Source organism: Ovis canadensis, chromosome 9, assembly GCF_042477335.2.
Source record: "Ovis canadensis isolate MfBH-ARS-UI-01 breed Bighorn chromosome 9, ARS-UI_OviCan_v2, whole genome shotgun sequence".
Classification (NCBI taxonomy): Eukaryota; Metazoa; Chordata; class Mammalia; order Artiodactyla; family Bovidae; genus Ovis; species Ovis canadensis.
Window position 1 is genome coordinate 36,216,427 of NC_091253.1, and position 60,948 is coordinate 36,277,374.

General features: G+C 42.5%; 1 non-coding gene across 1 annotated transcript; it reads left to right on the forward strand.

Moving 5' to 3' along the window:
- The first annotated feature begins 47,344 nt into the window (after positions 1–47,344).
- LOC138446347 (U6 spliceosomal RNA) lies at positions 47,345–47,451 on the forward strand. Its single transcript, XR_011259285.1, has one exon. It is a non-coding gene; the product is annotated as a U6 spliceosomal RNA (small nuclear RNA).
- Positions 47,452–60,948: the final 13,497 nt, after the last annotated feature.

Consider the following 60,948-nt stretch of genomic DNA (forward strand, 5'->3'; position numbering starts at 1 on the left):
AAATGGGTGTTCAGTTCACATGCTCCAGAGCAAGTGGAAAAGTGGAAAATCTATAATCAAAACCCTGCCTGTATCCTGGGCTTCCCTGGTGGCTCAGTGATAAAGAATCTGCCTGCAATGCAGGAGATGCAGGTTTGATCCCTGGGTGAGGAAGATCCCCTGGAGAAGGAAATGGCAACCCACTCTAGTATTCTTGCCTGGGAAATCCCTTAGACAGAGGAGCCTGGTGGGCTACTGTCCATGGGGTCACAAAAGAGTAGGGCACAACTCAGTGACTAAACAGCAGCAACAACTGCTTGCGTCCAGAGCCCCGTCTAATGCATCATCCACTATGAAAAAGATCAAAAGAAAAGAACATTATAAACTGACACAAAGATGGTAAAGAAAGGTTTTTCAATGTTTGCGGGATATACGGGCTATAAGAAGTTGAGATAACCTACATACTTATTTCTTTCCCTTACATGGTCACAGGGCAAATCATGTTTGGTGAGCACCACGCTGTGGCTGGTGTCCAGTGGTTTTTCCCATTTTTGGAACACTTGTGCAATTTTTCCATCAATGTGGAATTTATGAGATCCAGGGAAAGGTGAGGAAACTGACACTAAGAGGAATAAAATGACCAGGCCAAGAGGAGAAGCCAGAATCGGACCTCAGGGCCTTTATGGAATCTGGCTTATGTATCAGACACAGTTTTACATATGTTATATAGGAGTAGACTTTATGATCTCTGTTTTGCCAATACTAATACCAGTGCCTGGAGAGGTTCAACAACATGCCCAAGGCCACACAGCCAGTAAGGAGCAGGATCTGAACCCAGGCTGCCTGACTCTGGAGGCCACGCTTGCAAGCATTTCACTGAACCACTTCCTAATCCCTGCTGAATGACCTGGGCTCTCTTGCCGTCTTTCCCCCATCTTATTGACTCCTTTTACATCTCCTTCACATCTCCTGGCTAGCCCAGGATCTGTAATGGGATGTTAGGAACTGATTAGGCCAGGAGGGGTGCAGCCACGTGAAAAGAAAAACACACGCTCCCCTTCCCCAGCTGAACCGTTCTTTCCTTCAGCTGATCCTTCCCCTGTTATATAAATGGAATGTTATACAAATGTTTCCGCCATGAGTTTCCTTTCAAAGGATGAATAAAAGAATGAGGCGTTTTGTTTTCCTTTGTTCCCTGGTAGCACCTATGTTAAGAATTTGTGCTTAAAACATGACTCACTAATTCTTGGAGCAAAGCATAAGGAAGTGAACAGACCTAATGCTTCTGTGAGATGTGGGCTCAAGCTTGTGTGGGAAAGAATCAACTGGAACCACTTAGGCAAAGTTTCATTCAAAAAACAATTCCTGCCTCCTCCCCAACAGCTCCCAACATGATTGTTGCGTTCAAGGAGCCCCATTTGCTTTCTTGTATCCTTGTCAAATATTTCAGGCAAGTGATATCTAGTTCCTTTGCATGTGGGTGTGTGCCGAATTGTTTGAGTTTATAATTATTAACTGAATCATCAGTTTGCCGTTCGATAGGCAGTTTGGATTTGGGAATAGTTATTTACAGAACAAAAGTGGGAGGCAGGTGGTTTAAATACAGCGCAGGGTAAATAAGTTTGAAAAGTACTGAATTTCTGTGGACTTAAGTACAATAAGCTTTCAACTAAGCCTGATGCATTTTAATTCGCTGAGCCTGGGTATGCTCTGGGCAGAACAGACCGTGTTCGAGGAGTGAGACCTGAATCTTAGCACACAGAGAGACATTTTCAGAACCCGCTTTCTAGAAAGTGACCTATGTGGGCCACCTGCACTTCCCCACCCTCTCCTGCCCCAGTAATTCTATGGCCTGGAATGTTCTCATTATAATTTGTTGGCTCCAGGGAGCTGTATGAATGTTGGTGAGTCAGCATGCTGGCTACTGTGGATCTAAAGCAGGCTGCCTGGGTGTGCAGGATGTTTGGTTTGGAAGGAACCCTCTTCCTTGAATTTCTTTTCTTCGCAGGAGACAGTGAGGAGTGGGAAGTCTCTTTGGGTGTGACTGTTGATCTCTTCCCTATTCATTGCTCAGTACCTTCAAAAACATAAGTCCCGGGGCAAGAGGCATTTGGAGAATCAGCTAGAAGAACACTCAAGGGGCCATCTTTTCTGGTGGCTGACAAAATTCCACCCTCCCCCCCAAATATCCTTGGCTTGTATATCCATCTGATCTCACAGTGTATCAGAGAACGTACTGGTTCCTCCCCAAACCTGTGGCATAGCCTGAAAATCAGGCTTGTCACCAAGTTTTCACTCCTTATCAAAATGATAGAATTCAGTACCCCTCCCTCTGATCCAGGCTCAGAAGTATTAATATTATCAGCTGTATTCCCATGATTGCTGGTATTGCTACAACCATCATTATTACTGCACCCTGACGCTCGCCTCCACATTACTGCCCCATCTGCACCACCAGCACCACCACTATCAGTAACTCAGCCACCAAGAGCTGGCATCTTAGCTGCTCCACAGTCTGCATGGCCACTAATAATGATGTCTTCATCACTGGGAAGTCCAGTGGCTGGTGGCTCAGTGGTAAGGCAATCAGCCTGCAATTCAGAGACACAAGAGACCCAGGTTCCATCTCTGGGTCAGGAAGATTCCCTGGAGGAGGAAATGGCAACACACTCCAGTATTCTTGCCAGGAAAATCCCATGGACAGAGGAGCCTGGCAGGCTACAGTCCATGGACTTACAAAGAGTTGATTGCTACTGAACATGCACACCTTCATTTAATTCAGCATTTATTTATTGAGCAGTTACTGAAATAGTTATGAACTGAATACAGCATGGCATTCTACCAGGCTCTAGAGATATCAAGAATAATATTCCATGATTTCTGCCTGGGAGGACAAAAGTCTGTAGAGGAACCTAAAAAATTGTATAGATGGCAATTATGCAAGACATAAGGAAACACGTGTTGTTGGAGAGGTATAAACAAGATGCTGGATTTACTGAAGAGTATAGTAGAAGTGAAGTGACGTCGTTCAGTCGTGTCTGACTCTTTGTGACCCCACGGACTGTAGCCTACCACGCTCCTCCGTCCACGGGATCTTCCAGGCAAGAGTACTGGAGTGGGGTGCCATTTCCTTCTCCAGGGGATCTTCCTGACCCAGGGATCGAACCCAGGTCTCCACATTGTAGGCAGACGCTTTACCATCCGAGCCACCAGGGAAGTCAGGAGGATCAGCTTCAATGTCAATTTTGCTGGGAAACTGGAAGCTGGAAATCATTTCAGCTCCAAGTTAACATAATAGCCAACCTAGAATAATTAAGACATAATTAATGTGCGTGACAATATGTCTAGTGCTGGTCGCTGGCTCAAGAATATCAGGGCTCTAGGCCACCACTAATGTAATCCCCCTTCCTTTGCATTCATGGATACAAAATGGTGATCTCCTGTGACCAACTGAATTCAAATTCAGGGAAGGCAGAGTGGAGGGAGACCTCCTCACTTAAACCTTTCTACTTTGACAAGGTAGAGAAAACATCTCCCTTAAGACTAGCAAAGGCCCTTCAATGTGTCTTTGGCTAGAACTGAGTCTTATGGCTACCCCCTGCTGCATAGGAAGCCTGGGCTGATCACCTAGCTTGTGTAGTCTGTCTAGCTAAGGCAGAAAGAGAAAAGGAAAAAAAATTGACTGAAATCACTAGCTGTTATGAAGCCAAATGACTACAAAAGAAAAAAACTACAATTCTACCCAAAGAAGCCTTCTGTGATTCTCTAGAAGTTTCTGGTGTTCTTCTTATAACACCTTGCACCATTGGTTGGCAATTTCTTTGATAAATCACACCCAAATGATGACAAAAATGATAATAAACAGAAAGCTGCTTAAATATTTGTTTAACTTTTGTCTACTCATTAGCTTTTAAGATCTAGGAGAATAGGGTCAATGTCTGTCTTGTTCATTGGGATTTCTGTAGCATCTAGCACGGGGCTTGACATGTAGTAAACAATTAACACTATTTAAATGAATACACATAAGAATGAATAAATGAATAAACAAGATCCTTGAGATCTGTTGAGACTGATGAAGAGGATTTCAACAACAGTAACTATTGAGATAGATGTATATATTTCTATGTATATTAGATTCTGATATCTTATTTCTGCAATAGTATTCCAAGAATGTTTGGAGTTTTCTGTTTTATACTTAGGCTTCTTGCTAAAAATTACCTTTGTACTTTCTGTATTTTATTTCTGTAGTTACCATGATAGTGAGTGAAAAAGCTAAAGTGATTCAAGGTTATTTTTCTGCATGAGGGTTTGAAAAATAGCAAAGAATTACACAATGATATTTATAAACAAGCATTTCCACTTTGAGTGACCCTCCTCTTTTTCTCCTTCCTCCTTCTTTTTATTCTTTGGGTTGACTATTGATAATGTAAGGGAAATAGATAATGTAGCCTTGGGCCTCTTTCATTATGATGAAATTAAGCTTCATTTTAATGTGTAAAGTTCCATAATCAATTGCAAATTATAAGCAGCAGTCGGAGTCTGGTTAAAGAGAAAAGCTTAGAATAACAGCTAGCAATCTTCTCTTGTGTTTTAAGGAGCATATGAGAGGGAGAAATCATCTTTATTATAAAAATTAATTAAAATTTTTATTATGAGAAACAAATAATAATGATTTTCTTTTATACTTTGTGAAGCAAGCTGTTAGATGTGGGGTCATTTGAAGGCTTCTCTGTTCAGGGTGTGATTATGTACACTCATTCCTGGACTTCTAACACAATGACACTGCTTCCTCCATTATTCCAAGGATAATCTACTGCCCAAGCCTTGCCAGCTCTACAACATTCATTTATCACAAGATACATAAAGGTATCACATGCTTGAAATATTCCTTAAACCTGTCTTGCACCATTTAGTTTCAATGAAAACTTCTTGTCCACAAACTTTCAAAACTCTGATTGAGGAGGAACGAGGAATTTTGTCATGGGATTTCTCTGGGGAAATTGGCCCTACTTTGGACATATAGTTATGTCCAAATTACCTCCAAAACTTGTTAGCTTTAAAGGTAGTCCTTTTGTGATGTCTATTTTGTGCATCTGGGCTGGAGGAGAGCTTGTCTGCTCACTTCTGTTCTGAGCAGCTCTGACTGAGATTAAGGTCACTTGGTGGTGTTCAGATTGCAGATGCGTCTGGTGTCTTGGAAGGATGATTGAAATTGCTGGGGTCTGGCTGGGCATTATTTCCACTTGCATCTACTCCATAAGGCTGGCTTGGGCTTCCTGACAGCATGGCGGCTGGGATTTGAGAGAGCAAGTCCTAAGAAAAAGCATCCTCACAGTATGCATTCTAAGAAGCCCAGACAGAAGCGTCAAGTTCCTTATCTCTGCCTTAGAAAGCCCAGAAATTTCTTTCCCAGAAATGTACTTCTGTGGCATTCTATTGGTCAATCAAGTCATGAAGGCAGATTTGATGCTTAAGGCAGACTTACCCTCTTAATAGAAGTAGCAATGAGTTTGTAGCTATCATTAATCTATTTTAGATGGAATATCAAGAGCAAAATCAGGAAATGAGAAAAAAGTGGGGCTTTTTTTTTTCCAGATAATTGAGTCATATAGTTTGGATAGATTATTAGGTACATGGGAGTTAAAAATGGAAAGGTAGGATGGAAGACCTTGAAGGCAAGACTGAGAACTTTGATCTTAACAGACTGAGAGATGGGGAATTGATGAAACAATGTAAGAAAAAGAGTGTCCAGGTCAAAAAAGATGTGGGTATTGGTGAAGGGAGGTGCTGAGTGGAGGGATGAGGAATGAATTTGAGGTTGGAGATACTGAGATTTGCTCACCCAAGGGGAGGCAACTGGAGAAGTCTGGGGGACATGTAGCCCAGGTCTGAACCAGGTATTCCTAGAGTATGTGGGAAGGAGGGGATCGAGGGCTCCCAGATGATACCTCAGCTGAGCTTAGTCCTTACTCAGGACCAAACTGTCAGTCATGTGAAAGAGCCATCTGTAAAGCTGATCCTCCAGCCCTGGTCAGCCACCCCAGCTGATGCCACGTGGAGCACAGGCAAGTTGTCCACACTAAGCCCTGCCCAAGTTGGAGACTCATGAGTAAAATAAATGATTGTTGTTGTTTTAAGTCACCAAGTTTGAAGTGGTTGTTATACAGCAGTAGGTAATTGGAATAAAACCTACTGCCATGATATACCCATATCACATTCTCCAATTCAGCTTTTCTCATAATAACATTGATGTCTTGACTTTCAGATGCAGTTTGAATCTTTTATTTTGATCAGTCAATTGTTTCCAAATTCAGATTGGGAAATTTAGCCTGTACATGTACCACAAACTATCAGAACAGTGGTTGAAAACACAGCTGAGAACAGTTTTTGAAAAAAACAGGGTAGTGTTGGAGTCCTTAGACAATGGTAATTCTCTTTTCATAGGAGGAGCCTTCACAGAGAAAACAACGGAATTTTAACAAATCCTTAACTAGTGAAAATGGCCATAAAACCTTGAAAGCATTTTCAAAGTCATCATTCGTTTATCTGCCCCATCTATCCATCCATCTACATATCCATCCATCTACATATCTATCCATTACTAGCTGCTCTCTTAATATAAAATTTAGGAATAAGCCTGATCAGTAAGGGTTCATGGGATATGAGAAGAAGAAAAAAGTTATTTTATTTGTAGAGTCTTGGAAATTAGTAAATGATGGACTATGAATCACAATGATAAGAAAGGCCAAAGGCTTTTCTCAAATGCGGAGGCAGACCTAGAAAAAGTCTGCCTCTAAGTTGGGACCAACTAAGACAATGAGGAATGGATTGGAGGTGGGAGATACTGGGATTAGCTCAGTGTAAAGTCAAATGAGCCAGAAAATTTTTTTAAAAAAGGATGGTTAGGTCTTCGAAGGGTGGTATAGGCTAATGCATTCATTCATCCAATAATCATTCATTACTAAGTACCAGCAGATTATTATGGATGGCCCTAGAGTTCAGTAGTGAATAAGAGACACTGTTATTACACTGAATTAATGGAGCTGATATTCAAGGGGGAGAACAGATAACGTATATGTAAATTAAGAAAATTAATATGATCATTTAAGTGCTGAGACTTGCAGATAATAAAGTAAGGTGACTGATAAAACAGGACTGAGCAGGTGATACTGAAGAGTAATCAGGGAAGACCCCTCTGAGGAAAATACATTTCAGCTGGGATTCAAATGACAAGTTGAAACAAGGAAGGTAAAGAATTGGTAGATGAGTATACCAGGCAGCAGCTACAGCAAATGCAAATGCCCTGGGCAAATACCTTACACAGGCTAGTGCCCACAAGTAGTTTCATGGGATGGAGGGTCATGCAAATTCACTTAAAGGGCCAGAGTAGAGGGAGCCAGGCCAGTCATTTCTTTGTCCATCTGTCATAGACGTTGGGTACCCTCCATATATCAGGAACTGTGAGAGGCATGGGGGCTGCAGAAATGACAACCATCAAGTTTCTGTCAAGGCCATCATCACTGATTCCCACAGTCACTCTCTGAGATGAACTGGCACATGATCGAACACTCGCTTTACTGATAGGGAAACCGAAACAGACTTTAATGACTTAATCTGATATCACCCAAGGGGTTAGTGGCAGGGCTTAAGCGTTTTTCTTCCTTCTTTAATCAGGGAAATCATGATGTATGACTTAGCTTTTTTCAAATTCTCCTCCTCAGTGGGGTAACAGAGTTTCTCTATTTGCTAAATGCTTGCAGTTTTAGGCTTCTTTAAGTAGAGTATTTTAAGTAAGTATTGTCTTTATTTTACTTATCTCTTGAGACAATCTAAAAGATGAATAGCAAGTGAAATAATGCATATGAAAGCACTTTGTAACCTGTAAGCCATGATACAGATGTGAGTTATATATATATCTTTTTTTTTCTTTTAATTTGAGCATATGGCTTCATGTGTTAGCACTGCTTCCTCCTCAGAGATCTCTTGAGGGAAATTAAGAGTAAAACAGATCTTTGGTTGAATGCTTTATAGACATTGTATATTTTCTTTAAAAAGGAGACCATGAGCTCTGAAACTGCCCCATAGTGGATGCTTGATAAACATTTGTTGCATGAATAGAGGTGATGGAACATGCAAGAGACATGGGTGCCCTGTGGTGGGATTCATTCGGTGTGGCCACTTACTGTGGAAGAGTAAGCCACTTACTGTGGCTGATTGGGGGCTCACTGTCACCCTAAGGAAACCCTGAGATTACTTTACATGTATGTAGAGAGAGTCCTATTAGCCACCTAAGGAATGGCAGGCATATGTCTCATGGAAGGTAGATAATCCTTTTAAAAGATGGAAGTAAAATTATCTGGGGATAGATTACACACTGCCTTCAAAGCATTATTAATCTTTTTTTTTTTTTAACAGTTAGGTTTAAAGCTCCATATTGACATAATATAATGTGTGCTTTCGTTCCTCCAGCTGAACGCATGATCCTTTAGATCAAAAACCAGTCTCCTGTCTTAGCCTAGAAACTGCTCCATGTTGATGGCTTAGGTTTTGGAGACAGGCTGACTGTGTTCAAATCCACGTTCTGTCTCTTAAATCAGGGTGGTCTTCGGCTAGTGTCCTAAGTGCTCTTTGCCTAAAATCTTTTTCTTCCTTTCTTTTTTTTTGATGAGGATAATAATTAGTATCTGCATCACAGAATTGCTGGAAGGATTAAGTATTATAGTTAGAGCAACACAATAAATGCTCAAGAATGCTAACTGTATGTGTTTACCTTGAGTCTCCTGTTGGATTATAACAGCTGAAGGTCTGCGTCCTAACTCATTTATGGGTCCCTTAGTGCTAAGACTAGGGCAGACTCAGCAAGGTGCTTGTTAGTGCTAGTGCCAAGTCGCTTCAGTTGTGTCCGACTCTGCAATCCTATGAACTGCAGCCTATTCAGGTTCCTCTGTCCATGGGATTTTCCAGGCAACAATACTGGAGTGGGTTGCCATGCCCTCCTCCAGGGATTGACAAAATGTCTCTTATGTCTCCTTCTTTGGCAACTGGGTTCTTTACCAGTAGTGCCACCTGGGAAGCCCAGCAAGGTGCTTGCCTGGGCATAATATTTGGTGGGAAGCCAGTGGGCAATATAAACAGTCAAGATGATTTAATATTTTAATGAATGGCTTTAAAAATCAAAATGAGTGCAAACATTCCAAGGTGAACATAATATCAACATTTAAAATTAAGACAGGATCAGTAAACTGAACTTAATTAAAATTTATTTAAGATCATCACTTGGCCAAGGGTAATCATCAGACATGGAATTTCTCCCAGCTGAAAATGAGATAAGCTAGGAATTGATTCTGAAATGTTATTGATGAATTTGCTTCCAATAAAACTAGGAAAGTAAAATTATAATAAATTCAGTTTGGGGTATAAATAAAGCCTTTAAATTTAATGTGAATTTTAATGCTTCTATGTTTTGATTTTTCAGCCATTCTAATGTTCTGGAAAAAATTAGCAATTAAAAACTCATACAAAAACTCCTTTGGCCACAAACTCCAACATAGCTTGGCTTAGCTTTGATCTCCCTAGCTTTTGGCTTAGGTTCTAGTATGTAAAAGGGGTTCAGTTCATGTTTGTGGAAGGAACTGGGAGCAGTACCAGGGCAAGGTAAGAGTGTATCTGTATTTTGAACTTCTTTGCAGTGCTTAATACACTGGCTCATACCCAGAGGGGCTAAAAAATGTTAGTTGAATGTTAAATAAAAATAATTGGATTGAAGATTCATGGACATAGAGAACAAAATATGGTTACTAAAGGGGAGAGGGGAGAGGAGGGATAAACTAGGAGTTTGGGATTAACGTATATACACTACCATATATAAAATAGATAAACACCAAGGACCTACTGCACAGCACAGGGAACTATACTCAATATCGTATAATAACCTATAATGGAAAAGAATCTGAAAAGAATATATTCATATATATGTATGTACATAAGTATATGTGTATGTGCATCTGTGTGTGTGTTTGTATGTCTGAATCACTCTTCTGTGTACCTAAAACTCACACAACATTGTAAATCAACTATACTTCAATTAAAAAAAATTAAATTTGGAAACAAGTATTCATATAGGAATCAAAAAAATGATTTTACTCGAACTTGATTCAAAACTCAATTCATATTATGTTAATGGATTCAGTGTACTGTGATGTTCAACATGGATTTCAGAAGTCTCATGTATGACATCTTGTCCCATGATCCCCTTACCTGTGTGTGGGCCATGCTGTACCCTTCCCTCCACTACAGGTACCACTAAGGCCACTGATTCAGTTCAGTTCAGTCGCTCAGTCGTGTCTGGCTCTTTGTGACCCCATGGACTGCAGCATGCCAGGCTTCCCTGTCCATCACCGACTCCTGGAGCTTGCTTGAACTCATGTCCAACGAGTTGGTGATCAATTCAACCATCTCATCCTCTGTCATCCCCTTCTCCACATTCAATCTTTCCCAGCATCAAGGTCTTTTCCAATGAGTCAGTTATTCGCATCAGATGGCCAAAGTATTGGAGTTTCAGCTTCAGCATCAATCCTTCCAATGAATATTCAGGACTGATTTCCTTTAGGGTTGACTGGTTTGATATCCTTGCTGTCTAAGGGACTCTCAAGAGTGTTCTCCAACACCACAGTTCAAAAACATTAATTCTTTGGCACTCAGCTTTCTTTATAGTCAAACTCTCACATCCATACATGACTATTGGAAAAATCATAGCTTTGACTAGACAGACCTTTGTTGGCAAAGTAATGTCTCTGCTTTTTAATATGCTGTTGAAGTTGGTCATAGCTTTTCTTCCAAGAAGCTAGTGTCTTTTAATTCTATGGCTGTAGTCACCATCTGCAGTGATTTGGGAGCCCCCCAAAATAAAGTCAGCCACTGTTTCCACTGTTTCCTCATCTATTTGCCATGAAGTGATGGGATCAGATGCCATGATTTTAGTTTTTTTAATGTTGACTTTGAAGCCAGCTTTTTCACTCTCCTCTTTCACTTTCTTTCATCGAGAGGCTCTTTAGTTCTTCCCTTTCTGCCATATGGGTGGCATCATTTGTATATCTGTGGTTATTGATATTTCTCCTGGCAATCTTGATTCCTGCTTGTGCTTCATCCAGCCCGGCAATTCTCATGATGTACTCTGCATATAAGTTAAATGAAGTAGGGTGACAATATACAGCCTTGAAGTACTCCTTTCCCAGTTTAGAACCAGTCTGTTGTTCCTTGTAGAGTTCTAACTGTTGCGTCTTGACCTGCATACTGATTTCTCAGGAGGCAGGTCAAGTGGTCTGGTAGTCCTATCTCTTCAAGAATTTTCCACAGTTTGTTGTGATCTACACAATCAAGGCTTTGGTGTAATCAATAACCTGAAGTTGATGTTTTTCTGGAACTCTCTTGCTTTTTTGATGAGCTAACTGATGTTGGCAATTTGATCTCTGGTTCTTCTGTCTTTTCTAAATTCACCTTGAACATCTGGAAGTTCACAGTTTCACATACTGTTGAAGCCTGGCTTGGAGAATTTTGAGCATTACTTTGTTAGCATGTGAGATGAGTGCAATTGTGCAGTAGTTTGAACATTCTTTGGCATTGCCTTTCTTTGAGATTGGAATGAAAACTGACCTTTTCCAGTCCTATGGCCACTGCTGAGTTTTCCAAATTTGCTGGCATATTGAGTGCAGCGCTTTCACAGCATCATCTTTCAGGACTTGAAATAGCTCAACTCGAATTCTATCACCTCCACTAGCTTTGTTCATAGTGATGCTTCCTAAGGCCCACTTGACCTTGAACTCCAGGATGTCTGGCTCTAGGTGAGTGATCACACCATTATGGTTATCTGGGTCATGAAGATCTTTTTTGTATAGTTCTTCTGTGTATTCTTGCCACCTCGTCTTAATATCTTCTGCTTCTGTTAGGTCCATACCATTCCTGTCTTTTATTGTGCCCATCTTTGCATGATATGTTCCCTCAGTATCTCTAAATTTCATGAAGAGATCATTAGTCTTTCCCATTCTATTGTTTTCCTCTATTTCTTTGCATTGATCATTGAGGAAGGTTTTATTTCTCCTTGATATTTTTTGGAACTCTGCATTCAAAACTGTATATCTTTCCTTTTCTCCTTTGCCTTTAGCTTCTCTTCTCAGCTATTTATAAGGCCTCCTCAGACAAGCATTTTGCCCTTTTGCATTTCTTTTTCTTGGGGATGGTCTTGATCACTGCCTCCTATACAATGTCATGAACCTCCATCCATAGTTCTTTAGGCACTCCGTCTATCAGATCTAATCCCTTGAACCTATTTGTCATTTCCACTGCATAATCGTTAAGGGATTTGGTTTAGGTCATACCTGAATAGTCTAGTGGTTTTCCCTACATTCTTCAATTTAAGTCTGAATTTGGCAATAAGGAGTTCTAAGGGCACCAAGCATTCCCAAAGAGACCAATGAGAAGAGTTTGCAATCAAGTAACTGAACCACTTAAATCTCTGTCACTTGCTTGCGTATCTTCTAGATTAACAGCTTTGAAAGTTATTGCTGTTGTTTAGGTGCTCAGTCATGTCCAACTCTTTGCGACCCCATGAGCTGCAATACACCAGGCTTCCCTGTCCTTCACCACCTCCCAGAGTTTGCTCAAACTCATGTTCATTGAGTCAGTGATTCCATCCAACCATCTCATCCTCTGTCTTCCCCTTTTCTTCCTGCCTTCAGTCTTTCCCAGCATCAGGGTCTTTTCCAATGAGTTGGCTCTTTGCGTCAGGTGGCCAAAGTATCGGCGCTTCAGCTTCAGCATCATTCCTTCCAATGAATATTTAGGGTTGATTGCCTTTGGTATAGACTGGTTTGATCTTGCTGTCCAAGGAACTCTCAAGAGTTCTTCTCAAAAGCTTCTACCATGGTTCAAAAGCATCAATTGTCTGGTGTGCAGCCTTATTTATTGTCCAGCTCTCACATCATGAGAGACGCCAGCTTTGGAATACTTCTGACCCTTATCTTTAGATCTACATTTTGTATTATCATGATCCCGTATAAACATATTCATGTTAATATACATGATTATAATGAAAGTGTCATTACTTCATTGAATTATGTAAGAGGTATTTTTTGTTTAAATTTGATTCACTATCATTAAAAAGGCATTTGTGCTGACCTCCAAGTGGTTTCATGAACTACTGAAGGCCAGGACTCATAGTTTGAAAATTACTATGCATGCATGCTCAGTCGTGTCTGACTCTTTGCAACTGCATGAACCCTAGTCTGCCAGGATCCTCTGTCCATGGAATTTTCCAGGCAAGAATACTGGAGTGGATTGCCATTTCCTCCTCCAGGGGATCTTCCCAACCGAGGGATTGAACCTGTGTCTCCTAGGTTTCTTGCATTGGTAGGTAGATGCTTTACCACTGAGCCACCTGAGAAGCCCACTGTATTAGACTCTATAAAGTTTTTAGGAGGTGGGAATTACCTGCCTTGGCCAGTGCACCTGGTTGGCCCCCAGTGCAGGGAAGGTATGTAATAAGCTATATGGCTGTAATCTTTGATGCTAGCATTTTTTTGGTATGTTTTGGAGGTAGATATGTTGGTTTGAGACCCAGCTTTGTTACTAACAACTGTATGACCGTGGGCAAGTGATTTCTCAGTCATGAGGCTCATTCTCTTCATTTGCAATGGGAAGGATGACAGCAAAAATAATAACAGCTAGCATTTGTTGAAGGCTCACAACATACCAGGCTGTGTATAATGGGATAATGATTGGAATTTGACACTGATGTTGTGGGGATCAAATGGGGTACAGGTACTTGTACTTGCCACACCCGAGAAACTTAATCACTGCCGGGCTCTTTCTCTTTGTGGCTCCTCTGAGCCAGGACTCCCTACAAGGAGTTAGAAGTGTGCTGCTCACTCCGCTGGGTGTTTGGCACTTAGAGCTGGGATGAAGCCAGTGCTTTGAAGAGCACGGTGAGAATGCACCACCAGCCGCATTCTCAGAGATACATCTTCTAAGCTTCCTCCTGGCCCATTTGCAGCCCTTTGGTCTGTTCCGTGGCAGTTGGGTCCAGCTGGCCCTCATCCACATTCCAGCATTTCTGGGAAGGACAGTGGCAGTGTTGTCGAGGTCCAGGCCCACAGGACACAGGGCTCATGTCCTCAGGCTACCTGTGGCATTTCCCTCCCGGGACATTTTGATGTTCTCCTCCTCAGTTTCACCAATACATTCCACCAGAGAGGAGAGAGGGCTGGGCAAAGTGCCACCATAAATGCAAACCACCGGGGATGGATGAACTGTGTGAATAAAGTCTGTTCTGATCAAGTTTTCTGTGAAGGAAGATGCGTTTATGCTTGCTTGAAATGAGGTTCTCAAATTTCCCAGTTGCATGGTTCACCTCACTCATATTGACTCAGGAGAGTCTCAGTTTTAGCATCTGAGAAGTCATATCTGTCTTAGGAAATACCTTGACAATAATATCAATTCTAATAGCAATACTTTCTAGATGTGTCTCTTACCTTATCGTTACACGTAATAACTCCCACTCATTAAAATATAACATGTGCCATTTGCTGGATATAGGCTATTTCAAATCTTCCTAAGAACACCTGGAACAGTGAATTATCCTGACCACTATGCAAATTAAAAACTTGATATTGAGGCGTTAAGTAATTTCCTTCAAATCATTCAGCTCATAATGGTGTGACTTGAATCAGCACCTAAGCCTGTCTGAACCCGAAGCCAGGTTCCCTGTGGTCCCACATCGCCTGTTCACAGACGTGTGCTCATTAATGATCATGGTGCACATTACATTTATTGACTGTTTCTGTGGGTGTGGCTCTGTTGTAACACCTTCACATGGTTTGCCGGTTACTCTTCACAACAACTCCATGAAAAAGGTATCTTATTAATCCATTTTCCAGATGAGGACCCTGAAGAATAGCTACATTTACTGAAATCAGGTACTGCTGAAGTGGGGGATCTGGGATTTGAATCCAGGCACTCTGTGCCCCTCACCACTAACTTATGAGGCTTCATATTTATTTCTTCTGGATCTCACACAATATGTGAAAGAGAGTGGACATCATCACTTTGCGAGTAAGGACACGAAGGGAAGGTATTTGCCCAATATTATGGAGCAGTTGGGCTTCCCAGGTGGCACTGGTAGTAAAGAACCTGCCTGCCGATGAAGGAGACGTGAGAGATGCAGGTTCCATCCCTGGTCCGGGAGGATCCCCTGGAGGAGGGCATGGCAACCCACTGCAGTATTCTTGCCTGGAGAATCCCATGGACAGAGGGACCTGGTGGGCTACAGTCCATAGGGTCGCACTGAATCGGACGCTACTGAAGTGACTTAGCACACACACACGGCATTGTTAATTCGAAGGGAGATCTGATTCTGGGTCTTCTAGTTGCTGGTTCAGTGTTCACTATACTAGGTGAGGGCATTGCTATCCATGTCACTGAGGTGAGCAAATGTTCCTTACTCAGCCTGTGCTGTACACCTGGGTGTGCTGCACAGGCGTACATTGGTAAGCATCAGGACTTGAGTGGGTGATGGAGCTTGGGCCCAGATGGAAGACTCCTTTCCTTCTGGTACACTTCCCCAGTTCCTGGCATCTGACTGTTACAGCCTGGCTTCAGCACATCCCCTGTCTTTCCTCTTGCCTCTGTTCTGTCCATCATTGTTCCTCCAGGGCTTCCTGCATTCAGGGCATCTTTGCAGTGTGACAATGACCTGATTCTGACTTTTCTGGCTCATTGGGGATCTTATCTTGAATTCTTGCTGGCCATAATCTAAGAGGATTAACTTTGAAGAAATCTTAACCAGCACTTTTCAAAATTCCCACCTTCTACTTTATACACATAAAAGCATGAAGCACATGAGTGAATGCTTGGTTATAGCCTCTTCCCTGAAGTTCTCTAATCTGTTTATGAACAATTTTGGTTTCCCAACAAAACTGTCCTTGGCAGCAGGCAGGATTTTATCTACTACTATGGCTCCTGCAAAAAGAATAGTGCAAGGCGAGATTCACGATAAGTAGGAACAGAGACGAAAAGAGAAGTAAGAGGCGAAAATTCTCTATCACACGTCCCACATGAGCTACGTATTTTCATATATATCATCTCGTTTAATTCTGACATCTCCACGAAATAGAAACAGTCATAATTATGCTTACGTTTAGAATGGAGAAAACTAAAAGTTCAGAGGGATAAACAAATTTAGCTCAAAGTGCTTTCATCATGAAATCCCTGTTTCTAAAAGTGCACACGCACATATGTATGTGTGTATACATACAGGGGTGTGTGTCACACAAATATTTTCTCCTTGAGCTTTTACTGGAATAATTTTTTTGATCTCATGAGTCTGCATAAAGCTTAGACAGTGGCTTTTTGTAATTATGTTGTACATACTTGTTCGCAGAGTGAATGTATTTCCTATGTTGATAACAGTCCAATTTCAGATAATTTTATTCATTTCAGATACATACACCTGAATGTGATAAATCTGAATTGACTGTAAGACATTAATTTAAGGAAATTCATAAATTAATAAAATTCCCTGTTGAACTGTTTATCTTAGTATTGGACTCAGAAAACAAGGCCCATGTATCTATGTACACACACATAAATATATTAAATGTTATGAGTCTGTCACTTGTTTACATGTAGCTAATCAGTATTTCTGCTTTATTGACTATGCCAAAGTCTTTGACTGTGTGGATCACAATAAACTGTGGAAAATTCTGAAAGAGATGGGAATACCAGACCACCTGACCTGCTTCTTGAGAAACCTGTATGCAGGTCAGGAAGCAACAGTTAGAACTGGACATGAAACAACAGACTGGTTCCAAGTAGGAAAAGGAGTACCTCGGGGCTGTATATTTAACTTATATGCAGAGTACATCATGAGAAATGCTGGGCTGGAAGAAGCACAAGCTAGAATCAAGATTGCCGGAAGAAATATCAAGAACCTCAGATATGCAGATGACACCATCCTTATGGCAGAAAGTGAAGAAGAACTAAAGAGCCTCTTGATGAAAGTGAAAGAGGAGAGTGAAAAAGTTGGCTTAAAGCTCAACATTCAGAAAATTAAGATCATGGCATCCAGTCCCATCACTTCATGGGAAATAGATGGGGAAACAGTGGAAACAGTGGCTGACTTTATTTTTCTGGGCTCCAAAATCACTGCAGATGGTGACTGCAGCCATGAAATTAAAAGACGCTTACTTCTTGGAAGAAAAGTTATGCCCAACCTAGACGGCACATTAAAAAGCAGAGATATTACTTTGTCAACAAACATCTGTCTTGTCAAGGCTATGGTTTTTCCAGTAGTCATGTATGGATGTGAGAGTTGGACTATAAAGAAAGCTGAGTGCTGAGGAATTGATGCTTTTGAACTGTGGTGTTGGAGAAGACTCTTGAGAGTCCCTTGGACTACAAAGAGATCCAACCAGTCCATCCTAAAGGAGATCAGTCCTGGGTGTTCATTGGAAGGACTGATGTTGAAGCTGAAACTCCAGTACTTTGGCCAACTGATGTGAAGAGCTGACTCATGTGAAAAGACCCTGATGCTGAGAAAGATTGAGGGCAGGAGGAGAAAGGGACGACAGAGGATAAGATGCTTGGATGGCATCACCGATTCAAGGGACATGGGCTTGGGTGGACTCTGGGAGTTGGTGATGGATAGGGAGGCCTGGTGTGCTGTGGTTTATGGGGTCACAAAGAGTTGGACATGACTGAGCAACTGAACTGAACTGAAGTGAATCAATATTTGCCAAAGTTGTCTGTTTCAATGCCATCAAGTGACATTAACCATGAGCATGAATCATTAAAAAGTGATAAGATATGAAGTGTGATTTGTTTTAAGTATATGTGGTTCATTGAACATCTCTTCCTCCAACCTGTTTGTAACACAAAAGAGAAAATCTAATATGTAAAAGCCTGGTCCAATGCCCACTTTGGTCCAATGCCCACTTTCTCTTTCCCATATTCTGTATTCTGTGTCAATCCTGCCCATCTAGGACCTCCCTCTACAAATATTTCTCCAGGTTGGCCTCAGATAACCTCATCACTGACTCAGATTTCTGGATACATGCATTTTATATTGAAAATGAGCCTCTTGCTCCATGATCTCTAAGCCTTAATATTAAATGGAGTAAGTAAATAATAATGATTTAGAATAAAAATAGCTTGTTAAAATTTGATTTCTCATTTTCTATTTCTGATCTTCTCAATTGAAAGAATCATCCTTTGTGCTTTTCAGAATCTTGTGAAAATTCTATCTAAAAAAGCAAATACTTACTGAGCATCTAATATGTGACAGGTACTGTATTCTAAGTTGTAGTTCAGTTGCTAAATCATGTCCGATTCTTTTGCAATCCCATGGACTGTAGCCTGCCAGGCTCCTCTGCCCACGGGATTTTCCTAGGCAAGTTTAGTTCTGTTACTTGTATAAATATTTATTATCAAATAGGTCCCAAACAGTTGTACAGTCTGTTCCTGGATAGGTTCCTTCAAATATGAATGAAGTGCATCATAGTGTGTTTTCCTAACGTCTGTTTCCTCAGATAGAATGTAAAGCTATAGAGGCAGATGTTTTTGTGTATTTTATTTATTACTGTATCCCCAATACCTAGAGGAATGCAGAGCACATTATAGTGTTCTCTAAATATTAGGTAAGATGAATGAATATATTAGTGAATAAATAAACTTATCACCTTCAAGGTACAGAATAAAAGTGACACAATAAATGTATATACTAACATATATAAAAGTAAACTGCAGATAAGATAGCATGTAAAGCACCGGCCATATTTGTGTCCTTTTCTTTGTTCTTCTAATCCAAAGTCACCGAGCATCTCATTCTTCTCTGCAACTTTTAGTACAAAGCTTGAACAAATCAGGTGCCAATTATATTAAATTAGATTGAATGGACATTCTTATGCATGTGTTTCCTTCATCCATAAATTGGCGCTAATAATTCTCATTCTATTTACCTTCTTGGGCTGTTGTGACATTTGGAACACAATGAATGTGACAAAAATGTTTGAAGTGCTATAACATAAGCCTATGTTTGCACAATGAGAGCCAGGAAATGTCTGCATCAAACTCTTCCCGATTGTTTTGAAAATGTTGAGTCCTGGAACCCATCTCAAATTTGCTAAGGCAGGCACAGCATGGCAAATTTACCTGGAAATGTGCATTTTAATTAAATTCCCAGGTGATTATTTTTAGTCTTACTTTTTAAGACTTTATTTTTATGTTCATTTTTTCATTGCTCTATTGACTTAAAAAATATTCACAACCTAAAAGTTGAGAGTTGTGTTTTGTTTTGTGGGAAGCTTTAGGGCTTCAAGACCTAGAGATAGCATCTCAAGTAACTCTGAGAGAACTGCTCTGAGAAAGTGAGGGGAGAAGCCAGGTTATACAGAAACTTTGTAACAAAGGGCAGGTAATCCGAACATCAAGAGATTATTATTAATTAAAGAAAAATATGATATCCTAAGTTAAGGAATTTAGCACTTTTCTATATATGGGAAAATGCAAGAGACTGGGCTCACTGAAATCATTTCCTCCTTATGTATCTCAGCTATCCAGGACTAGTATTCTGTGTTTTTCACATCCTGTGCTCCCTTGGGACTCACTGTGGGGAGTGGCTGCAGTCTGATGGCTGCTGGACTGCAGGTATTCTTCTCCTTCTTGAGTGCCTTTAGGCCTCAGTTAGCTCACATTGGAGGGCTGTAATCACTGATGACTGTGATATCCTTGTTTAATGATATGGCAGGAAATATTTAATTTTTCACCTACTTGTTTCAAGCACATTTAAATTTTAAACACTGTCCTAACAGATGAAAAAGAGATGGTAGTGATGACAGCAATGATGATGATGACTAACTGAATGACAAGAATGACTAGAGCGGGAATTCTGTGGAAGAAAGACAGGAGATTGACTTTTTGCTCATTATTGTAAGTCTGGCACCTTGTGTCAAGACTGTTGAGTTTCCCTGGTGGCTCAGGGGATAAAGAACCTGCTTGCAGTGCAGGAGACCAGGATTCAATCCCTGAATCAGGAAGATCCCCTGGAGGAGGGCATAGCAACCCACTCCAGTATTCTTGCCTGGAGAATCCCATGGACAGAGAGGCCTGGTGGGCTATAGTTCGTGGGGTCACAAAGGGTCGGACACAGCTGAATCAGCTTAGCATCCAAACATGCCCATAATGCCTGTCCCACAGTGAGTGCTCAATAAATGGCTGTTGAACTCAGTGTTGATGGTGGTGATGCTGTCTTTCAAATGCTCTCTGTGACACCCAACACAGAGGAGGTGGCATTTGCTCCTTGAGACAAAAGATGCAGGTCAAGCATGAGAATTTCTGTCTGTGTCTTGCCGAAAGGAAGAGGATTTCCTCCCTACACTTTCTTCCCCTCCCATTTAAACAATGTCCACAAGCTGGGAGAAGGTATATAAACATATAGATTGTGTTTGCACAGCCAGCTCTGGATTGATAATGGTCACATTTCCTGCCTTATGACAACTGCCAGACTCTCTCTTGTCAAAGTTCTCTTTGTCCCCAGAATGCAACTCATTAACCTTTCTCTGAGCTGAGGAGGGTTGTCCAGGTGCCTCACCCTAAATTGTTGGCTTTGGGCTATCTTTTTCTAATCTTTTCCCACAGCAGTACAGAAGGGGCAATGAGGAGTTCCATGAAAACTATGCATAAACCTAATTGCTTGAAGAGGCAGCTGATTGCCTCAAGGTAGGCTTGATTCTTTTTTTTTTTTTTTTCATTACCCCATAAAGTAATCAAGTGATCCAAGAAACTCTTGCAGTTTACAAAAAGAAAAAAAAAAAAAAAGGAAACAGGTATGAATGTGCTGATTATTAGAAAGACATTTCAGCTTCCCTCTCAACACACACACACACACGCACACACACGCATGTTGCTGTCAACTTCCAGTGAATAGCAGCTGGAGGGGTCCTCGGGCTTGGCTTTAGGTAAAAGTTCTAACTCATTACCCAAATGAGAGCCCTGTGAAACCACGTGCTCTCTTGTGTTCAGTCCTCCCCAGCAGACACCATAGGACTGGAGGGCAGAGAGATGATTGGGAGCAAAGAGGATAGATTCTGGCCCTGGAGGTGGAATGGACTCCTTGATTGCTATTACCACCTGTCAAACACACTGTTTTCCTGTTAGTTCAGATCATCAGCACTTCCTATGTCTCTTATCTAAATAAACTTGGAAGACAGTATGTTTCAAACAAGAAGAAAAAGTATGTAGAACATCCTCAAAATTGTGTGTCTCTCGCTGGTTTGTGTGACTGTAACTTGCCAGGTATTCCTATCATGAGTTGTTAGTAGGGCCTCAGCCTTGTACCCTAAGCCCGATTCAATTTTCAATCTCATGGTCCTTGGAAGTCTAATGTCCCTCCTTGATTTCTTTTTTTTTTTTTTACTAATTCCCAGGGGGTTACCTTCTTAGGTCTCCCTCCACCTGAAACTTCTTTCTGTCTTGCCCTAACTCAAAGCAGTTCTAGGAATTGCCTTTATGCATTTCTGCGAAAAATGAATCCACTCACACTAAGAATGTGTACATTTAGAACTCTTTTCTGAGGATTTGGAAATTCCAGGGAAGTTCACATAAGTGAACTTGCTACCTTCTGTCATTCACTGGCCTCCTCTTTTCTGCCCCATTCAATCTTTGCTTCTTCTTCCTTTCCAAGACTAGGCCTGTTGGCACCTAATCTTCTCCTATAATGTGAAGAAGGAACTTAGCTATCTACAGCTCCTACCACCATGCAATCCTGTGGAGGTCCAGCACAGAAAACCTCTAATATGGGTACTTCATCCATCTCCTTGGAAGGTTGCTTTGGTTATCAACTATAGCATTATTTTCTTTGCTATGATTTCTTTGGTTCCTAACCCTTGCGACAATGTTGAAAGTGAGATGAAAAGACTGAATCAAAGGGGTGGAATTGTTTGCCCTAGTGTACAATACTGATAAATAATGGAACAAATACTTGAATTCAACTTTTTTGATTCTGAAGCTTCTGTTGTTTCTATCTGACAAATCACATCCGAGGGGCTAGGTTGAGGAGTAGGCCAGGAAGATGATGAGGATAGCTTTCTAGAGGTAAACATCACGGTTCCCATTCTTGGCAGGATATAGCATCACTGGCTAGTAGACAAAGCAATGCAAGATTATCTTTATAAAGAGGGGATATATATCTATGTAAAATAGATAGCAATGGGAATTTGCTGTATGACTCAGGGAACTCAAACCGGGGCTCAGTAACAAACTAGAGGGGTGGGATAGGAAGGGAGATGTGAGGGAGATTCAAGGGGGGGGGGCGTATGTATACTCATGGCTGATTTATGTTGATGTTTGGCAGAAACCAACACAATTCTGTAAAGCAATTATCCTTCAATGAAAAAATAAATAAATTTAAAAATTTTTTAAAAGAAGAAAAAGAGGAGACAAATGTCTAAGATAGTTCTGTCTCTATACCTTTCTGCATGCTATACTACTACTGTTATAACATACTACTGCTATAACAAATCACCACCCATTTAGAGGCTTAACATAATAAAAATGTATTTTCTTAAAGTTCTCGGAGGTCAGACTTCCAAAATGGGTTTCACTGAGCTGAAATCAAGGTGTCCACAAGACTGTATTTCTTCTGGAAGCTCTACAGGAGAATCTGCTTCTTTGTCTATCAGCTTTTAGAGGCTGTCTGCATTCCTCAGTTCCAGGAATATTCCATCTTCAAAGCCAGCAATCATATTGTTCCAGCCTCTGATTCTGTTGCCGTATCTCCTTCTCTGTCTCTGTTCCTCCTGTCTCTCTGTTTCAAGAGTGTCTACTGTGATTACAGTGGGCACATATGGTAAACCCAGGATAATGTCTTCATCTCAGAATCCTTAACTTAATCCAGTCTGCGAAGTCTTTTACAATGTAAGGTGACATGCTCATACAAACCAGTGCTATGAAGGAGGTATGTGGTGATGTCAGGGGTTATCTCTGGGAGGTGGCTAGAGTGAGATTGGGTGCTTAGTGAAAGTCTCTTGGAATTTCTATTAAGAAGAAGCCTAAAAGATGACAAATCCTTCTCGAGGAAGGCTTCTCTGGGAGATTGTACTGAGGATGCTAAAGGCATTTTGGGGGTGGCAGCTTTCCCCCCTGTAGGAGGCAGATCCACACAATGAAGAGCCATTCTCTGGTGCCACATGACTCCGCGAGTTATGCTTCCCTCACAGGGACAGATGAGAAGCAGAGTGATGATGACACATCCATGCTGCCTTAGCCTCCGAGCTTCTCATGAGCCCAGAGGATGAGGCACAACCTTAGGTCACTAGCAGGGTATTTGTTTTCTCTTGCTATGTAACAAACACAAATGCAACAGCTTAAAACAACATCAATTTATTCTGCACAGTTATGGGGGTTAAGAGTCCAGGTGGCGCCCAGCTGAGTTCCCTGCTCAGGGTTCCACAAGGATGGAATCCTTTCTCTAGAATGTTGTCATCCTTTAGGCTTCTACTGAGGTTAAGAGTTCAGATGGAGCTCAGCTGGGTTCTCTGCTCAGGGTTCCATCAGCTGTGATTACCTCTAGAACTTGGGGTCACATCTAAGCTCACAAGAATTCAGTTACTGTGGGACCAAGGCGCCCACCATGTCTCTGGCTGTGGTCCAGACATCATTCTCAGTTCCTTGCCATGTGGCTCCTTCCATAGGTCCACTCATACTTTAAGAAGGACATTTTCCCTTTAAAGGGCTCACTTGATTAGGTCAGGTCCATCCAGCTAACTTTCCTTTTGGTTAGCTCAAACTCAACTGATTAATTATCAAATCACAAGTGACATAGTGTTAGTCGCTCAGTCATGCCCGACTCTTTGCAACCCCATAGACTGCAGCCCACCAGGCTCCTCTGTCCATGGGATTTTCCAGGCAAGGATACTGGAGTGGTTTGCCATTTACTTCTCCAGGGGGTCTTCCTGACCCAGGGATCAAGCCTGTGTCTCCTACACTGCAGGCAGATTCTTTACCATCTGAGCTATGAGGGAAGAGCGATACCCCATCATATATAAGGTTCTGCCTGCACTTAAGAGGAGAAGATTATAAAGGATCCATACACAAAGAGGCAGAAAATCTTGGGAAAATCTTAGAATCCTGCCTCCTGCAGTTGGCAAATATCCAGGCTGACCAGAAAGAGTATCCTCATTTATCTGGCTGATGAGATCAAGTTTTTCAATATCAGTTTTTCTCAAAGTAAAGCCCTTCGTGGTACAGACAGATTGCCTGCTCAAGTCAATTACACTAGGCACATATGTTCATAAAGACTAACGGTACATGTTTCCCATATGCCAGGAATCATCTTAAGAGCCACACACACACACACACACACACACACGCACACACACACACGCGCGCGCGCGCGCACACACACACACACACACACACACACATACATAGACAGATAGATAGACAGAGATGTATACAGGGTTCCTGGACTGCAAGGAGATCAAACCAGTCAATCCTAAAGGAAATCAGGCCTGAATATTCATTGGAAGGACTGATGCTGAAGCTGAAGTGCCAATACTCTGGCCACCTGATGCGAAGAGCCAACTCATTAGAAAAGAGTTGCTGGGAAAGATTGAAGGTGGGAGGAGAAGGGGATGACAGAGGATGAGATGGTTGGATGGCATCACTGGCTCGATGGCCATGAGTCTGAGCAAGCTCTGGGAGTTGGTGATGGACAGGGAAACCTGATGTGCTGCAGTCCATGGGTCACAAACAGTTGGACACCACTGAGTGACTGATATAGGAGTCCCAGGTGGTGCTAGTGGTAAAGAACCCACCTGCCAATGCGGGAGACATAGAGATGTGGGTTCAACCGCTAGGTCAGGAAGATCCCCTGGAGAAGGGCATGGCAACCCACTCTAGTATAATTGCCTGGAGAATCCCATGGACAGAGGAGCCTGGCAGACTGCAGTCCATAGGGTCTCAAAGAGATGGACATGACTGAGCAACTAAGCACAGCATAGCATATATATATATAAACTGATAACATCTTTAAAATAACCCTATTAAAGTACTGAATATATCTCCATTTTATAGATGAGAAAACTGAGAAAGTCATCTGAAGAAAGATAAATAACTTGCCCAAGTTCACATTATTAGTAAATGGCAAGAGTAGGTTAGAATTTAGGCAATTAGTATGGCAGCATATTGTTGTGGGATATTAGATCTCAGAAAAACTGTACAATCTCAAATTTTACTAAAACTCACCAATAAGGGCATTTCTAATTAATCCTTGAAAGTAACTAGGTATCAGTGCTTTCAGTGGTGGAAGCTCAAACAAGATGAAGTTTGAATAGCAAAATTACTCTTTCTGTATATGGAGGAAAGTTAGTTTCCTTGCCTTTTCTTGAATAAATCATTACATTTTTGTATAACAACTCCTAGCCTCTTGTTTCTTAAGTACTTCAGTAACTTTGCCACTAAAAGCAAATGAAGTTTTAAAGAACTCTCCTTTACTCCAAAATATCAGATAAGGGATTTCCCTGGTGGTCCAGTGGTTAAGAACCTGCCTTGCAATGCAGGGAACATGAGTTCAATCCCTGGCTGGGGAATTAAGATTTCACATGCCTTGGAACAACTAAACCCAGGTGCTGCTACTATAGAGTCCCTGTGCTGGAAGGCAGATCCCCCTTGCCACAACTGAGGCCCAATCCAGCCAAATAAATAAATATTTTTTAAAAGAAAAAAATATTAGATGAAAGTGCAACAAGCAAGCAAAAAATAATTCAAAAACATTCATATGGATCTCCAAAAATAAACTCTTTTAACCAGCATGGTTGAGCTATTACTACCATTTCATCAAACAGAAAGATTAAAAGAATTTTCTACTGAGTTGAGCTCCAAGCTCTTAAAGATACATATTTCTATAAGACACATCTTAAACTTCAGAAAGGGGTCATGCAATGATTTATCTTTTGATAAGAGACAGAAGGAAATGATGTTCTTTCAAATTTTGGCTTAGTATCTGTTTATCTAACCACTAAATTGTGTGGGGTTTTTTTCTCATGGAAAGAGAAAAGAGGTAGTGTGGTTTGTGGAATTAGCCCCTTTACGTAGATTATTTTATTTAAATGAAGAGAGCAATGACTCACTTATCAATTATATATTCATGGCCAGAACCTACTTTCTCCTTTCTTTGACTTACTAACTTTGCCAATCTTCTGACCTTTTACTAGTCACAATCATCTACCACATGACTTTCCCATTGTGCTACCAAATTTTGATCTCTTTGTTGAATTTCTTTTAGTTTCTCTTAAAGGTATCTTCTGCAGTAGTGTAGTCCTCTGAAAATTGAGTTTACATGATGTGAAGCTTTCCACAATAGTAAAAAATAAGATGAATGGCATTATATAAAGCCAGCTCCCAAAGGAAAAGTGTATTTTTACTAGAACATACCAGAAATTTCTCTGGCAAGTTTATAAGATACACAGTCAGATCTACACAAATCTGTTTTTCTGATGGATGACCAACTATCCATAGAACAATAACTGTCAATGCTTTTTATGAACTGTGTGAAACACATATTACCTGTGTTATTGTGCTATAATTATTGATGGCTTGTTTAGTGTTGTTTTGTGTCCTATATTATTGTGATTTCCCTAAATAAAATCATTTTTAATTTTTAAGTAGTAACAACTCATCCTAATTTTCTGGACTTGCTTTTAAAAGAGAAAAAACAAAAGAATTGTACTCAGATTCTAATTCCTTCAAGCACGTTGCCAACATTTTTCTTTGGACCATGGTTTGTCTATCTGTAAAATAAAAGAATCAAACTAGATTGCAGAGTCCATCTACAGTGTTTTCAGAAAATTGAAGGAGTACATTGTGAGTGGGGCCTCAAGTTTCCTACCCTCATTTTAACCAGAGGAGTCTAGACTTACCTTTTTTATTTTGCTGGGGTTTGGACTCTTTTACAAAGTTTTCATTTGCAAGTAACAGAAAATTCCACTCATACTTGCTTAAGTATAAGAGATAATCTCTTTTCTTACATGATTAAGAAGTCTGAAGTCAGTTGGCTTCAGGTACAGCTTGATCCAGCGTGTTAACTATATTTACCTCAGAGGTTCATGTCTTTGTATTGCTCAGAGATCTGCCTCCTGCGCCAGCTTTGGGCTTAGGCTAGACTTGCTAATGGTAGAAGCTGGGTTGGGGGTCAATCCCATATAATATACACAGAAGAAAATGTAGGTCTCTTTTATTAAGAAGGAGACAAAGGAGTGATAAGATGCCTACCTCAGGGTCCATTTAAGATGTTGTCTGAAAAATGATTTTTATCCTTGAAAACAAGTTTGAAATGTCTAGAGAAGTCTATGCTAAGACCTCTCTAGATCTGCTTTTCTATGATTCTACTTTTCTCTCATTTAAGTCAGTGTCAAACTCCCCAGAACATTCTAGATCCGCAGCTGATGTCATTAAAGCTCAGAATGGGTTAATAGCTTATGGCAGAAAGCACCAAGTTTTACAAATAATGTCTCATATGTTCTCGGCAAAAGTACTGGTAGTCATATCCTACAATTTGCACATTAACCCTGAGGCCAATGTGTAATTTATTTAAATGAGAATTTTCTTTTTAAAAGAGGAATGATTCCCTGAGGGTTGATACTCACAGCTGATTGCCATTTGGTGAGTGGAGCTGGTTATTGCCTTTAGTTAAAATTTATTACAGGTATCACTGAAGGAAAAGAAAAAAATTCTACTTATTATGAAAGAACCTGGAAGGCCTGAACATTTTGTCCACCCAAGCCTGGCTCCTGAAATAAACTTTCTCCTTGCCTGCTGGGGGATTAGTCAATGCCACCCTTTCACTGATTCCTGGGTTGGGAAGATCCCCTGGGGAAGGCAGTGGCAACCCACTCTAGTATTCTTGCCTGGTGAATCCCATGGACACAAGAGCCTGGTGCGCTACAGTCCATGGGGTTACACAGAGTTGTCATGACTGAGCAACTAACACCCCTATCACCATGACATCAGGTGGGGTTTAAGAACCAGTTCCATACTTGGGAGCTTGGAGATCCATCTCCAGGGGCAAATGCTGTGAAGTTAAGCATCTGGCCCACACTGAAGGCAATCATACAAGGTATATACCTGCTCTGTATAAGTTACCAAGTATAAGGTATATACCCGCTTTGTATAAGGTGAAGAGAGCCAGGCCAGGTGTCAAGTGAGCTGCCTTTAAGAAGTATTGCAAATTTACTCTGTTCTATCAAGAGCCCAGGCCTTTTCATTATGGTGTTCCCTTTGTCTGTAATGCCTTCCTCCCCTTCATTTACCACCCTCCAGCCCCTCACTCCACATCCCCCCACCCCTCCCACCACCACCCCAGGCATATCAGAAGTCATCCTCTCTCAACAGGCCACTGAGATGATGGTTTATTTCTAAAGTTTCCTAGAATAATTCCTAATGCAGTTCTTACTGATAATGGCTCCTTTGGTCTTCTGCTTCCCTCAATGGGGTATAATTATAACCCTCAGTTTTCTTATCCAGAAAATGGGGGGGGGATAATAATCCTTCATCAGAGTGACTGTAAGGATAAATGAGCAAAATCTTTAGAAGTGCTTTATCAGTGTTTGGCTTTCAGTAAATATTCGATACCTTCAAGTTGTAAATATAAACCTGATACATTCAATAGTGAAGATAAAGAGTTTGTAACACAAACAAGAGTGAAGTGTCGATTCAGATTTTGAAGCGGCCATATACCTGTTATTGAAGAAACAGATTTCTTAGTGGTTCAATAAACCATCAGCATAACTGTGTAACTAATCAGTAACCACCTGGGACTAATACTGCTTTGCAGACAGATTCCAACCTTCCCCAAGCCTGTTCAATGCCTTCTGAGTATCTGTCTTGCTCATAGGGAATATTTTCTTTGAAATATGGCATGCCACAAAGAGGAAAATAAAGTTTCTTTTCTGAGCATGCTGAGGCAAGGTTTGGATGGTTGTCAATGTCTGGTAGCTCAGACGATAAATAATCTGCCTGCAATGTAAGAGATCCAAGTTCAATCCCTGGGTCAGGAAGATCCCCTGGAGAAGGGAACGGCAACCCAGTCTGGTATTCTTGCCTGGAGAATTCTATGGATAGAGAAGCCTGGGGTAGCAAAGAGTCGGACACGACCGAGTGAATAGCACTTTCACACTTTCATCCAGGAGTAGACCAAAGAGGTTCCCTGAGATAGTAGCAACATGGCATCCAATAAGGTCTTGAAATTTATGATTATGGGGCCCTGGATGAGTTGATTTTTTTTTCAAAAATGCCTTTTATTTATCTATACTTTTTAGATGAGTTGCTTCATCAAGTGCCTCAAGTTTCCTCCCTGTATAGGTTGGAAAATAAATTCTAGTCTCTATTTTATTTCCCCATCAAGAGATGATAACACATGAGACAATAATGGAAGATTTGTGTTATCAAATCCTTGGAAGCACCACTGAAAATAAATCTAAGATTTTATTCCAGGACATGAATGATTCAGATGCCTAAGCAGTACATATATTTCCAGATATATAAATATATCTGTGCTTGCTTTTCTCCAGAAAATACCAAATTCTTATAGGGGCCACAGTGAATCATTTCAATCTCCCTTTTATTGAGGACTGGGATCACAGTTTGACGGTCAAAAATGAAAACTAAGAACAAAATGCTACTTCTTTTCCTTTTTCCTTCTTTTTACAACCAAGAGGGAAGCTGGTGATTGAAAGGATATTTGCGTCAAACTTTGAACACTGTCTTTGACATTCAGCTGTGCTGGCTTTCCTCCAACTATAAAACTTTCAACAGTTTCTGTTCTCTGATGATGCAAGTCCCCACCTGTCGACTGGGCAGACTTAACTTTTACCTGTTTCAACACCTTTGCTTCTCTAACCATGGTACCTAAGCAAAAACAAAGGCTAATGACAGTGTTTGTTTCCAGGCAGTGTAATGGGTGGGATTTAAAGCCAATGTACACTTTCCTTTCCCTCCCTGGTGTAGGAAACCAGAATACTATGCTTAGAATGGTTTGTTGCTTGGGAGTGAGCCCTGTTTGGGTTCTGCTTAAACAAGGAAGAAATGGTTAGAACAGGGAAGTACAGAGGTCAGAGTTTAAATTATTGCTCTCGGTGTCCTGGCTGCTTGACTACTCATGGGTATGTCTTGGTTTTCTTATTTGTAGAGAGGGGATAATAGCATAGACCTCCCAGCATTTGAATGTCTGCAAGATTCAAATAAGATCACTATTTAAGAGTCTTCTTTGGACAGCAGGCATTCAGTAATTATTAGCTTCCTTGTTTGCTTCCTCATTCCAAGTTTATCCTGTTGATGGAAGAGGGTATGAGCAGCCACAGTTAAGTGAATAGGAGCCTGGCTGTAATATAAATTCACAGATACAAAGCCAACCCTGGGAAAAACTGGTGAGCTGCTGACATTTGTCTTCAGGTTGGCCACTCCCATTCCTGTTCCCTCTGCTTCCTTGTTCACGTCTGCTCTGCGTTTTCCCTAGGGCACCCAGATTCCTCATGCATCTTTCTCCTTCCTTTTATCAATCCTCACCTTTAGAATTCATTCCGAACATATGTGCAAAGTGCTGGTAAGATTCAATATATATTTACAGATAGAGATTTAATCCAAACTAATGAACCACTTACGGGGGCATATTGGTCAATGACCAAGTCGGTGGTTGATTTCCACATCTGTGATTCTAATTTAGCAAATATGCACAGAGCTCCTCCTCAGTGCCAGGTTGTGAGGTTTGGAATACATGACTGGATGAGACATGGCCTTTGCCCTCAAGGGCCTCCCAGTCTTGTGGGACACAATAGTGTAATTATAAATAATAATAGCAATAACTACAACAGTAATAGCAGACATTCACAGAACACTTACCATATGCCAGGTGCTGTTCTGTGTGTTTCATATATATTAATTCATTTGCTCTTTGCAACAATCCTATTTGTTAGTTCCTGTTATCAACTACAGTTTCAAGTAAGGAGACTGAGGCTCAGAGGGGTTAAATATCAGACCCAAATCACACAGCTGGCCAATGTGGTTTAGCTGCAGACCTTTTGTTCCTTACCGCTTACTGCCTTCCTATACACAAGACAGTGTGATGAATTACTTTTGGGATTCTATTGTTAGAAGTAATCAGTGATGCAGACAAGAATGCAAAGAGTTTATTTGATATGTATGGCTGAGCCCCTCTGTGAAACTATCACAACATTGTTAATCAGCTATTGTTGTTGCTGTTCATTCACTAAGTCCTGTCCAACTCTTTGCAACCCCATGGACTGCAGCACATCAGGCTTCCCTGCCCTTCACTCTCTCCCGGAGTTTGCTCAAACTCATATCCATTGAGTTGGTGATGCCATCCAAGCATCTCATCCTCTGTTGTCCATTCTCCTTCTGCCCTCAATCTTTCCCAGGATCAGAGTCTTTTCCAATGAGCTGGCTCTTTGACCATAACCCAATACAAAATAAGAAGTTTAAAAAAAGTTTAGGGGGGGTTCAGGATGGGGAACACGTGTATACCTGTGGAGGATTCATGTTGATATATGGCAACACCAATACAATATTGTAAGGCAATTAACCTCCAATTAAAATAAATAGATTTATATTAGAAAAAGGTTATTTGAGAAGCTAAAAGGAACAGAAAAAATTACAATCATTCGTTAGTAGTAGAATGCTTAAGTTAATCATGGTATATCTAGATTAGGAAATCCCTGCAGCCGTTAGAAAGATGAGGATACAATTCTACACTTCAAGAGGAGAAAGGAAGATACAAACTGGTTTATATAGCATTATTGTAAATTTGTAAGAAGTATACCTCTGTATACATAAATATTTCTCTGGGTCAGATAGTGCATAAGACGCTTAATACCAACAAGGATACAATCGTGCCCTGGAGGAACTGTTGTTGAGGATGAGTCTCCAGTTTAGGAGGAGGATAGATTTTCAGACAATGTTAGAGGGCCTAGGATGAGGCAGTTGTGCCCAAGGCATTTAGGCTCTGCTGGGGCAGCAGAAAGGCATCCAGGAAACATCACAGAGAACAATAGCCTTGCCTCTTTGCCTCAAGAACTTCATCCCCCAAGGACAGACTGGTTTGCTGTCTTCACTCTTGCCTCTTTAAAAGGGAGTGATGGGAAGTCAAAGCATGTCTATCTTCCTTCAAGCTTCCAGTGGCTTCCCAGCCAGTCCATCTTTGATGCCTACTCCCATGTTCCCAACCCAGAAACCCAGTCCCTTCCAGTTCTCTCCCAGTGTCCCCTGCGATGTGTCATTTTAACTCAGAAACTCCTCTGGTCTCTGGAATGGTTAGGGAGTTGAATCTCAAACCCTGACTTTTAACCCCATATTTGCTTTAGCTGGATTCTCTTTGGAGCTGCAGCTGGGAGTTTGGTCCTTAAATGAAGGGTTCCTATTCTTCAAGATATCTTGAAACCAGCACTTCCCAAAGAGTGAGAAAGAATCATGACTTCTGTCAACGATGTGTAGACTGTGGGCCAGGCATGGTGCCTGCACTATCTCCTCTTCTTATAACAACTATAAAGTGTAGAAGTTATGATCCTCATTTTAAAGGAGGAGAAAGTCTAGCTCTGGGCGGGTAATGGAGGGTCTGCTGAGGTCTTACTTCAGTGACTAAAACAGTTCCTGGCACACAGACTCCATTCAAAGTTGTAATTTCTGACTCTCACAGGCAACAAGTGCCAGATGTGAGACCACAATCCCTGTTAATATGACCCCGATGCCTTTGCATTTTCTGCTGTGCCAAGCTACTCCTCAGCCTGAGCCCCCACAGGCTGCATGTTCTTCTTGGCTGCTACAACTTTGGGGGCCATGACAAGGGTGTTTATCCTGACCACCCTTCTGTCAGGGCTTCGTGGTGGCTTCTGGATCAAATGGTGAGGGAGCCTTCTGGATATTTGCAGGAACACTGTTTCACAAGGTGTACCTGGGCTGAAATCTTTCATTCCTTTTTGCTGCCCCTTAGAAGACTAGCAAACGACTCCAGGCCTCTATCACTCTCTGGAACACAGTTCGAACTTGGGCAATTGCAGGATTCTTTTCTGTGGGAACAATAATCTCATTTCAATAAGTGTGGGTGGGTGGATTATAAGTTCTGGGCTTGGAGCTCCGTTGTAGAACTAGGGAGGGACTGGGTTAACAGTTGAATGACTAACAAGCTATTGCTCTTTTATGGCCAAGAAAGAAAAGGTTACTTTGAGGATTATCAGTTCAGACTGGAAATGATTCACCCAAAAGTATTCAATGGTTTGGGTGATAGGAGTGGGGACGGGGGAAGCATTTACCTGTCCCCCGCTACTCCCACCTCCTAGAAAAGAACTGTGTGTTATGTACTCGGAGGAGTTTAATCTTTCTTTTTCTCAATATCCCTCTTCCTTATGAGAAAGGTCTCTCAAATTATGGAGCGAGTGTGCCAGGTAAGATGTTGCTTTAGATTATTTCCTGGTTTGGTTTTAGCAGCATGTGTTAGATATAGTAGACATTTGGAGATCAGCTATCAAGACAAGAGATTCTGAGCAGTCAGGTCACCTCTGGGTTCCCAAAAGGGGCAAGTTGGACTAGACGTCCAGGCTCATTCATTCACTGGCTGTTTACTGAGCACTTATTAGGACTGATGAAACTTGCGTTGGGTGGCAAGGTCTATCAAGCTTCTTCTTGCTTCCTGCCTGAGTTCAGAGTCAGTTGAGAGGAGAACACTGAAATTATTAGGCAGAAGGAGATTAGCACATCACCGCGATTGTAGATAAACACCACTCAGGGTGTAAGGCTGCAAGGAACAGCAGTAATGGCTTTCTCAACACTCAGCCTCAGAATAAAATGAATTTTTTCATCCTCCTTATGCACACTGGACCATCACAAGGTCTCGCACTCCTGAATGTGTTGGGGGCATTTTTTTCAGCCCAACTTGTAGTATAGAGAACCAGCGCAGACTGTGTGCTCCCTGCTGTCAGATACACCGCCAGAGAATGGAAGCAAGAGAGGGATTGTGCCAACAAGTTCAGTTTCTTCTCCCCAAGGACCCAGTAGCTGAGTTACTGCCTGTCTCAAAGCAGGGTAAGAGAGTGAGTGGAGAGAAGGCTCAGGATTTAGAATAAGTCCCTCCTCATGGAAACCAGAAAAGCTGGGAATAACTGTGTGGTTGAGGCAGTAGGCATTCTCCATGCATCAGTCATCACCTACATTTCCCAGCCTCCCTTGATGTTAGATTTGGGCCATGCGGGGCCAAAGGACTTAAGTGGAAGTAACATGTGTTATCCGTTAAAGTCTCCATCCCTCTCATTCTCTGCCTTGGCGACCCTGGACGCGGTGTGTTCTAGACGGCATGTCTGTAACATGAAGGAAAACTGCCCAAACTGAAATAGCCTTTGTGTGAATGAGAAACATGCTTTATTTCTCTACGCTGCTGAGATTCAGAGATTTATCGGTTACCACAGCAGAATCTGTCCCACCGTGACTAAAATAATGCAACTCCCCAGACATCAGGGACTGGGTATATTGTTAGAACAAAGCAGACATGATCCGTGTTCTCATGAAGTATTTAGTGGGGAAGATAGAAAACAATTAGGTGAAAAAATAAATAATTACAAGCTGTGTAAAAGCTGTGAAGGAAATGCAAAATAATTGGCAGGGTACGTATTTAAGTTTGCTGGCCAGAGTAGACATCCCTGAAAAAGTGACACTTTAGCAAATCTATAATGGAATATTTCAATACAAAGCCATAGTCTTTTGACGTAATAATCTCTTACCATTGAAGATCTAGTATTCATCTTTCATGGTGGGAGCACCTTCCTCTTTTTGGATGATATACCTGCCAGTACGTAGATGCCAAGTGTTGCTTCAGCCCATTGCCATTGGCTAAGACAATGTGATATGCCTTTTCCTGTTGCGGTTTTGATTTTTATTTGTATTTGACAGACATGTATTTGTAATAATAAGTATACATTTCCATGCTACATCAAAACCACTTCTCACCAATATTCGGTTACATTCCCCTCACCTGTGATGTGTCTTACCTCACAGCCTTAGAACGTACAGCCTGTAGAACACATAGCCTTCAGGGTCACCAAGGCAGACAATTAGAGGGACAGAGGAAGACTTTTAACTGATTCAACTCACAAATAACACACACTACTTCCACTTAAGTCCATCGGCCCATTATGGCCCCAATCTAACAGCAAGGGAGACTGGGAAAGATACATCACAGTAGTACTAATTAGTACTAAGTAGTGCTGATCAAGAGTGTGACTTTGAAATGTCAGGATTCTAAACATTATAGTCATTATAGTCGGAGAACCAACAGGCACACCCTTCATGAGTCTCAATATGTGCACTAATTGTAAAGGAAAGTCTAGTACTTTTCTTCAACTGAAGGTCCAAACATACCCTAGAGATGACTGGTGGACAACAGGGATGTCCAGGCTTCCTTCTTTATTTTGGTAAAAATTTGCTGATTTTCCAGTGGGGCACCACCCCCTCCCCACTTTCCACTCACATGTGATGCAGGCCTTGACCATCAAAAGATAGCATTTTCTTGGCTTCAGTGATTGGTCCACATATGGGCATGCGACCTGATTAAGTCAGGCTTGAGAGTTGTGTGGCAATCTCGGGGAAAGAAAAGCATCACCCTGTTTGCAGAATATACACCTAGGAGAACCTAGGGCTATAGCTGCTACTTCTGTTTTGCCTTAGTATCCTGAATCACTAAAGTGAGTCTGCTTTTAAGCCATCAATGAATTAAACACTCATGCCAACTTTGTCCTGGTCCCCAAGCCAATAAGATGGCTTTTTTGTGGGCTGGAATGACAATAAATCTAACTGATATAGGGACTAAAATTCACAAGAGAAAAAGAAAGATGTCAATGGACCAACTGCCAACTATTTTGCTGATCTAAGTTCTCTTCATTATTTTCTCCAGAGTTGGGGGTTCTTCAGAGTGGTTCTAGTAATTGCAGGAGGAAGTAGTTCATGTTTCAGGAGCTTTACTTTCTGAGTGGGGGACTTATTTATTGAGAGTAAAGAAGAATAGGGTCAGAGCTTCCCTGGTGGCTCAGCGGTAAAGAATCCAACTGCTAAAGAGCCCTAGATCCTGCGCTCTGCAACAAGAGAAGCGGCCACAGTGAGAAGTCCGCACACTGCGGTGAAGGATAGCCACAATTATACAAAAGCCTGTGCAGCAGCAAAGACCTGGCACAGCCAAAAACACATAAATAAACAAATAAAAATTAAGAACAGTGTCCATCTAATTATGGTGTTTAAGGTATAAGGTGGAAAGAAAAAAAAAACTGTGATCATTGCAAAAAAACAAAATAAAGACACATGAAAGGCATTTAAAAAGTCAGGAAATAAAAAGCAAATGGTAACAATAATAGAAATCTTCTTGAAATTTCTTTGCTCAGTGGAAGCTTAAATGGATGTTAAGTGCTTGACTCCTTGAAGTAGACTTAGCTTAGTCAACGCACCCAGCTGTTTAATTCTCTCTTGTCTCTGTCTCTCCCTGAGTCATGCATTGTTTTCAAGGTGTAGTTTTAAATCTGGATGGTCCAAAGGAGAGGAAACACGTCCAAACTGATAAGTAAGTCAGATTTGCCTTAGATGGCCCTCCAGCTTTAGTTTCCAGCCATTGCCTTACCTCCCCATTCTGGAAGGAAGGAAGGAAGGAGAAAAAAAGTAGACGGAAAAAAAATCAGCAAATGTGTTCTTGAAAACCTACTTGTCACAGCAACCTTATGAGATGGATTATGTCATTTCAATTTTCAGAAAACTGAGGCTCAGAGAGGGCGACGCTTAAAATTAATCTTGATTTAGGTGCCCTTATGTCACAGGTGCTTTTCTAAGTGCCTGATGTGAAATCATCTACTTCATTCACAACAACAACTCCACGAGGAAGGCCATGGTGTCCTCAATTCACGGAGGGGGAAACAGAAACACTAGGAGGTGGAATAACTTACCCACAATCATGTAACTTGTGTCAGAGCCAGGAGTCACCCAGCAACCTTGCTCCAGAGTCCATGCCCCTTAATCACTAGGCCATTTTGCTATTGAAAATGCCAGGTGATCTGTGCAGGTCAATTTGTTCCAAGTTTCAAAGTGAATTAGTAGTTGTAGTAGTCAAGTTTACTATAGACTACATAATTAAATCTGGGCTTCCCTGGTGGCTCAGATGGTAAAGAATCCACCTGCAGTTCAGGAGACCTGGATTCATTCCTTGGGTTGGGAAGATCCCCTGGAGAAGGGAATGGCTACCCACTCCAGTATTTTTGCCTGGAGAAGTCCATGGACAGAGGAGCCTGGCAGGCTATATATAGTTCATGGGGTCACAAAGAGTGGACACGACTGAGAGACTAAGCATGCACACACAGATAATTAAATATAACTATTTTAAGAAGAAAAGGATCCATTAACAGGTAGCTCCCACAATGGATAAAAAGGCTAAAGTAACGGACTGTAGGCTGAAGTCCTAGGAACGATTTTCCAAGTCATAGCAGAGAACCAGTTCACCCAGGAAGAAACCGTCCCCATCATGATCAGGGTACCATGAACCAGGAACTGCCAGCCCACCTGGGGATTCCAGCACCAACTTCCATCTGCATCCATCTATGCCAGTCAGGGTAGGTTCCCTGCATCCTGCCTCCTCCTCCATCAATCACTTCATTCCCTGCCCCTCAAAAGTGTCCTCCAGGGTCCCTCTGATTAACAGAGGCTGTTCTGCTTGTTGGTCCTGCAACAACAAGGGAAAAAAAATTCTATATAGAAAAGAACCTTACACTGTAGAAAACTTCGAAAATGTGAACAGGGTGTTCCCATGGGTTATATAACATGTGTGCATCACAACTGTAAAATTGGGACTGGAGCCCAGACCTAGCGAACTCCCAGGCCCCTGTTCTTAACCATATTATCCATGCTCCCCTCAATGTCCTTGTCCCCAAGGTCCCAGGGGTCACCTGTGTTAGGATCCCTGGATTCACAACACCTCAGATGCTCTGTCTGGGATCCCTTGAGAAATACCTACTTCTGGATCTATGTACATTATCCAGAAGAGCACATCTCTCTCAATTGCCCAATGCCCAAAGCCAGCTCTTCAGGAAGAATGGATACTTGAAGGGGAAACCAGATGGTGTGCTTTACTGCTCTCTGGGAAGTCTAGGGATGACTTGAGACTCAATAACTTGCTTCCTGTAGGCATGAACTCCTCATTTACTTTCAAACTGAGTGCTCATGAAGGAGCGACTTGTGTCTCTTTCAGATGGTTTTTCCTGCTCCTAATTGTAGACATTGCAAGTGTGCAAATAAGTATCTGCTGAGTAAGAGGCAGACTGTAGAGGGACAGCTCTCTTGAGTCAAAGTTGCCATCTCAGGAGAGACACATCTAGTTGGATTTGTGTAGAAAGATAAGGAGCAACAGAGCGGTCCAGAGAGAACTCAGAAGACCATGTCACCCTCCAAAGAAGCCAGGACGCTCCCATGGACAGCTCCACAGAGAAGGGTGCTCCTCCCTGTCACGACTAATGCACAGTCCACGCTAACTGAAACCATCCCCTTTACACTACTTCATGCTCCACAGTAAATGGAGTTCTCCAGTCCAACAACCATTTCATACTCCACAGTGAATGCAGTCTTACCTCCCGCAACCACTTCACATTCATGGGAAGCCCCAGTGCTCCTTCCCACAACCAGTAACATTCCAGGTTAACCACCTAATCTGCTACAACCACTTCACACCTTCAGGAAACCCCTGGTCATCCCTTCCCACACCACTTTGTATTCCAAGAAGAGGCTCAGTTCTCCTCCCAAGGACCACTTCATGCATCAACATGAGCTCCCTCCCATGAGCCCTTGACATCCCAGAGTGAGTCCAGTTCTTCCACCACAGACCTACCCAAAGCTCCACTGTGATCACAGGCCTCCCACCCCTGCCCCTGCCTCCCACTCCACACCAAGCACCATTGCTGCCTCTCCGCTTGCCCTTCACACCCAGCAGTGAGCCTTAGTTCTCTACTGAAGCCCTTAATACTCCAGTGCCCCCAGACATCGCCCCCCCACCCCAGGACGTATCTCCACAGTAAAGTTCTCCGCCCTCTGCTACCACTTCACCCTCCATGAAGAGGACAAGCCTCTCCCACACCACTCTTCATCCCCCATGAGAAGCCCACTCCTCTCTCCCGAAAACCAGCGTCCATTTGACAGCCTTGCCCTTCATCCCTCCCTATAACCCCCAACAAACAGTGGACCCCAGTCTTCTCTCTCACACCCCTACATACTCCAAAAGCACCTCTCCTTTCTTCCCACAGCCACTTCATGTTCAACCCCTGATCCTCTGTCCCCAAACACATCACACTCCACAGTGAACCCCAGTCCTCCAAGGAGCACTTGACCTTCCCCAGGACACCCCAGAGCTCACCCATCACAGTCCCTCCCACTCCGCAGTAAAGACCAATCCACCCGGCCTCAGACCCTAAGACTCTGCTTTCTCACCTCCACAGCGTTTGGCATTGAACACGAGTCTCCATTCTCTCTTCCTTACAAACGCCCCATGCTCTACAGAAACTCCAGCTCTCCTCCTCACACCTGCTTCACACTCCACAATAGGCCGCTCTCCCCACACTCAGAACCCCCACACTCCCTTCCTCGAAGCCGCTTCGCACCCACAGCCACTTCCCAGTGGGGCTCTTCACAGCCACTCCTCCATCTGCAGTAGCCCCAGTCTTCTCTTTAAACCACCACCCAGCCCATTTCTTCATCCTTCTTCCCACTGACCAGTGCGCACCCTGCAGTCAGAGCAGCCTCAACGTCACCCTCATCTTTCACAAACACTTCCCACTCCAGAGAGTTCTCCACCTCCTCTCCCAGAGTTACTTCCCATCCACACTGAGCCCGATTCTCCCCCCAACACCTGTTTCACAGTCCAGTGAGCCCCAATCCCTTCTAACCAAAACTCCTTCACACTCCACAGTAAAGGCCAGCGGTCCCTCTGTGACCCTTCACACAGCAGGATGAACTCAAACCTCCCCCACCAGTCACGTGATTCTCCACATGGCAAACCCAGTTTCCCAGCTCAGTCCTTACCCATCAGGAACACTCACACCCCACACTCACAACACCTTTACACTCTAACAGTAAACCTCAATCCTCCCACCCTACAATCAAGTTACAAGAAATGATAAAACTTGAACCGTTCTCCCCACGGCAAGTTCACATTCCCACAGATCCACAGAAAGCCCATTACCTCACCCTACAGCCAGTCACCTCACACCCCAGTGCGTGGCCAAGTCTCCACACACAGTTCACCAGTTTACCTTCCACACGTAAGCATTATGTCCCCCCCTTCCCAGCCCCTCACATTCTCCCAGAGGAGCCAGCTCTTCCCAGAGCACATGCATAGTCTGTGTTCATCTTCAACCTCCCTCTCTACAACAGTCCACACTCCCCAGTAAACCCCAGCCACCCCTCCTCACAATCCCTTCACAATCCACAATGAACCCCCATCTGTCATCCTGAAACCACTTTTCACTCTATAGTTAATCCCAAGACAAGCTCACTCTCCACTGAAACACCAATCTTCTCATCCAACAACCCAATCCATTCAGGAGAAACCCCAACCCTCCTGCCTCAACTACCGCTTCAGCCTCCAGAGCTATCTGTAATCATCTCCCCAATGACTACTTCACACCCACGATAATTTGTACCCCACCCTCCCACCCCTCATCACCAATTTCCATCCCACATTCAAGTCCAGTCCTTTCTCCACAGAACCTCTTCACAGCCACACAGGCAACAATCCACAGCTCTCCCTCTCTGCAGACACTGCAGTGACCCTGCAGCCTCCCCACCTGCAAGCCTTTCCCACTCACAGTGAACTGCCTTCCCATCAGCTCCCTATCCGCTCACACTCCACAGAAAGTTCTCTTTTTCAAGTCCCACCAGCTCTGAAACCTCCACAATTAACTCCAATATTTCCACCTCCACAGCCACTTCACAGCCACTCCCAGCCTCTGTCCTCTTTTCTGCTCCCTTGCCCTTCACGCTGCAGGGTAAGCCTCAGCCCTCTCTCATTCACTCCCTGCTCCATAGCCAACCCCAGCCTTCTCCCTTTCAATCACCTCATACTCTACCATGAACCCCTTTCCCCTTGATCTCCATCAGTTCTCCAAAGGACCCTGGTGGCAATTGGAATACTATTCATCAAATGAAGTCTATAATCCTGAGGGCCTATTCTAAGCACTTAGAGTGAGAGCAATGTCACATTTTCTGCTTTGCTATGCTGTTTATACTGGTGAATATTGGTAGCAACATAAGCACTTAAAAAAATAATGCCCAAATAATGTTCTCTAGCTTTAACAAATTACGTTTGTAAACATGGCAGTGCTCCATGCTCTATCAAATAAGAAAGCTGTAAATCCAGAAATGTCAATTCCACCCTGATCATAGCTTCTCTGATGGCGTATGTGTTTGTGATCATTTAGAGAAAGGACATCAGTTCAGTTCAGTTCAATTCAGACGCTCAGTAGTGTCTTACTCTTTGCGATCCCATGAATTGCAGCACACCAGGCCTCCCTGTCCATCACCAACTCCCAGAGTTCACTCAGACTCACGTCCATCGAGTCCGTGATGCCATCCAGCCATCTCATCCTCTGTCATCCCCTTCTCCTCCTGCCCCCAATGCCTCCCAGCATCAGAGTCTTTTCCAATGAGTCAACTCTGCGTATGAGGTGGCCAAAGTACTGGAGTTTCAGCTTTAGAGAAAGGACATAGGCAAATAAAAGTCAGGTTTGGGGGAGGATGTTGAAGCTATGAATGAAATTTATTTTGATTTGTACGTGGTGCTATAGCACTGCTCATACAGTATGACATAGATGTTATTGAAGGAAAAAAAAAAATCCAGAGGGCTCCTTTTGTCTTCCTCAATGTTTAATCCTTTTCCTCATGGGGTACCTTTGGTATGCCAGGTATGTTATGTGAAGTGCATTATCTTCCTAAATCTTTCCAGAAAACCTGTCAGGTAGGTCTCATTAGAGGCTTAGAAAGGTTAAGGAAGGTATATGACCCAAGTCCTAGGGAGACTAAGCAGTGGTTTTAAAGCATTTGTCCCAGACTCATGCCTTCTTAATTCTATTTGGTTTTGATGTATTCATTTTCAGGCAGAACAGAAGAGATGAAGGGCAGTTTCCCACACTCCCTTTAGGCCTGGGAGGAACGAACCTGACTTTCTGGGTCAGGGTATTATCCATGTATGAGCCAGTGGCTATGCTTGTCTTATTCACCACTCTAGCCCCAGGGTGCAGCGTAGAAGGGACTCAACAAATACTTTTGGATATATAATCATCTGTCTTTGGCTCTGGAATGAACTCCCTGGAGTAGGTTGCCATTTCCTCCTCCAGGAGATCTTCCCAACCCAGAAATTTAACCTGTGCCTCTGTGTCTCCTACATTGGCAGGCGGATTCTTTACCATTGCACCACCTAGGACGGTGCAATGGTAATATACAAATTAGCTATTTGTATATCTTCAATCAGTTAAAGAATGGGAAATGGGTTAAAGTACTGATTGGAAATTACCATCATTAATTTTTGGATTGAAATCCTTTTAAGGTATTGGATCCATGAGGCAAAAGTAACAAAAGAGATATTCCAGTGGTAAGATGTGTAGGTACCAGCTCTCTAGTTCAACTCCATACTTTACATACACATTTTTGTTCCTAAAGCAGTGAGTGGCTTCTCCAAACCTCGGGCAGGTATGATTCTCTCGGAGCCTGTACCCTGGGCCAGGACAGGGAACCCCGTTTCCTTTGCTGTTTTATTTCCCCAGTGCCTGGATATCGAATAGCATTGAATGAACATCTTCTGATGTAGTCTATGGTCCCAGATAGTATTTTATTTCCAACCTAGCATTTAATGATGTTTCTATTTTCTCGTTTTCTTTTCTTTCCCTGCAGTTTAACTAACACCTAAATGCTGCTGGAATTAGTCATTTGCTGACTGTACCAGCCAGCAGCCTCATAATCAGAGCACGGCTGCCACAATGACTGAAATGGAAATGGAAAGAAATAAAGTGTTATTTTTTCCCCATCCTGAAACACCAGAGAACTGCCTCAGGCTTACAAATGTGAACTTGGAGATCGTTTTCAAGCCCAGCAAAGGCTTTACAGTTAGTGAGCCTGGCTGGGAGTTGGGCAGATCCGATTTGATGGGTTGTATGCTGTGAATATTGAGGCAGCACCTAGGCAACTCCCTGTGGGAGTGGAGGAGGGCATTGGAAGGAGAGGAGTGAAGGCGCATGATGGTGATGTTCCAAAGGATGATTGGAAGGGAAGGGCAATGTCTGGAGGTGATAAGCACTTAGGTGTTTGTTTGTACTTTACTGGAAAGCCATGTAAATATACAGAAATTTCCTGGCAAAATACCTTGACTTGTAGCAACTTCACCTGCCATACCTGGTGATAATCTAGAAATAGGATTTGCCCACAGCCTATTCATCTCAACCTTGGAGGCCATGGTCCCTCTGGCCCTAGGAGAGTTCAAGTTTGTGAATGGAAGCAAGAAAGTTTGGGATGTGGCGTTCAATTGGGCACCATAGACAGAAGAGGATCTTTCATAAGGTGCCTCACAACTTCTCATGCAGAACTCATGGGCTTCATTTCCGGCCAAGTCATTTTCATTAGGAAATCTGCTAAGAGCTCCAGAAGCATCATACTTATCTAACTGAGGCCAAGACAGCAAGCAGTGATTTAGAGCAGCCTGTGTGCCCACCACTGTGTTAGGCATTCTCATGCTAATTCATAAAGATATTCACTCATTCAATAAATACTACATCTGTGTAGATCCTTGCAGATATGACGGTGAGCAAAGTCCTGGATCTTCTCAAGGAGCTGAGTCTGGAGGAGAGACATAGGCATGTAAAGAGAATATTACCTCACTGTGTGTGACAACTCAGCCTTGGAGCTCCTCACCCAGCATCACTGGATAAAGAAGGAAGACTTCCAGAGGAGGTTACAACCCTGAATTTGGTTGTAGAGATGTTAAATGTTACCCAGTTTAAGAAGCAGGGAGGCAGGAGAAAGAAAGGTCATCACACCTGACCTGTGCAACAGTACCTAGATGAAAAACCACCTGCTATATGGCAAGGTTTGTTTGATGCTGCTGGAAGGGAAAGGAGAAGAAAGCGGTCAGGCATTTAAACTTCTGAGGCCAAGTTGAGCTCTACGTATAGCCATATTGTGTATGAAAGAGGCAGAGAGCAGAGAAATAAACAGGTCATAATGTTAGGAAAATACTTCCTCTACAGTGCACCAAGGTTCCAAGAGGAATTAAAATATAATGGAGATTATAGCATGACTTGTCATGTTACCCGAAAACTGGGTTCACCTCTTGGTGGGTGTTCAGTCAAAGACACAACCAAGCCAAAGAGAAGGAAGGACCTATCATTGCTTGCAGCATGTCAGGAGAACACTGGGAAATCTTTCCCAAAGTAGTGTCTCTCAGAACAGCAAACTGGAGATGTCATAATCCATGAGTACATGCATATTCATGAAGGGGCTTGGGCAGTAGACAAGAGTCCAAGCCTTAGTTGGGAGTCAACTAAGGAGGGGAGGGCAGAGGAACCAGAGACCAAATTGCCAACATCCACTGGATCATGGAAAAAGCAAGAGAGTTCCAGAAAAACATCTGTTTCTGCTTTATTGACTCTGCCAAAGTCTTTGACTGTGTGGATCACAATAAACTGTGGAAAATTCTGAAAGAGATGGGAATACCAGACCACCTGACCTGCCTCTTGAGAAATCTGTATGCAGGTCAGGAAGCAACAGTTAGAACTGGACATGGAACAAAAGACTGGTTCCAAATAGGAAAATGAGTACGTCAAGGCTGTATACTGTCACCCTGCTTATTTAACTTCTATGCAGAGTACATCATGAGAAACACTGGGCTGGAAGAAACACAAGCTGGAATCAAGATTGCCAGGAGAAATATCAATAACCTCAGATATGCAGATGACACCACCCTTATGGCAGAAAGTGAAGAGGAACTAAAAAGCCTCTTGATGAAAGTGAAAGAGGAGAGTGAAAAAGTCGGCTTAAAGCTCAACATTCAGAAAACGAAGATCATGGCATCCGGTCCCATCACTTCATGGGAAATAGATGGGGAAACAGTGGAAACAGCGTCAGACTTTATGTTTTGGGGCTCCAAAATCACTGCAGATGGTGACTGCAGCCATGAAATTAAAAGACACTTACTCCTTGGAAGAAAAGTTATGACCAACCTAGATAGCATATTCAAAAGCAGAGACATTACTTTGCCGACTAAGGTCTGTCTAGTCAAGGCTATGGTTTTCCCAGTGGTCATGTATGGATGTGAGAGTTGGACTGTGGAGAAGGCTGAATGCTGAAGAACTGATGCTTTTGAACTGTGGTGTTGGAGAAGACTCTTGAGAGTCCCTTGGACTGCAAGGAGATCCGATCAATGCATTCTGAAGGAGATCAACCCTGGGATTTCTTTGGAAGGACTGATGCTAAAGCTGAAACTTTGGCCACCTCATGCGAAGAGTTGACTCATTGGAAAAGACTCTGATGCTGGGAGGGATTGGGGGCAGGAGGAGAAGGTGATGACAGAGGATGAGATGGCTGGATGGCATCACTGACTCGATGGACATGAATCTGAGTGAACTCTGGGAGTTGGTGATGGACAGGGAGGCCTGGCATGCTGCGATTCATGGGGTCACAAAGAACCTGACTCGACTGAGCGAGTGAACTGAACTGAACTGAACTGAAGGAGGGGCGGGTCAGAAACAGTCAACATGATCATTCCTTAGATTCCAGCTGGTCTGGTTGTTGATCACTTGAGGATGATTTAAATTCTGTTAAACAGCTCAGGACAGTGCCTTAGGTTAGTCTTTACCATTGAAATAGAACAGGGAGTCTTTGCAACTGATTTGTTATCCTTTCTATTGTTACTTCTCTTGCCTGATAAATTTGTCCTTTTGTTCTCTTAGGATTGTTATTACTGAGACCAGTTCAAAGACAAGCATTGCAACCAGGCTTAGATCACAAAATGGCTTCTTTTATGTCAAGAAAGCCATGCCTGATTCTCTTTTTCTGGGACCACATCCCTACCCTATCTGCTTACAGTCAGGGTGTTTTCATGTGGGGACAAAGTGAGGTGAGCATTTAGGGACATTTGGGCAAAAGGAGTAAATCCAGTGCTCTAGGTTGGGGCAATAGCATGATGCCAATAAGAAGAGCTCCAGTTACTGAGATGCCACTCAGTGCAAAAATTATCCATTTAACTCTCATAGCAACTGAGCAAGGTTGATATTATTGTATCCATTTTACAGATGAAGAGATGGTGGTTACAGAAATCAGTGACCTGCTCAAGGTTACAATGTAATGGAAGAAGTGAGAAGTTATATCTTAGAATTATTTGGCTCCAGAACTTGTGTTTTTGATGACTCTGATGTATGTCACAGAGACAGGAGTGAGCATGACAGGTGAGCTGGAAACTGCTGCTCAGAGGAGTCGGCCTTGCTGGAGTACACAGAAGATGCAAACGTGGGTGAGCTGGTTACACCGTGTCAGGTTCAGGAATTCAGTAAGACTTTGTTAGAAAATGGGGACTCTTGAGGTCTGGGAGCAGGGCAGTATGAAATGGTTAGGGATGTAGACTTGACAGGTTCAAATCTCAGCTTTACCTCTTGCCAGATATGTGATCCTGAAAACAGGTGAAGTCATAGAGGAGGAAGGTTGAGGCAATAAGAGAAAACACAGCTCACATCATGTTTACCTGCCTTGGTTCCTCAGAAGAGTCAGGAGGGACAGATCAACTTCAGAGAACTAGTGTCAGGAAATGTGCTCCGACATGTATATACAAAGCTTGCCTTTTGGACAAACAGAGGGAGCAGAGAACAAAGTACTTTGATGAACTAGGCTGGCAAGCCCTCTTCTAGGATAAGAGGAAGGGAATAAGAGAACATCACCACCACCTTGATCTTGTAGCTGGTAGCAAAAATACCTTAGAAAACAAAATTGCAAGTTGTCTCAATTGTAGTCATTTTTCATGGAGCTCCACCCAGATCTTTTCATCAAGAGTTGGGTTCTGAATCTATGAAGCAGCTGCTGAGGAGCTGAGATTGCAATGGCCCTGGAATGAAAAGACGGGAATTTGTGACAAAGCTTCTACTACCAGCGGGTGACGATGTTCTTTGAGATACTGAACTCCTCTGAATGGAAGTTTTCTTTGGTAAAATGGGGCAACAAGATCCAACTTATCACTCATGAGATGGTTACATTAAATAGAGGCTGGGTGCTCGCTTTGGCAGCACATATACTAAAATTGGAACGATACAGAGAAGATTAGCATGGCCCCTGCGCAAGGATGACACGCAAATTCGTGAAGCGTTCCATATTTTTAATAAACTCAAAATGGATTAAAGATCTAAATGTAAAACCAGAAACTATAAAACTCCTAGAGGAGAACATAGGCAAAACACTCTCAGACATAAATCACAGCAGGATCCTCTATGATCCACCTCCCAGAATTCTGGAAATAAAAGCAAAAATAAACAAATGGGATCTAATTAAAATTAAAAGCTTCTGCACAACAAAGGAAAATATAAGCAAGGTGAAAAGACAGCCTTCTGAATGGGAGAAAATAATAGCAAATGAAGCAACTGACAAACAACTAATCTCAAAAATATACAAGCAACTTATGCAGCTCAATTCCAGAAAAATAAACGACCCAATCAAAAAATGGGCCAAAGAACTAAATAGACATTTCTCCAAAGAAGACATATGGATGGCTAACAAACACATGAAAAGATGCTCAACATCACTCATTATTAGAGAAATGCAAATCAAAACTACAATGAGGTACCACTTCACACCAGTCAGAATGGCTGCGATCCAAAAATCTGCAAGCAATAAATGCTGGAGAGGGTGTGGAGAAAAGGGAACCCTCCTACACTGTTGGTGGGAATGCAAACTAGTACAGCCACTATGGAGAACAGTGTGGAGATTCCTTTAAAAATTGCAAATAGAACTACCGTATGACCCAACAATCCCACTTCTGGGCATACACACCGAGGAAACCAGAATTGAAAGAGACACATGTACCCCAATGTTCATCGCAGCACTGTTTATAATAGCCAGGACATGGAAACAACCTAGATGTCCATCAGCAGATGAATGGATAAGAAAGCTGTGGTACATATACACAATGGAGTATTACTCAGCCATTAAAAAGAATTCATTCGAATCAGTTCTGATGAGATGGATGAAACTGGAGCCGATTATACAGAGTGAAGTAAGCCAGAAAGAAAAACACCAATGCAGTATACTAACACATATATATGGAATTTAGGAAGATGGCAATGACAACCCTGTATGAAAGACAGGAAAAAAGACACAGCTGTGTATAACGGACTTTTGGACTCAGAGGGAAAGGGAGAGGGTGGGTTGATTTGGGAGAATGGCATTCTAACATGTATACTATCATGTAAGAATTGAATCGCCAGTCTATGTCTGACGCAGGATACAGCATGCTTGGGGCTGGTGCATGGGGATGACCCACAGAGATGTTATGGGGAGGGAGGTGGGAGGGGGGTTCATGTTTGGGAATGCCTGTAAGAATTAAAGATTTTAAAATTAAAAAAAAATTAAAAAATTAAAAAAAATAGAGGCTGGGAAGGCACTTTGAAACTTGTAGTGGGGTACAGAAAATGGTAACCAGCATGATTAGGGTAACAATGTCAGCATAAGCACCAGCATTCTTGCATCTGTTGGGGGTTTTGGTGCATCTAGTCACAAACTACAGATAGGAAACAGAGAAATAAATAATTGATGTAACTGTGAGCTCTTTTACCCAAGGACAGAGTTGGAGAAAGCAGTTTTCTTGGAGTCTAGAGCAGTGATTCTCAAAATGTGGTTCAGAACTAGCAGAATCAACATCAACATCACCTGGGAACTTGTAAAAAAAAATGCAAATTTGGGGGGTCACACCCTTGAACTACTGAATTAGAAACTCTGGGGGTTAGAACCAGCATCTGTTTTAACAAATTTAATAACCATTGACCTAGAGAAAAGAGAAATGTGACCATCCAGCAGAAGTCCTGACCAAGTAACTGCTCTTTGTGATCACAAACATTCACAGTGAGGAAGAAATTAGGATTTTGGTGAGGAGCTCAAATCAAGTGATCTGAAAAACTGGAAGGTATGGGTGCCTAACCAAGGTAGAAAAAAACTGGTTTGTTATAACGTCATTTCTCTTACTGTAGTGGGTTGAATAGTGTCTTCCCAAAGTTCATGCCTATGCATGTGACCTTATTCTTTGCAGATATAATCAAATTAAGATAAGGCTGTACTGGAATAGGATGGGCCCTCAATCCCATTCCTGATGTTCTTATAAGGAGAGAGAGGTTGGAGACCCAGAGAGATGCAGAGACAGAGGGAAAGATACCATAGAGGTGGAGATTGAAATGATGCTTCTACAAGCCAAGGGACACCAAGGAATGACGGCAGCCAGAAGTTAGGAGAGGAACTTGGAAGAGCTCCCCTTCTCAGCCCTAAGAAGGAACCCACTCTGCTCACACCTGAACCGTGAAAAAATATGTTTCTGTTGTTCTAAGCCACCCATTTGTGCTTTTTTCTTATATGGTAGCCCTGAGAAACTCATTCCCCTACCCACCCCCTTTAGAAAGCAAGCATTTCTCAACACGACATTCTGGAACTCCTTTTATTTCTGCCAGTTTCTCAGACTCTTGGTAATTCTGTTCTACGTGTGGCTTTTTAAATTTTTTTCCCCTTGGGTCATACTGTCCCTGATTACGGCTGAAGCTTCTATTTCCAGCCCAGATCCCTTCTTTGAGGTGTTAGATATTCAGATATTTAAGTAACCCCTAGGAAGACAGCATAGAGTCGTGGGTAAGCCAGGGCCTTTGGAATGGACTGGCAGCTAGTGTGACCCGAAAGTGAAAGTGGTAGTCTCTCAGTTGTGTCCAGCTCTTTGTAAACCCATGGAGTATAGCCCACCGGATTCCACTGTCCAAGGCATTCTCCAGACAAGAATACTGGAGTAGGTTGCCATTCCCTTTTCCAGGGGATCTTCTTGACCCAGGGATTGAACTCAGATCTCCTGCATTGCAGGCAGATTCCTTACCATATGAGCCACCAAGGAAGATGGGACCCTGGAAGTTATTTAGTCACTCAGAGCCTCAGTTTCTTCCTTTACAACATGGAGAAGAATTTCTGCCATCTTGTTATAACGGGGCTTCCCAGGTGGCACTAGTGGTAGAGAACCTGCCTGCTAATGCATGAGACATAAGAGATGAGGACGCGACCCCTGGGTCGGGAAGATCCCCTGGAGAAGGGCATGGCAACCCACTCCAGTGTTCTTGCCTGGAGAGTCCCATGGACTGAGGAGCCTGATGGGTTGTAGTCCATGGGATTGAAAGGATCAGATATGACTGAAGCGACTTGGCATGCATACAGTCACTGATTTAATAACTGTTAAGCGCTTAGGAGGATGCCTGATGTAGAGCAGAATATACAACAAATATCAAGTGTTAATATTTTCTGCTGACTACTTTAACTTCATCTAAATAGGTCACATAAACCTATGATTCTCTTTCCCTAAAACTGGTCATCTCCATTGTTTCCAGTCTCAGTGTATGACATCATTATTCATTTGGCAATTAAGTCAGAAATGTAGAAATTGTCTTTGACACTATCATTTCCCTCACCTCCTTCCTATCCATCACCATAGTTTACATATGGTCACAGATGTATTTCAAATCCATTCACTTCTTTCTATCGCTATGCACATGTGCAGTCCCTAAGCCCTGTCTGACTCTTTGCAATCCCATGGATTGCAGCTTTTCAGGCTCCTCTGTCCATGGGATTTTCCAGGAAAGAATACTGGACTGGGTTGCCATTTTCTCCTGCAGAAGATCTTCCTGACCCAGGGATCGAACCCACGTCTCCTGTGTCTCTTGCATTGGCAGGCAGATTCTTTACCACTGAGCCACCTGGAAGCATCCTCTATCTCTGTACCTTCCCACTCTATTCTCTAGCTTCTCATTTGGACTGCAACACTGACATACTAACTGGTTGCTCCGTCTCACCCATGCCCTACCTGAGTCCATTTTCCCTAGTAAAGCCAGATCAAGCTTTAAGAGGAAAACGCAAATCTGACCATGTCACCCTCCAAATATTTGTTGGCTGAATGAATAAAGTCAATTTTCTGCAAATACTCTGAAGCCTCCATGAGAGAAGAAACTGACTTTTGTCTCATGGCTGCTAAGTGCTAAATGCTGTTGCTCTAGCATTCGGGTTTGGTGGTGGTGGTGGTTTAGTCGCTAAGTTGTGTCCGACTCTTGTGACCCCGTGGACTATAGCCTGCCAGGCTTCTCTGTCCATGGGATTCTCCAGGCAAGAATACTGGAGTGGGTTGCCATTTCCTCCTCCAGGGGATCTTCCCAACCCGGAAATTGAACCCAGATCTCCTGCACTGCAGGCAGATTCTTTACGAACTGAGCTAAAGGGGGAAGCCCACATTCAGCTGGACTCAAATAGATATTGTTCCATGAATTAATGAATGAACCAAGCAAAGAACATTCAGCAAGAGCGAGAAAGGAATCAAACTTTATTGCTCCCAGTAACACCCTGCCTCCCTTAGTTTCCACAGACCACTGGGAGGAGAGAAAAGAGTGTCCTAGGGTTCTGGGAGCACCAGGAAAAGCCTCACACTCTACTTCCCACTTGGGTCGCAGCCTTATCACCAGTGTCTTGGAGGCCATCTTGACCATCGTTTCCATCAGACACTGTAAGAAACCCTATAGCCCTAGGTCATTCCTTCTCCCCTGAATATGTTTGTGTATAGCTCCGTATGTAATATCCAGATCCCTCTCCACCTCTTCCCAATTCCCAGATCTTTCCACTGTGCTCTCTGCAATTCTAGATCAGTCATTAGCAATATCACCTGGGGCTCAGCAGTAAAGAATCCAACTCCAACACGGGAGACACGACTAGAGCAGCAGCTTCGATCCCTGGGTCGGGAAGGTCCCCTAGAGAAGGGAATGGCAACACACTCTAGCATTCTTTCCTGGGAGAGTTCATGGACAGAGGACCCTGGCGAGCTTCAGTTCAGGAGGCTGCAAAAGACATGACTTAATGATTAAACAACAAACAATGACTATATCCTTAACCTCTTCCTTGTAAACTCTAGTAAATTCTATTCTACCTTCTTGCTCTAACAGAAACTCAGATACTCCTAGGAATCTTGTCTCCCCACAAAGTTATTTTAATTTGTAATTTTTTTTTGGATTCCCTCTATCATTAGCCTGGAGATGGGAGAGATGTCGTCCTGTTTTCCCATGACTGTATCCAGATTCTTCTTCCTTCTTCTCGGAAAATTCGCTTTGAAGTTTATATCATCAATTTATACCTCTCACCCCTCTCCTTGTTACAGGCATCTGCAGACCTGTGATTCAAGGCCATCTCCCTTTTTATTCTGAAAAGTGTATAACTCTTGATTCATTCTCATAATTTTAATTACTGTTCATATCACCAGCTGGTGATTTCAGTATCAGTGAAGACAATCCTGGCAGTCACCTGATCTCTTACGTCTTTTGCCTTCTCTCTATCCCCCCTCCCCAGACCTTGGCATTCAAATAACCACCGCTTCCCTGTAATCTCAGCTTCAACCATCACACTCTCCTATCACCACACTCTTTCCAACTTGTTACATTCCAGGATGGCAGCTCCAAAAAGCTTTGACTGCACAGTGACCTACCATCTCTTGCTCTTGTTTCCTGTTTAACTGGGGAAATAGAAGGAAGCAGAAGACAATTTTCTCACAGTCTCCCCACCACTTCTACCTTGTACATATCTGGACTATATCCTGACACTATATCCTATATCCTGCACTTTCTTCTAGTCAGTATGAATGACACACATCTGTGTTTATGTCCAGAACCTATCTCTGCACTTTTACACCAGAACCCATCCTCTCTTCTCTATGCAAGGACCTTACCCCTACAAGCATCCTTTATCTCTTCTGCACAAATATTTTTATTAGCAACAGAGCTGGTGTGTAATTCCTCTTATCCTAAAAAACTCCCTTCTCTGCATGCCACATATTCCAGCTGTTGCCACATATTCTTTGCTCCTGCTTTTAGCAAACCTCATTCAAAGAGATGTTTATTGCCTTTGTATCTCTCTCTGTTCTCTCTTGGACTCGCTCCATTCGGGCTTATCTCATTTCCACTTCATGAAATGTCTCTTGTTAATGTCTCTCCAGAGACCTGCATGTTGCAAACCTCATCTTCCTTAACCTATTGGTAGCATTTGACCAAGTGACCACTCCCTCTGCAGTGAAAAGCATTCCTCATTTCTTCCAGGATACCATTCTCCTGTTTTCCACTGGTTCCATCTCAATCTCCTCTGCTCTTTGATGCCCAGTTCCCCACTACCAAACTTTGATGTGCTCTAGGATCCAGTTTTTGAACATCACCTTTCTCTATCTATACTCACTGGCATGGAGTTTCACAACTTTAATACCATCCATACGCTGATGACTCCCAAAATGACGCACCAAGTCTGGGTCTCCTCTGAGTTTGCCACAGAATTATAACCAACTACGTCTGACATCTCCATGTGAATATATAAGATTGTACCAGAAACTAACTCCCAACTTTTTTGTCCCCAACCTGCCTCTCTGCATCCTTCTCCCCCTCTGTAGATGGAATTCCATCCTTCTAATGGGTTGGCCAAAAAATTTGTTCAGGTTTTTCCATACTGTCTTACAGAGAGACTTGAATGAACTTTTTGCACAACCTTATGTTAGGTGCAAAGTTCCTAATTCCTCTCTTTCAATCACACCCCACATCTATTTCATTAGCAAACCCTGTTTGTTCTATTTTTAAAATATGTCTAGGACCCACCTACTTCTCACCATCTCTAGCATGACCACTCTGGTTCAAGGCACCATCATCTCTTATTTGGATTATTTCAATAATATGGTACCTGACCTCCTTGCTTCCGCCTTTGATTCACCCTTAGTCTTCTCCCAACTTAGCAATCAGGCCATCCTTGTTAAATGTAAAGCCTATCATGTTATATGTTCTCAAGCCTTCCCCTGGCTTTTCCTTTTACCCCTTGGTGTGAAGTATCAAGTTGGAGGCTAAGGAAACCTAATATCATTGAAGAGAACTTGACAGCATCAGAACTTGATTCCTGCATCCTTGGGCAGAGCCTTGGGAGTCTGCAAGCCCTTCAGAGAAGCACAGTCAGCAAGAAGCTACCATGCAGTGCAGTGCAGGGGTGGTGGGGGAACAAAGAGGGAGCTGAAGCTAACTTGCACACTGCCACCTGTGCAGAGAGACCCACAGCTTATGCATGATGACCACCAGCCCCCAGAGGGTGACAGCTTCTGAGCCTGGAGGAGATCTGGACGCTAGAGGAGGGCCCCACAGAGTGCAGACTTCAAGACGGGAGGCCACAGCAGCACCTGACATTGGCAGAGGAGGCTGGCAGGGTGGTTGGGGACGAACGAGGGCATCTCCTCTGCTAGGGAAGCCTGCAGGAGAAGACAGCTCAGGAGCCAGACGGTCCTCCCCGATAACCCTCAGCCACACAGACTTCTTTCTCTATACAAGAGTCCTCTCGGGCATAGAAGAAGAGCACAGAAGAAACCCCCAAAGATGTGTGTATTTCAACAAACCCAAGGTTACCTGAAGAGATTTTTTCTACATCACAGGCTCATCCAGAAGCCTGCTAGCTCTTTAAGGACCAAGACTGGTTTTCACCCATTTGCGTCCCAAGCAGCTACTACAAAGCCTTGCATTGAAGAGTGTCTTGGCAGAGGACCACTGAATAATAAATGAACAGATGAGATAACACCATCATTGTTTATAGCCTTGCCACTGACTCAAAGATGGGTCTGAACTCACAGAAGAGATGACAAGAGAGAAAGGCAGATACCTGCCCTTTGGTTTCAAAGTCATTTATACAAATATGGGGGTGAGAGTCCTCTTTCCTATCATTTTCCATGGATGAGTAACCAAATTCAATTGAATGCAATAAGATTTTTTAAAGATTTATAGACTTAAGCACTATCATAATACTTAAAAAAGAGAAGGCACAATTTTTAATCTTTTAATGATGACAGATTCTTTAAACTCTGTAGTATTTTTATAATTTTCAAAAGTTTCACACACATGATTTCATATAATCCCATAACACTTCTTTTCCCCCTATCCTTATTTTGCCCCTCCTTTCTTCCCTCTCTCCTCTGGTAACCACTAGTTTATTCTGTGTATCTATGAATTCAAAGAAGGTGAGATTTTAAAAGGAAGAGGAATCTTAAAAGGTAAAGGAAAAGTAAAACAAAACAAAACAGAACCCAAACTTGGGTTGTGCTAATAAAACCAGAGCTCATAGATTAAGGAACCTGATTGGCCCAGTAGACCCCAAACTTGTGAGACGGCATTCAGAATATGGGAATGGCTCCAGGCACTCCATCAGAGAGGAACAGTAATAACCTGTGAGCATATAAAAACAAACCTGTTCTAGCCTCCTGGAGCATGAGGCCAGCTGATGGAGAGGCCAGCTGATGGAGAGCCCAGTTGACTCAACCAAGAGCACCATAATTTAGCCAATTGCCACTTGACCCCAAACATGTGAGTGAGTTCAAAAGAGCTCAGCAGAGCCATCTTCCCTGAAACCATCTTTAACTCATGGCTGATCACAGATGCATGAGCCAGCCTAGTTGAGGCTGAGAAAATGGCCCAGCTGCCCCATAGTCTTGTGAGCCATATAAATGCTCACCGGTTTAAGCGTCACCTTTAGAGGGCATTACTAATATGCCACTAGACACATGGAGAGCTGCCTCTCCTTGTTGTGTGAACTTCAGATGCTGATGCCATGCACATGTTTTCTTGAGAGGAGTCAGTGTAATAATTTGTATTAAGGAGTGTTCATCATGCTCTGCACAGAGTTACCACTCAACAAATTCTACCTATCATTAGTATTTCATGAGTGAGTTGTGCAAAACTACCAGTGGGGAAATAAAAGATATCACTTGGGAATAAGTTCCAAATGACATGCATTCTTTCACACATCAAAGAAAGACGAAATAGTTATTTTCTTTCTCTTTTTTTGATTGATAAGTTTATTTCGAAAGAAATCACTTCCTTTACATTTCTGTGTCCTGGGCGTATGTCCAAAAGAACTCAAAGAACTTACGTTGATGACACACCCTCACCTACTTCTCTGTGGCAGCTGCATGCATCCTTTGTTTTAGAAAATCTTTTCTGAAGGCTCATTCTCTGCCTGGATGATGGTGGGTGTTAAAATTTAAAACTAGTCAGGACCAAGGAAATGACATATTCTAGTAACCTTGAGCACTTCCTAAGCTGAAGAAGAGCTGAGCAAACAAAGAAGGTCATTTTGTAAGAATGTGCCACAACAAAAGAGGCTGAATATAGTCCTTTCCAACAACTGCTAGAAAAAAAGTCCTCCCCAGAGAACTCTTCTAACTCATTCATAAACTTCAGAATCCAAAGCATGAATTAAAGTCTTTTTTTCTGTAAGAGTGAAGTCAGATAAATAATGATTCAACTTAGCTTTAGAAAGGACAGCAGGATCTAAACATGGGTCCTTCAGTTCTATCACCCCTTTCATTCCCGAGTCTCTGCAAATGCCTTCTTATGTTCATGAATGCTTTGACTGCTGTGAAGTTCACGACCACATGAAACAGCCTATCACCTTATTTTTGACTTGTGAGATAGGACTTAAGTGCAATTAGTTTATTTGTGAGGTTATCCTGGTATCCCTATGTAGTAGGGATGTGCAGAATTTCCATGGGGGATTGACAGGGAAATAAACAAAGAGTGTATTTTAAATCAAGTTATTGCTTTAGATCATTAGGGCTTAATCTTGCAGAGGAAGTCTAGGAACCTCAGAATTACCTAACCTAAGAGGTAAGGTTCCTAGGGTATTTATTCATAAGATTGCACAATTACTGGTTATATTAATATCTGCTATGGAGAGGAGTTAATTCCCAAAGTGTAAGTGAGAGGCCAGAATTGCAGAACAATCTTTAGTCTTTAGCAAAGGAGCAGAGGAGTAGCAATTGGCTGGGCTGGTGTGTACAGACATTGTAAGAGCCAGGGAGATATGAATAGGTCTCCAACAAAGTGTATTATGAGATGTCAAAATCTATTCTTCACTGTAGATGGCCTCTGACATTTTTGTCTTCTGAGGATCTCTCACTCTCTGTCAGTCTCTCATTTGGAAAATCTCTCCTCCCCTTGTCTCAGCCCACATACTTTGGAAGGAGTTTCCAGCACCCCCAAGCTGACCTCCTAGATCCAGAGTCAACATATTCCCCAGTCCTGGACCATAACTGTAAACCACCTTGAAGTGACCAGTTCTGAGGAGTGTATCTGATGAAAGTCAGCTTATTCAGAACCAATCTTAGGATTCTTATAGCACAATTAGGAAAGGGCAAACATTCTCTCTGGTAGAGTTGCTAAAGTGATAGTTTGTGAGTCTCAATGTTCTTGTGGCCATCTTTGTCTAACCCTGAGAATTAAGCCAACAGAGGAAACCTGTTCTTGCCCAAGAGTTGAGTATCTATATTCAGCTGTGTCTGACCGTCCCTAGAGTTTGGACTTTGATCTGTTTGAAAGGGAAAGATTGAAGACAAAAGGAGAAGAGGGCAACAGAGGATAAAATAGTTGGAGGGCATCACTGATTTGATGGACATGAACTTGGGCAAACTCCAGGAGATAGTGAGGGATAGGAAGGCATGGCTTGCTGCAGTCCTTGGGGTTGCAAAAAGTCAAAACACAAAGTAGTGACTGAACAACAGTTTGAACCGGGTCGTTTGATACACTTATGTTAAGTCTCTGTCTGCTTTGTAATTTCTTCTCATTTGTCTTACTACTACTCAATAGGACCATATGGATTGACTACTTTCTCTCTCTTCCAAATGCCATTCCATCAGAGAGACTCGTTATGTAGGCAAAATGTGCATGTGCATTGCATTGATTAAAACCAAGGGTTTTGGATTCTGCAGACCTGGATTTGAAACTTGGCTTAGGCCCACAGTAAGATATTTAAACATTGTAAGCTTTATTTTTATCACCCATGAAATGGAAGAGGGAGGGGGTGCCTATTCTGCAGAGCTTTTGAGAGATAAAGCGTGGGATCTGCTTAGCGATATGATTCCAGAATAGTAAACGCCCAATAAATTAGGTGGTATTTGAAGAAAAAAAATTGCTGAATGATAACAGTAGTTGTTTTATAACAATAGCAATCTAACAATATACATATTTGTCTAGGCTAGAGTAAGAACGCCATAAAAGTAGCTATGATGATCATATGTCACATAGAGTCTTCTCTAGGGTGAAACTCTCTTCCATTTCTAGGCATTACTGTTCACATTTTCCCAATATAATCTCATGACAGCTATGACAATGAGGCAAGATGTTTTAAACTGTGAGTATTGATTCTAACAAGTAATGTATGATGGCTGAATGGGTATATAGCATGATTTTGGACTCCCAGTTACATCATTTACTACTTTTATCTGAGCACTATCCAAGTTAAAAATACATCTACGTAAAACCTTACCTGGCGAGCAGAGCAGTGACTGGCTGCACTGAAAAAGGGGTCCTCATTTTTCTGAAAGCAGGAATTGCCACTACCGTCTCAGTGACAGGACTAGTTTGATTGTGTTGAGCTGCTGGTGCTCATGGGCTCTGCCTCCCTAACCATAGGGCACACCTGAAAGGCCAGCCTAATACTATGGTGGTGGAGAGGCATGCAAAAGAGACTTGGGAGTTTTACAACATCTGGATCAAGTGATAACATTCAGGGGATATATTTTACCCCCAAATAGTGATGCATTGTGTCCCTAAACCACTGCTAGAAGGTTGCTTGAAAGTCTTACTCTGATTAGTAATTTGTAATTAGGGACTTTCTATCATCTTCTCTGTGGTTGGGTTCCTGAGAGACAGAGATGGAGGTGGAGATGTGTCTGCAGGAAGTATCCTAGGTAGTGTCCTCTGGAGCAATGTTTGTAAGAGATTGAGGGAAGCAGGAAGGGGCAGAGGGAGAGACTGAAGAGCACCACAGGTGCAGCTGAAGCCTCGGCAAATCCCAGGGGCTCTGGGGCTGGCATGACCCTGCAGTCTTCCTGAATTGAAACAGAGACCTTGCCTACGATACAGACCATACCTCTGTATCGACCAGTCACTGGATTAGGCTGAACCCAGGAGGGAGCATATAAAAAAATTGTCAAGGACTTCCCTGGTGGTCCAGTGGTTAAGAATCTGCCTGCCCATGCAGGAGACATGGGTTCTATCCCTGGTATGGGAAGATCCCCCCATGCCACAGGGCAACAAAACCCGTGCACCGCCACTACTAAACCCACATACTGCAACTACTGACGGCTGCCCTCCTAGAGCCTGTGCTCCACAAGAGAAGCCAGTGCAATGAGAAGCCTGTGCACTGAGACTAGGGGAGGCCTATGGGCAGCAGTGAAGGTCCATGCAGCCGTAAACAAGTAAATCAATCATCAAAAAGGCGAAGGAGCTGCCTTCACAAAGGGCAATTCCCATCAGCAACCGGCATTCCCAGAAGCTGGAGAAATAAGCACCTTGTTTCTAGGTGATTCAACATAGTACCCACGGGTCACTGTCTGAGGAAATTTGAAAGCACAGTTGGCATTTGGCTAGATTCAAACCAAAAATATAAATCCTTAGGAGTAAAGGAAGCAGCGCAGTGACACAGAGCTGGTTTGAGGTCTGGACACAGACAGATCTGAATATCCTGCTCTTGGTGTGACCTTGGGACAGTTTCTGTAAAATTACATAGCTTCTCTGAGAGGAAGCTTTTTTTACTTGTAAAATGATGATATTGGCAATAATATCAGTTTCAGGGTATATTTGGGATGGTATGATGAGATAAGCCACCTGGAATACCAAGCAAGGCTTATTGAAAATGTGCAATAATCAGCAGTTTTCTTCCACCTTGAAGATGCCATGATTTGTCTGTATGTCATCCTTTTTTTTTTTTTTAATAAAGGTTTAGTGTGTATTTATTTATTTATTTTTGGCTGCACTGGGTATTCATTGCTCTGTGTGGGTTTCTCTACTTGTGCTGAGTAGGGGCTGTTCTCTAGTTGTAAGCACTTGGGCTCCTTGCAGCGGCTTCTCCTGTTGTGAAGCACAGTCTCTAGGGCACATGGGCTCAGCAGTTGTGGCTCATAGGCTAAGTTGCTCTGTGATGTGTGGAATCTTTTTGACCAGGGATTGCATCCATGTCCTCTGCACTGACAGGCAGATTTTTAACACACAAGGGAAGTCCTGCATGTCATTCTTTATCCCAAGTTTGTAGAGAACAATATATTAAAATGTTAGACTCTTTCACAGTGGGTTGAGTACAAGGCAACAAAGGCAAGAAATGGAAAGATAAATACTTAGATGGAAGCAAACACAGAGAACGCTGGGAGTAGAGGCCAGGAGCCCCCAAGTACTGTCTGAGGAATCAAGGAAAACTTTCTGGAAGAAAAATCTGACCCACATTCAGAATCATAAAGAGGGATGAAGGTGGTGTGGAGCCTTGAGGATGAGAATTCAGGTAGCGGCTATCAGGTCCAAAAGCATGGAGGCAACCAAGACCAGGGCCCACTTGGACAAATGTAGGTGGCACAGTTTGGCTTCCCAGGTGACTCAATGGTGAAGAATCTGCCTGCCAATGCAGGAGATGCACGTTCGATCCCTGGGTTGAGAAGATCTCCTTGGAGGAGGAAATAACAACCCACACTCCAATATCTTTGCCTGGGACATCCCATGGACAGAGAAGCTTGGTGAGTTACAGTCCATGCTCAGCTCCGAGCATGAG